At 37.0% G+C, this 72,089-nt stretch overlaps 3 protein-coding genes across 3 annotated transcripts; 1 reads left to right on the top strand and 2 right to left on the bottom strand.

The window, feature by feature from the left end:
- Nucleotides 1-32,961: 32,961 nt before the first annotated feature.
- On the bottom strand, nt 32,962-35,850 carry LOC148852503 (receptor-like protein EIX1). The gene has a single exon (XM_088945810.1). It carries the CDS (start codon nt 35,848-35,850, stop codon nt 32,962-32,964), a length of 2,889 nt encoding a protein of 962 aa, XP_088801936.1.
- A 7,325-nt stretch (nt 35,851-43,175) lies between these two features.
- Nucleotides 43,176-47,689, top strand: LOC148852502 (uncharacterized). Its single transcript, XM_088943233.1, has 2 exons — nt 43,176-45,668; nt 47,246-47,689. The coding sequence occupies exons 1-2, from the start codon at nt 43,271-43,273 to the stop codon at nt 47,602-47,604; spliced, it is 2,757 nt and encodes a 918-aa protein (XP_088799359.1). The 5' UTR covers nt 43,176-43,270; the 3' UTR covers nt 47,605-47,689.
- Nucleotides 47,690-59,068: 11,379 nt separating this feature from the next.
- On the bottom strand, nt 59,069-62,049 carry LOC148852501 (receptor-like protein EIX2). Its single transcript, XM_088945809.1, is given in 2 exon segments — nt 59,069-60,864; nt 60,866-62,049. Coding segments are annotated over 2 exon segments (2,820 nt in total). The 3' UTR covers nt 59,069-59,228.
- Nucleotides 62,050-72,089: the final 10,040 nt, after the last annotated feature.

The following is a 72,089-nucleotide window of genomic DNA, read 5'->3' as shown; positions in this document are numbered from 1 at the left end:
GCTTTATTCTGCATAACTTCTTTATGGCTCAACGTTGGTCCGATTGTCTGGTTTGTTTCAAATTGCTTCTGACATAGCTTATATATAATTAAAAGAAAGAAATTTTCTATCCCATCTCCCATTAATGTTTTGCATGGGAAGAAGAATTGTTTCTGTTACATCTGAATCTGATCTGATTAATGCAAACATAAGGAATTAAATCTGCATCCAATCCAATTATTAGGTGCTGTTTGATAAGTTTTTTTTTTTGGTCTTTTACAAAAATCATTCAATAGCTAAGATGATGGCCAAAAGATGTAATGAGCTTTTAGGGTCTACTTTTTAAAGATCTAGATCATTTGATAAGTATTTTAGGGCCCGTTTGGCATGTCTTTTTGGGAAGATCTGGTAGATCTGACAAAAGATGCATTGAGCTTTCGCATGAAGATCTATTTGGAAGATGTGCATCTTTCTGTGTGTCTTTCCACACGAGAATAAAACGTGAAAGACACCAGAAGCTTCGTTTGGAGCTTCCCAGATTTAGCCCAAAATACTCTTTTCGTGTTTTTTTGACGTTTCATCTTTTGACGGTTAGATCTTCATCGCACCAAAAGGAAATAGACAAAAAATCGGTCTTCTGACTTGTAAACAGCCGAAAGAACACATGGAAAGACATGCCATACGGGCCCTATAGTCTACCATGATCTACAAGACTGTTTGATAAGTATGGTCTACCATAACCTACAAAATTATTAAATTAAAGATTTTAGATGCAGAAAGACAAAGGCTTCATTTTACTCTTCCAAATATTTTGCCCTTTTGGGGATTCTATGAACATCTTAGTGCATAGCCGGGTCTTTTTGGCATTCTGTCTTTCATTGTTATATTGTTAGAGAATGACAAATTTTAGTTTTTCAAACTTTAAAAAGCCCAAAAAACCATGTGAAAAGACTTGTCAAAGGCCTCCTAGATGAAATGAATAGGTTTTAACATTCATATCTGAATAATAGCATTAGAATTTTAGAGTCCGTTGACAGCCCTACTGCCTGCCTACCAATTGCAATTAAGTGGGCCTGTCAATGGCCTGGGTTGAGGAGATGGGCCGAATTGCCCAAACCGATCCATGCACCGTTATTACATAGAGTCAATGCTTGTACTTTGGGTCCAAATTATGATAGAGGTAAGGTTGGTTTTACCTGTTCCGACATGATTAAGATATGTTGAAAAAAGAAAGAATGATAATTAGCAAGTTTATTGCCAAATTAAAAGGCTAGAGACTTAATTATCAGTTAATTATAAGTAGGTTTTAATGTATCCCGGTTCACACAGGTCATATTGAATCAGACGATCTGTTAATTATATACTTAATGAACAGGATCTGTTAATTATAATTAGGTTCTAACTTCTAAGGAGACAGAACTATTCTTTCACTCTCTCCCCAAAAATTGTCTTATATATTGAATCAGAGCGAAGAACCAATAATATGGTCGGTTCTGGGTTCCTTGTTACAAACTTACAGGGGTCTAGGTTGGGACCTGATCTGTCAGTTTTCTTATCGACTTAGAACTGGATCTATCCTTTTTCTGACCCAGACCCAACCCATTGAAAAGCTTCACTTCAAGCAAGGGTGAACATTAAACACTAATAAAATAACCTCCATGCATCAGAATACCTTCTTGGCTAGCTTGCCATGAAGAGATACCATACTCCATACAGGTTTACACAAGGATTCGTTATTCCATGCTTGTAAAACATTGATCAACATTGTCATCTCTATTGTAAATTAAAAGCTCTACTTGTTGCATGTGGCCATATGCAAACCTATCACTCCTATGAATTCTTGGAGATTGGAATTCTGATCTTATGGTAGCATCAAACGATTAATCAAATGGTAAAGGCTTGACAGGTGTAAACTTCACTGCAAGAAATGTTGTTTCTTGTGATGGGCGTTTTCCTTTTTTTTTTTTTTTTTTTTCTCTCTCTCTCTTTTTGGTAGGCAGCTATACCAATCTGATGACTAAAAATGTCATTCACTGGCAATATACTAATTTTTTTGAGAAGTTTTTTTTGCATGTATGACTTTATTTTTAGAACAAGAAACAACTATAATATCAACTAAATCATGTTGTGTCAACATGCAATAAAAAAAGCAACATACATTTATTTTCAACAACTCTAACTACAAATAAAAGGAATAATATTAAAAATTAGTATTTTATAAAACAACGAAATAAATAATTTAGAAAACCCATATATATATATATAAAAAATGAATTTTAATTTCAAATATTTATACAAATATGAATATTCATAATAGAATAATTATTTTAATACTTAAAATTTATAAATACATGATATATATATTATATATATATATATATATATATATATATCTTAAAATGTTTATAAACTATTAATTAATATTTTAATTTGCACTAAATATCAATGTATTTATTATTTACAAAAAGAAAAATACTGTTTACAAGATATTTTAAAATATAATATATGTCAAATCTATGAAGAAAATAATATTTTTTTAATTTATAAAATCTATAAAAATAAAATACTAATAATGGAATAATTAGTTTAGTCATTAAAATTTATGAATTTTTATATGATATGCATCTTCAAAATTTTTATCGATTTGATATACTTTAAGTTAAGATTATAATTTTCTTATAAATTATTAATTGATATTCTAATTTATATTTTATAATAAAATATTTATTTTTTATAAAAATAAAAATATTGTTTACCAAACATTTGAGAATTAATTTTTACATTGAATTTTTTGTTAATGATAAAAATTAAAAATAGAAAAAGATGATATCATAATTCAATATAATAGTTGCATATGTTTTATGCCTTGCACTTTAATAGATAATAAAATAATAATATGTGCCTTGGACTCTTGATTGATGCATTATTAATAAAATTGTATAATATCTACGCATCCTGCTATATTAATTATAACATATCTATTCATATATACCATTTTAATATACAATTCTTATGTATTTATACATTATTTATAGTTATTTTGACATTAAATGTTATTAATACACTTATGGAATTTGTTTGCATTCCCTTAACGTACTTGAACGTTTCCATATTTTTCATTTGTATCCATGCTCTTCTAAAGTGTATTTGTATCCAATTTATTCGGTATGATACCCGACACCAATACTTTAATCCTTACTTGTGAAAGTCATTTGTATCTAATACACAAATACAAGAAGCACAATGACATGTGCATTGCACTTGGAATCAATAGTAGTATAGAAGATCAGATAGGGATCCTTGTGATTTTCTTTTCTAGTAAATAAAGATTTCATTAAATCAAACCATGGTCGTATTTCTTAAGTGCACATGCATGGACATGGACAATGCTAGTAGTAGTGCCATGTCATCAAGAATTAGGGTGTAGCATTAGCATTAACAATTGTATCTTAGGTGATGTGTGGCATCGATGATGATTTCTTGAAAATCACTACCATGTTGGAGCCACATCAGTGTTAGAGGAATTGGCGTTGAAAGTTTTGTTTGGTTGGTCGATTTGGTGATTTTCAAGAAAATGACCAAAATTTGATTCTTGAAATCAGCCCTTTTCAGGATCACCTTTTTTTGGTGATTTTCTAATTTTTATCTAATTCCGATTTTTTGAGGATGACATGGCATTGAATAACAACTCTAATTCAAACAGATTCAAAGCTGATTTTTCATGGTAGAAATGACACCAAATAAAAAAAATCACCAAATTTTGAAAAATCAGTAAAGAAGAATCAACATTGATGCCAAACATCTCCTTAATTAGCATTTAAATTGCATGTTAGTTGAGAAGTTGAAAATTTTCTTTTACTAGGAGAATAAGAATCGTGTGAGACTCTCTTTAGTTCATTATTATAAACAGGAGTTGTAGGTACATGGTGCTTGCTCAGTCCTTTAGAGAACAAAGAACACTAAATTGATACCATATGGACGTTTGTGATCGTTTCATAGCTCATCTTTCCCCTACGGTGAAATTAATGTACACCGCAGGTTTGCGATAAACAAAAGGTTCGCCATACAATTGCAATGAACCTTGAACGTGCGTGGCTCTAGGATAGACCTTTCCGATGATGAACTTCAGAAGAGCGTGGTCTTATGATAAATTTTGGACCACCAAGGAATCCAGGTTCGTTAAGAATCGAGCTTAAACATTAACTGTAGGTGTAATTTTAAGCAGCATAGTAATAAGGTGCCATGTAGGTTTAGTAAAAGGCCACTTACCAAGCAATGACATCACTAGCACCACGTCCATTAAGTAAGGTTCGAAAGGCAATAGCACACGTGGATTATGAGAATCCTTGGGTGAAATTAAAGTCAACCCTTGAGAGATCTCATAAGAATACGTGTCAAAACCTAGTAATGCTCCTTAATGACCGACAACGGATAGAAAACGAGCACTTTCGGCTCCTTCCTTTTAGGACCTCGGGATCCCTACCTATAAATAAAGACCCTCATAACAAAATTCATTCATTCAACCATTGATGAACCCCATCATTGGATTCCCTGTTTAGTCGTCTCATCACTCCCCTTACCCTAGCCTTTTGGATGATTTCTGCTCCCAATCTTCCTTTGTCCTTCAAGGAGACCATCCCCACCTAGCCTAACTACCTCCTACTTACAAGAGCCATACATGTATGAAGGGAATGAGAATTGAAACCCAAAGGCTGTGTTTGGTTTGAAGGAGAAAATAGGTTTATAAAGGTTTCCCTAAATTTCCCTTCCTTTCTCTACCTTTTCCTTCAAACCAAACATAGCCAAAAAAGTTTCTTCCCATAAGCTTTCTTGGAGTTCTTGTTTATCTCTTACTTTTCGAGTCAATCTCTTCCATACATGATCTTTCACCTTCATCATGCCTCCAAAAATCAATGACTAGTCTCACAAAACTCCTGCTAGAACCAAAGTAGTATCAGAGTAGGATGTAGGTGATGATTAGTCATGCATTGAGCAGATTGAAGTAGAGCTACAAAGCCTAGCTACCAAACAACAAGGCTTGACTACAACAATAACTCAACTTCAACAATAGCTAGAAGCAATGTTTGTTGCCTTAAGTAGCAGACTAGATAAGTTTTTTTCCAGTTTGGTTCGAGGGTAAGGGGAAGGTTCTGGGCACCATTGTACTGGTTTGAACACTCAAGGTCTACAAAATCTATGTGGATCCACACCCAAAATAGCCAAGTTGGATTTTTCTAGGTTCGCTGCAAGAGATGATCAATCCCCTACTAGCTGGGTTTGTCGGGTTGAGAAGTTCTTTGACTATTAAATGGTTCTAGAAGAAGAACTTCTGTCGGCAACCTGTCATCTAGAAGAAAAATGAATTTTCTTCAGAAGAATAAGCCTGTGGAGTGTTGCACTCCCAAAAGCACTTTCTTAAGAGTATGTGTTTTTCTTTGTGACCTTGGACCCAAGAAGGCTTCTAGGAAAATAGAGTATGTAGTGGTTTCGGTAAATGGTGGATCAGAGTTTTCAGTGTTCCTCTCTTAGTTTGGTGTTCGGCAGTTTTCAAAGAAATTGGTGATGCAACTAGTGGCTTCATCTCTACATACTTGAAAAATCTTACCTAGTAAATCCTCGATTCTCTTCTCCTTCTGGTATGGAATAGGGCCATTCATGACTTCCCCAAAACCTTAGAACTCTTATTGCGATGCATCAGATATCTACTACGAATTGTGGTTGAGGATATCGAGCTTCCATTGGTGAACCGATCCTGGCTAGTGTTGCAACAATTGGAATTTTAACTAACGGCTATCTACTCTACCTCAATTCATGGGTAAGGAACAAGGTTCCTTCAACTTGTCACACCTTGTTTCGATCAGTGATTTTGGTTTCCGAGGCATTGGTGGCCGTCCCATCCAAGGTGGTGAGTTTGGATCCTAAAACAGTAGGATCCGACTCAAGGGAATGGTAAAGAGGCAACGGGAAGGGAGTTATATGCTGATGTTAATGGGATCTGAGATAGAGGTTTATGCCCAGAATCAGTGAGAGACGGTAGACGAAAATCCTTTTTTTTTCCATCGCTATTAAATGATTTCTAGGTAATATTTTTAAGAGTCTAGATCTCCATGCCCACACAAACTCTGCCCACTTCAATCCATATAACATCACAACCACACATGGAGAACATCTCACTTTTATACATTGTATTATGCAGGGGGAGATGTTCTCAATACTCAGGGTTGGTGTATGATGGAGGATGATTTGACCCAACCTACGAGGATGTGACGCGTGGACATTGGCTCAGCATAGACGACAGCTCAGCATTGTGGCCCAAATCCCGGGCCACCGAATCAGTTCACTACGCGAAAGCGCGCCAAAGGAGGAGCTCACCATGGCACGAGCTCCGGGTTCCCCGAGCCACCCCAAAGGGATATTCCGAGGCAACTTTAGCTTGCGAGCTAAGGAAACTAGATCGCCTTAGCTCCCAAGCAGACAAGTCATCTCAATGACCAATCCTATTAAGGATACTCCTGTATCTCGAGCTTGTTGCGAAGCAGTTTGGGAATCCGCAACACGAGCGCCTCTCAGGAAGCTTCAATCTGACAAGCCGTACCAGTCAGACCGCGCCGAGTCCTTCACTGACGACGCCGCCACTTTCCTTTCGACAGTCTGTACCCACATATCTCAGCAGGTGAAAGCGTGCCTGTCACTTCGGAGACGTGTCACTCACCCGGGCAAGGAATACGTCTCAACGGCCACCTGCACAGCCCTGGCAAGTAACGGCTGTGGCAGGAGTCCAGTGATGGTTATGCCCGACCTTGCTAGAACGCCCCTATAAAAACTTTCCGGACTGAAGGGAAGCTCTCTCTCGACATTTTTGATCTCTTAAGTGATTAAGCGCGACCTACATTCTTAGCTATCAACTCTTCCTTTTCTTGCATTTTAACTTAAGCATCAGAGTATTCGCACCGGGTAACCTCCCCGGGAATCCTTCCTTTTCCCTTCTCAGGTGCCGTCCGTTGCCAACGAGGAGCCAGCCGGCAGCCATCTAGGAGTGCCCGGATCACGCAGCATCATTTGGCGCCGTCTGTGGGAATCGCTTCAAAAGGCCCTTCCCTCCAAACTTCCTAAGTTACTTTCTACCTCAAAACAATCCGACGCTCATGGCTTCTTCCAGCAACGTTGAATGGAGCACGGAGATGACCAACTCCGGGGAATAGCTTCAGTTTCCTACTGCATGTGGGCCATGCAGGCTCAAATGCAACAGTTCCAGCAACTTCAACTCTACCAACAGCACGTATTGCACCAGGTCTCTCAATACCAGTATCAGCAGCAGTTCCCCTAGCTGCTTCAACTCCCTTCTCAACGTACGAGAAAGGCCGGCTACCCCGGTTTCCCCGCGAACGGACAGGTCAGGAGGACCCCGGCTTGGCGGATCTACATCGCCTCGGCAGTCAAGGCTTGGAGCCCCCGTCCTCGAAAACTGGTTCGAGATCTTGGCAGCAGACTCCAAGCGGACCGGGCTACTCCACGCACAAACCGTTCCAGACAGCACAGAGGCGAGCAACGCAAATGTCGAGCCCATCAGGAAGCAAAGGCGCCACCGCCGAGCCCGCCAGTCCGTCACCCGCGACCTGCCCGAGCACATGGGCAAAGAAGAGGTAAGCTCGGCCGAAGCAAAAGCTCCCCTCCTCTCAGTCCCGTCCCCCTGTCTCCTGAGCTCCTAGCAGTCCCGATGCCCAAGGACTTCAAGCTCCCCCCTCTTGACAAATACGACGGATCGTTCGACCCGAATGATCATGTAGACGCTTTCCAGTCACAAATGCACCTGGCGCGAGCCAGTGAATCGTGTATGTGCGTGGCTTTCTCCACTACTTTCAGGGGGCAGCCCGCACGTGGTACAGGAACCTGGCCCCTGGGTCGATAAGGAGTTGGGCACAGTTCGCTCAAGCCTTCACCTCCCACTTCGTCACCAGCAAACAGTGTCCGCGAACTGAAGAAAGCCTCCTTAATATAGTTCAAAGAGAGGGAGAGTCCATCTAGACCTATATCAAGCGGTTCAATGACACTTGCATGCAGATACCGCGTCTGGACCCCGCCATATGACTTGCAGCGGCCAAGAAGGGCGTGACGCACAAGGAGTTCAAGTGGCACATGGTCGTCAATCAACCCTCGACCATAACTGAGTTCCTAAAACTAGCAGACAAGTTCATAGCCATCGAAGAGGAGATCAACCAGAAGGGAGAGACCACACCCGAAAAAAGAAAGAGAGGAGGAGAGCCTTCCAGTCAAGGGGACAGCCGAAGAAAAAAGGAAACAGTACCTGTGGGCTTCAGCGGGGCGACCTGAAGCCGTGGACTTCAGCAGGCCAGATGGTAGGTGGAGACCACTGCCCGCAGGGCATGGGTGATCGGCCGACCTACTATGACATTGTAGGGAGAGGGGGTCGCGACCACCAAGAAGTCGTGTTTGAACCTGACCATGCAAGGCCATGTGCCGACTTCCACGGGTACTGTTACTTTCCCAAGGGGCCAGACTTCTTCTCCGCTGAAGTCCACTAAGGGAGTCTCTGCGGGCTTCAGGTCGCCCCGCTGCAACTGAAGTTGGTCGAAGGCGAGTATTGTTTCCTTTTTTCTTCGGCTGTCCCCTTGACTAGAAGGCTCTCCTTCTCTCTTTCTTTTTTCGAGTGCGGTCTCTCCCTTCTGGTTGATCTCCTCTTCGGTGGCTATGAACTTGTCTGCTAGTTTCAAGAACTCAGTTATGGTCGAGGGTTGATTGACGACCATGTGCCACTTGAACTCCTTGTGCGTCACGCCCTTCTTGGCCGCTGCAAGTCGTACGACGGGGTCTAGACATGGTATCTGCATGCAAGCGTCATTGAACCGCTTGATATAGCTCCGGATGGACTCTCCCACTCTTTGAGCTATAGTAAGGAGCCTTTCTTCAGTTCGTGGACACTGTTTGCTGGTGACGAAGTGGGAGGTGAAGGCTTGAGCGAACTGCGCCCAACTCCTTATCGACCCGGGGGCCAGGTTCCGGTACCACGTGCGGGCTGCCCCCATGAAAGTAGCGGAGAAAGCCACGCACATACACGATTCACTGGCTCGCGCCAGGTGCATCTGTGACTGGAAAGCGTCTACATGATCATTCGGGTCGAACGATCCGTCGTATTTGTCAAGAGGGGGGGTTTGAAGTCCTTGGGCATCAGGACTGCTAGGAGCTCAGGAGATAGGGGGAACGGGACTGAGAGGAGGGGAGCTTTTGTTTCGGCCGAGCTTACCTCTTCTTTGCCTATGTGCTCGGGCAGGTCACGGGTGACGGACTAGCGGGCTCGACGGCAGAGCCTTTGCTTCCTGATGGGCTCGACATTTGCGCTGCTCGCCTCTGTGCCGTTTGGAACGGTTTGTGCGGGGAGTAGCTCGGTCCGCTTGGAGTCTGTTGCCAAGATCTCGAACCGGTTTTCGAGGACGGGGGCTCCAAGCCTTGACTGCCGAGGCGATGTAGATCCGCCGAGCTGGGGTCCTCCTGACCTGTCCGCTCGCGGGGAGACCGAGGTAGCTGGCCTTTCTCGTACGTTGCGGGGGGAGGCCTGGTTTTTTGGGGGTTTTGGTGAGACAAGCGCTCCTCCTGGTGGCGGGACCTGGTTTGCTGTGAAGCCGGGTGCCGAGGAGGTAGCTGCGACTGCTGATGCTGGTGCTGAGGTTGAGAAGGGAGTTGAGGCAGCTGGGGGAACTACGGCTGATACTGGTATTGGGAGACCTGGTGCAGTACGTGCTGTTGGTAGAGTTGAAGTTACTGGAACTGTTGCATTTGAGCCTGCATGGCCCGCATGCACTGCATCAGGTCTTCTAGTTGGTTTGAGACGGCCGCTAGAGGCATGACTGAAGGTTCAATGAAGGTTGTTCCGATTATGGTTGGGAGTGGAGCAACCACGGATGCCCCTGCAAGAGGCACATTCAAACTGGGGACGCCGTCCGCTGAGAGGGGGACGGTGAACTCTCCGATACAAACAGTAGGAAACTGGAGCTGTTCCCTGGAGTTGGTCATCTCCGTGCTCCGTTCAACATTGCTGGAAGAAGCCATGAGCGTCGGATTGTTTTCAGGTAGAAAGTAACTTAGGAAGTTTGGAGGGAAGGGCCTTTTGAAGCGATTCCCACAGACGATGCCAAATGATGCTGTGCGATCCGAGCACTCCTAGCTGGTTGCCGGCTGGCTCCTCGTTGGTAACAGACGACACCTGATAAGGGAAAAGGAAGGATTCCCGGGGAGGTTACCCGGTGGGAATACTCCGATGCTTAAGTTAGAATGCAAGAAAAGGAAGAGTTGATAGCTAAGAATGTAGGTCGTGCTTAATCACTTAAGAGATAAAAAATGTCGAGAGAGAGCTTCCCTTCAGTCCGAAAAGTTTTTATAGGGGCGTTCTAGCAAGGTCGGGCATAACCGTCACTGGACTCCTGCCACAGTCGTTACTTGCCAGGGCTGCGCAGGTGGCCATTGAGACATACTCCTTGCCTGGGTGAGTGACATGTCTCCGAAGTGACAGGCACGCTTTCACCTACTGAGAGACGTGGGTACAGACTGTCGAAAGGACAGGGGCAGCGTCGTCAGTGAAGGACTCGGTGCAGTCTGACTGGTACGGCCTGTTAGATAGAAGCTTCCTGAGAGGCGCTCGTGCTGCGGATTCCCGAGCTGCTTCCCAGCGAGCTCGGGATACAAGAGTATCCTTAATAGGATTGGTCCTTGAGATGACTTGTCTGCTTGGGAGCTCAGGCGAGCTAGTTTCCTTAGTTCGCAAGCTGAAGTTGCCTCGGAATATCCCTTTGGGGTGGCTCGGGGAACCCGGAGCTCGTGCCATGACGAGCTCCTCCTTTGGCATGCTTTCGCGTAGCGAACTGCTTCGGTGGCCCGGGATTTGGGCCATAATGCTGAACCAATGTCCACACATCACATCCTCGTAGGTTGGGTCAAATCATCCTCCATCAGATTACTATAAACTTTAAAAGATAGACATTTGGGTCCATCTGTTAGTATTCGGTCAATTAACATTACATAATGCCAAAAATACATTTCTTGTGGTCCATCCATTACTATTCCGTCAATTAACATTACATAATGCCAAAAATACCTTTCTTGTGAATGTCTACGATCTCAGAATGTCTCCCCACAATGAATTTCTCACATGGATAGCAAATAATAGATTCAATTTTTCCGATGATGACATTCTCTAGTGATGATTTTATTCCAAAGAATGATCTCAAGAAATGCATGAAAAAGGTATTTATGATATTATGTAATGTTTAACAGAAGAATACTAATGGATGAAACTAAGTGTCTATTTTTGAAAGTTCAGAATATCGAGTGTTGGAATTAAAAGTTCAGGGTACTTATCGATAAGTTACCCTTTTGAATTTCAAATACTTTTCATGCATGTTAGGCGAACAGCTTAAGTTTTCGTTTCTAGCTTGAGAGTTCACATTGTTTGTCAGATGTAGAAAATTTTCTACACCTGAGAATGAGAAAACACCATGTACATATGGGTTTTAAGAGTATGAAGTCCAGACTTAACGAACGCCAAAGTCTTTTAAAATTTGTTAAAATAATAAAATATAAAACATGCATGCCCAATCCCTTTTCTTTTCTCACTCCCTCTTTTCCTTCTCTCTCAACCTGCTACCAGTTCCATTGCCGCTGCAACCTTGGATGTCCCGATAACCAGCGATTGAAGCCCATCATTGCTGCCACCTCCTCTATTTGTACATAAAACTTTTTTGAGTTTATTATTTGGCATGTCTATAACCTTTGATGCGTTTGCAAAGGGCGATGGAAGCCCATGGTCGTTGCTGCCACTTTCTTTGTTTGTGCGTTCTTTAAGTTTACCAGAAAAAGACATATAGATAAGGACTAAGAAGGCTGAGGAGTTTTATTGTAGAAAAAAGATGCAACGAAGAAGTATGCCCGAAACATGAGGCAAACTGAGAAAATAGACCTAACCATTTCCAACCTATCTATCAAAAAACATTTCCTACCAAGTGGTAGTAATCACTACAACAATGCCAAATAAGTTTCATTAGTTGACTTTGTATTCATATATCCAATGTAGATAGTTAGGATGGAGCCCTTCTGATATCATGCAATGTGTGCCATAGGCATTAAAGGAACTATACAAATATTATCTTGAAGAGGATTCCCTATTAGACACTGTATGCAAGGTTCAAAATATCGATATGCCCAATGCGTTGATAGGGGCGTATTGGGCGATATCAATACATTTTTTAACTTTTTTTATATTAATTTTTTTTCAAAACCAGTTCAGGGGGCTGGTTTAAGGCTCCTCCACCCTCTGAACCGGTTAGAAACTCGATACACCCATTGTAGGGGCATATCGGGGAGGTTCCAGAATGATATGTGTAAGCCCGTATGAGCCGATACTTGTTGGTACTTTGAACCTTGAGTGTATGCCCTTAGCTCCAATTAGAATGATGTATATAAACATTTATTTGTATTAGACACTTAAGAGACTTGTGTTTTGCCCCTTAAACTATGTTTCATGTTAATATTGGTATGTGTTTTATCCCTTAAAAGCTGGACACTTAAGAGACTTGTGTTAGTTTAGAATATTCTCTACCATTGGATAGATTTGTGGAGTTTATTTTGACAAGGCTGATACTGGTGTGCTGCCAAGGAGTTGGAGCAGCTCGTTTCAATTGCTAGGGTTGGACCTTAAGCACAGTTAGTTGGTGTTCATTAGAAGCACTGAACGTAGACTGATTTTCAATTATGCCCTTGACCTTGGAGATAGATGGGCAAAATTGTAAAGTTACACATAGCCCTATACTTGATTATGGTATTACACTAGGTTTACACTCTAAGATTTCATCTGAGTGTGTGATCATAGTGATAGAATCAGCCCCTTTATCGAACAAAGTGAATATCAAGGTTTACACTCTCTGATTGAAACCTAAACTGTTGGTAGTGGATTTAACCTATGCTTGAAATCTGGTTTTGCAAAATGTATTTATATGTTATATACTACTATTTTATGAAATTGTTTTGCAAAAAGTTTTAATCACAGGATTCATCCAAGCAAAGAGTGTGGCACTGCACCTTGCAGTAAAGGGAGAGGTCCTACCCTGTTGGGCAGTGTTTTGATCATTATGCACCGAGAGGTTAAGTGTAAGAAACTATTACAGGGCTGATTACCTGATGGGCTTTGTTTTACTTAAGCCCATTATTCTTGGGTCTTCATAGGGTAGCTAAACCCAAGGATTATTTAGATATAAATGTTGGGCCCAAACTAGACCAACGCTGATTGGGTCAAGGGTTCACTGTCCTGAGTAGTGAATTCGACCTAACCTCTTTTTAGAGGATGGGCCGAACCCATGTGGGCTTATGTGAGATCACTGTGAGGTCCCATGACATACAATATCATGCCTAAAGTGGCCATGCAACACTTTGGGTCATGAGCCTTTGAAGTAGATGGGTCTAAGGCCCATAACTAATAAGATTAAGCTGTGACATGACAACTTAATGTTCTGGGTTGAAGAAACCCTATCACGACAAGGCTTTCAAGAATTGATTTTTTAACAGTTTTTCTTTTAGTTTTTACAAGAAAAACGTTAAAGGAAATTAGGCTCATTTACCTCATTCGATTCAAGCAAGTTGGATCACAGTTTTGCTAAAAATAGCGTTGTTGAACTGGCTTCAACTACACACTACGCTATCTTCAGTGGAAGCTGAGTTTAGGACAAATCTGGGTCTAAACTTCTACCTTGGATCTATACTTGTGGTATCCGTATCAGGTATAATTCTCCTTTCTTGATTTGGTTTCAAATCTAGTCCAGTTCAGTACAAGATCAATCCGAAAAAGTCAATGTTCAAATTGAAGAGATGAGAGATCCATCATATGGATGGACGAACCCTGTAAGAAGGTTGGGCAAATTTTCAAAAATTTCTCTCTCTCCCATCTGGGAATCACATTCCCTATTTTACAAAACTGCATTTTCAATGATCAATCTTGAAACAAACCGGACCATATCGGAAACCAAAAGGGAGGAGAGGGATATACCTGATACGGAGTAATAGTAACTCCCAACGAAGATGTTCACACCCAAGGAAAAAATCAATATCTTCTCCCACTGAAGATGACACAATGTGAGGTGAAGCAGAATCAGTAGGATGGCTCTTCAGCAAGAATGTAGTAAAGGGTTGGTGAGCACAACTTTAGATTGCCTCTTATAACAAGAAGCAATATCAAGAACGGTTCTTGATCACTCCCATAGGTGGAGATCGAATTGGGCAGGGGCGGCAAGAACAGGAAGAAAAGTGCAGAAGACAAAAGTAGTCAAACTGTGAGCTGTATTCTCTCTTAATTCAACAGATTGTGAGTGTGCTTGAAGGTTCGCCCTGCTCTCCTATTTATAGCCTTAAAGAGAGGTTCTCCTAATCCTATTAAGAGTTTCCTAATCCAAATCTTATATTTGGATCTGGACTCTTTGAGTGGATAGGGATAATCCCTTATCCTATCAGCTGATCCAAATCCCAGAACCGCCCCTTATTTAATTAATCCTATTAATCTAGTTCAAATGGGCTTTAGGCCCATTAAGTCTATGTGCTCACTTGCCCTCTTAACTTGCTGCCCAGTTGGCTATCCTTGTATGGCGTAGGACCCAAACATTGATTTACACATCAGCCACATGGGTTCAGCCCAGCCTTTGTTACAAGGCTTGGCCGAATTCACTGTAGGAGACAGTGAACCCCTGAGTCCATCACCATGGGCCCTTAATGGGCCCAATATTTACACTAAATGGTCATTGGGTTCAATCACCTTATGAAAACCCAAGGACTTTGGGTAGATGCAAGATTAGCCCATTAGGTATTACCCTCAATGGTCTTACACTTAACCTCTCAGCCCATAATGATCAAGCACTGCTCGACAAGAGATGACCTCTCCCTCGGCTGCAAGGTATAGCGTTGCACTCTCTACTCACATGGATCCCGGGAATTAAAACCATTTGCAAACCTTTTGAAACCATAATATATATCTATATCTTTATATAAATATATTTTGCAAAATAAATTTCAACGGTTGAAATCAACTGCCGGTAGTTTTGATTTCCATTAGAGAGAGTGCATCCCCGATTATTCACTTTGTCCGACAAAGGGGCTGATCTTGTCACCATGATAACCCACTCAGATGAATTCTCGGACTGCTCCAACATACCCAGGTTTTGACTCCCTCTAAGGATCTCACTGATTGACATATCAAAGATAGCCCAATTCGACACCTAGTGTAATATCATAATCGAGTCTAGGGGTCAGGTGTAACATTCCAATTTTGCCCATCTATCTCCAAGGTCCAGGGCAATACTGAAATTTTGGTCCAGTTCAGGGTTTCATGAAAACCCACATTGCATGTACCTCAAGTCTCACCCTGTCAGTTGAGACAAACCACCCCAACCAACTTGGCGGCACATCAGTCTTAGCCTTGGTAGGATAAATCTCCCCAAATCTATCCAATGGCTGTGAAGATTCTAAACTAACACAAGCCTCATTAAGTGTCCAGTTTAAGGGTATTACACCATAATGACATGAATCAATTATGTACTTTATTCATTTATAATAAATGTCAAAAGGGTACATCAATCTGATTGGAGTTAAAGGGTATAACTGTCAAACACAAATTTACTAGGAAGTCAGTTTCTGCAAAGATTAGAGAAATTTAATGGATTCTAAACCCTTCCAACATTCCCTTAGATGATAAATTTCTCAAAAGTGAAATTGAAAGAGGAAGGATAAAAAATTGTGCAAAAATCATTGAAAGATGCCTTTTACATGTAATAAAGAGTGATTATGTACCGAAAGATCTCGGTGATAGTGGTCGGTGACACAACGAGTAATAGGTCGAAAGAGAGAGGAACACGAGTCCAAACAAAAAAAAAAGGGATTGGGCGGGCATGTTTTATTGTTTTATATTTTAATAAATTTTGAAAGACTTTAGATCCTAGAAGGTCGTTAAGTCTGGACTCAGTTACTCTTAAAACCCTTCAAGTTGAGGAAGGTGGCAATGCACATTTGTCTTTGGCTAATCATGTGGACAAAGCGATATTCTTTGGGAAGCTTCTGGGGGTGTTCTTCCCAGCGGATCAATAACCTCAAGTTCGTGGATTGGTTTAAAGCTAACTTCTTTGATGAGATGATGACCCAATTCTCTCGAGAAGGCCTTTGTTCCAAGTCAGAAGTCCATGACTAAGAGGAGACAAAAAGCTCGTGGTCAGACTATTCTTTTCACACGTGCGAGGGTGAGGTCGTGCGATGCATTGGATATTTTGTTTCAATTGAATTATCATGGTTTTCAAAATCAGACCGGTTCTGTTTTTCTTCAAAATCGTTGATTTTGGTTAGCAAACCGTTAAACCGGCCGGTTAACTATTTAAACGATTTTGACAGTTTTTCAATTTTTATTTTTTTAAATTTTTTTTCGTCAAAACAGGCCTATCGTTCGGGTCAAACGATCTGTCTGACCGTTCGAACCGGTAACGGCACCCCTGGCCAATTCGGTTTTAAAAACCATGAAAATTACACCTTTTTAATTTAAAATGTCTCTTCAAATTCAAATTTAATTTTAAAATAAATTGTTTTCTTTTTTCCTGTCTCTTCTTCCTCCTTGTGCCTCTTTGAACAGGTGCACTGTTATGAAGAGGCTCCTGTCTAAAGGACACATCTGTGTCTATTGGGGTCTGAGACCAATGTATAAAAGAGATGATGGTCGATCCAGTTTACACACACCATTTTTTTGACATTATTCTCTGTTTTCTCTGTAAAATCTGAGCATCAATCTTTTGTGGTTCATGGAGGTCTATTAAACAAGTGCACGCTTACCAGAAGCCTGTGGGCTGTTTTATCTTAACCACCAATTTGCGATCACCTACCTACACCGTAGGAGGCAAATGTGATTTTAAGAAGAGTGACCAAGTGGCACGACTCAGCCCTCCTTCTCCCTTTAATTCTCAATTTCAAGTTTCTACAACAATATCACAACAGTGCAACTTCGATTTAAAAAGTGATTACCAATAAGTTCCATTCTACCTCTTTACTATTTTTACAAATATTTCGATTGTTGGTCTCCATTCTCAAGGGTCTCGTAGTACGAGAGGAAGGGATAGAAGAGGCAAAGGCATAAGCCATGCGGTCCGCTAGAATAGCTGTGCCTCTGCCTTGTCATTAGGCTAGCTTGGGTTAGGAGTGATGTGTGGGGTTTTTTATTTTTAATAAATTTCACCTCATCTTTTTTAAGAAAACTTTTGTTGAAAAGGTTTTTATTTTATTTTATTGCCAAACCCACTACGAAGATTTTTGTTTGGAGATATGACAAAATTTTGACAGATGAGAAGAGGGAAAGAATATCACCAACGGTTTGAGTGGCTGTTGAGTGGTGGGGTATATCGGTACTTAGAAACATATGGAAATATATTTTTTAATTTATTTCAAAGTTTGGTTTTTGAACTTTGCCCCCTAGTCTCTACTACTCAGAAAATTAGCTGCTTCATCAGTGGGCTTAAAGAGAACATCTAAATTGATGTACAGGTAGACATGCACCATGTTAACATCAATGCCATGTCATCAGGAATTAGGATGTTGCATGCATTAGCGAGAAATTTGCATCTTGATTAACATTTATATTGCATGTTATATTGAGAAGTTGAAAAATCGCTCCAAATCCCCCCACTGGAGTAAAGTTTGGGAGTTAAAAAAAACAAGTGAAAGGAGAACGAGAATTGAAACCCAAAATTTGGCTTCACCTTCACCATAACTCCAAAATACCAACGACGGGTCTCATGCACATACCTCCAGCTTGAACCAGTATTACATAAGGCTTTGTCCTGAGATATCAAAAACTGAAGCCATTTTGGGACAACAGACGAGGAAGTGCATGAAGTGCATTAGCATCAACTGCAACGCTGTTACTTTGAGAATGTTTGGGATCGATGTGTTTCATGACCGTTTTCCGATTTACATGTGATTCATTTTAATTGTTTTTAGAAAAAAACGAGATATAGGTTGATTGGATGTTTAAAATGATTTGGCTTAATATTAATGATAACTATTTGACATCTCAAAAAATTGTCAGTTTTTTCAAATTGGAATGCACCATGTCAGCAGGGTGATTGAAGATCACTGAGGCAAATCAAGAAACAAAAATTTAACGTTTCAAGAAACTTTTAATTTCTCGAATCCCAAAACTAATTATTACAAAAATGTTTTATTAAAAAAGAACTACTAATTGCCATTTTTTTTATCAATTCCATTTATTTATTAATGTTGGCACGCATGACACATCTTCAGAAACGGAATGATCGTGAAATACACATCTCCCAAGCAACCTCTTTGTTAGTACTTCGGATGGAGGGGGCATGGGGGAGGCGAAAACAAAATTGATGGGTGAGTGAGTGATGTCCCCTTTTATGATAGACTTCCCTAGGCCTAGAGAGTCTAACTCATTAACAGCATGTGAGAAGTGAAAGGCTAAGAGAGTCGAGATTGCCTCTTTTAAGCAAGGGTCTCTGTTGACTCCGCCACTAACTAAGTCGTCCTTGTGATTTGGGTACACTGTTTGACGTTTTTCCATTGCATTAAGCCTAAGCCCAAGCCCTCATGCCAGGCACATGAAAATTTCTAAAATTGCTCAACCTGAGCCATCCCATGTTGCAGCCCCTAAGGAAGCAAGGATAAGATCCACTTTTGTTTTGAGTTCTATGTGTTCTCTCTTGTAGTCGGAAGATGAGTGTTTGCTTTATATAGCGATGGAGAATTAGGTAGAAACTGTTTTTAAGGGATGTTTGGTATCATGGTTGATTCTATTTGAATGTTGCCATATCAGTTTCATCTAGGCGTTTTGAGTTAAATGGTTAATTCAATATTCAGAAAATTGGATTGGGCATAGAATCCGAAAAGAGAGAAGTGCATGGGTCAGAGATTTAATTGGAGGTCAAAACCATGATGACATGGCATATATGTATATATTGTGGGTTGTATAAGCGTTATATATTGTATTTTACAATATATATTGTCTTCGAATGTAATGGATGGATAGATGAAACGTTTCTTACCTTTTAAAGTAAATGAGCAAGGTTCAAATCTCTTAACTCATATTTTATTTAAGTTATGTATATAATAAAGTAATTTATACAATAAAGAATCACCAATTCAAGTCTTATCATTGTAATTTTGAAATTTCATCTCGTTTAGTGACCTAGATAGTTTTATGAAACTAGAACTGATTTGCCAGTTCTTTTGTTAGACCAATTGGTTAACCAATTTTATATCAAATCCGGTTTCTAGGATATAACTGAACTGGCATGGTAAGTGCCATGAATCACAATTCAACCAGTTTAACTCTCTCCTACAAATTCTCTCTTACTTTTTTTTTCTTACAAATTACAAGAATGCCGTCTCTCTCTCTCTCCTTATAAATTACAATAATACCACTCTCTCTCCAACTGAGGGAGACCTTAGCTTGGCATCTTGGCTGCTAGGAGACCTACATTCAAAGGTAGTCAAGTTCGAGCCAAGCTGAATTCAAACTTTTGATCTCAAGCTCAGGTCTCTAATTTGAATCATCCATAGAGAGAGACATCAATTCGACACCTTGTCAACTAAGGGAGGCCTTAGCTTGACACCTTGCCTGGTAGGAAAACCTCAACTCGACACTTCAATAGCTGAGGGAGACCTCAGCTTGGCACCTCAGCAATTGAAAGAGACCTCAGCTCAACACCTCGAATGCTTGAAAAACCTGTAAAGCATTGATGATGGGTCATGGTGGGTTGGTGGGTCAAGATGGGCGGGTTGGCATTCAACCCTTACCCAACCCAACCAAATCCACCCATTTGCCACCCCAAAATGACCACCAATTGTAGTATTATAACTTATGGGGTTTGCATATGGAGTCCCTTGTTTCGTTCCTTAATGCGAGAACAAAACATTTCCCATCAAAGCTCCTATATGCGTGAAGGTGAAGCTCATTTCATATTTGTGGAGAAGGTCAGGACGCTGAGTATTATAGATGATGCAGAAGAAAGGGGAGAAGAGCTTTAGATGCTTCCATTGCTAGTTGGAGGTTGTGTGGAACTTTCTCCCCAATATCCATCTTGGTGGGTAAGTGAGAATTCAGTTTCAGAGCATAAGCCATTAGGGTTTTCGATAGAACTTTCATTGTCGAATGATCGCTCACTAGTTTTCACAGGCATGCCTGATTTCCTATCTTAGGGATTGCCACAATCAGTGGGCCTTTCAAATTTCAAATAGGGGTGCTTTCGTTTCTACGAACTAGAAAATTACAAGGCAAGCTTGTTTTCAGCTATGGGTTCGGGTCGACCCTTTTTGGTTAACCCAATTAATTGCTACTCACCACCTACAAGCTAGAAGTGCTACATGGAAACACAGGAACATTAAAGCCCAGTTCTATTAAAACTAACTCCCCTTAAGGTCCATCTGGTAATTTCCAAACGCTTAAAGGACCTCTTTGTTAGACAGTGTATGCCCTTATCTCCAATTAGCATGATGTACATTATAACATTTAATATAAATGAATAGAATACATATTTGATTCATGTTATTGTGGTTTGTTTCTGTGTAATACCCTTAAATTGGACATATATGAGACTCGTGTTAACTTAGAATCTTTACAGCTGTTGTATAGATCTGAATGATTTATCCTGCCAAGGTTGACACTGACGTGCCACCAAGTTGGTTGGGGTGCCTTGTCTCAGTTGCCAGGGTAAGACTTGAGGTACATGCAGTGTGGGTTTTCTTGAAACCCTGAATCGGACCAAATTCCAGGGCTGCCCTAGACCTTGGAGACAAATTGGCAAAACTGGACTGGAATGTTACATCTGACCCCTGGACTCGATTATAGTATTGCACTAGGTATTGGATTGGGCTGTCTTTGATGTGCTAATCAAAGAAATCCTTAAAGAGGGTTAAAATCTATGTATGTTGGGATAGTTCGAGAATTCATCTGAGTAGGTAATCATAATGACAGGATCAGCCCCTTTGTCGAACAAAGTGAATGATCGGGGAAATGCATTATCTTTTATGGAAACCTAAACTGCCGATAGTGGATTCCAAATGTGTTTGAAATTTGGTTTTGTAAAATATATTTATATAGAGATATACTTATATATTATGGTTTCAAATTATTTGCAAAAGGTTTTAATTCTCGGGATCCATGTGAGTAGAAAGTGCAGCACTGTACCTTGCAGCCAAGGGAGATGTCCTCTCTTGTCGGGTAGTGTTTGATCATTATGGGTTGAGAGGTTAAGTGTAAGACCATTGAGGGTTATACCTGATGGGCTAATATTGCATTTGCCCACAGTCCTTGGGCCTTTATAAGATGGTTGGACCTAAGGACCATTTAGTGTAAATGTTGGGTCCATTAAAAGCCCATGGTGATGGACTTAGGGGTTCATTGTATTCAGCAGTGAATTCGGTTAGGCCTTATAATAGAAGATAGGCTAAACCCATGTGGTTGATGTGTAGATCAATGATAGGGTCCCATGCCATACAAAGAGAGCCAAGCTAGCCAGTATTAAAAGGAAGTGAGCATTGGAAGCTTAATGGGCATAAAGCCCATTTCGAAATGGGTTAATTGGATTAATTAAATAGGGGTGAATCTGGGTATGGATGAATAGATAAGGATAAGAGGATAACACTTATCCACTTAAAGAGTTCAGATCTAAATAGAGATTTGGATCAGGGAACTCGTAATTTGATTAAGAATAGCTGATCTTTGTCTGCAGATAAGATAAGATTTAGATTAAGAGACTCTAAACAAATTAGGAGGTCATCTCTTTAAGGATATAAATAGAGAGCAGGGCGAATATGAAATGATACACACATTATAGATCACAGTTTGATTATCTCTGCTTTTCTCTCTCTACTTTTGCTGCCTTACCCTGTTCGATCTCCATTTTCTTGGAACTGGTCAAGATTAGATCTTGATATTGTTTCTTGGCAGAAGAAACAATTCAGAAGCTGTGCTCACTACCCCATATGATTCTTGCTAAAGAATCAGAAGTTCTTGGTGAAGAACTACCTATTGATCCTGCCTCATCCTAAGTTATATCATCTTCAGTGGAGGGAGGATTTGGTATACTCTTTGGGCGTGAACACCTGTGTTGGGAGGAGCATTTTTGCATGGACTCCGTATCAGGTATACTTCTCCCTATTTTGGTTTTAGATTTGGTCCGGTTTGGTTACAAGAACGAATCTTGAAAATGCAGTTTTCTAAATTGGGAATACGATTCCCGAATGGGAGGAAAGAAATTTTTGAAATTTTGCCCAACCTTCCTATAGGGTTTGGCCATCCATATGATGGATCTCCCATCCCTTCAATGGTATCAGAGTTAGGTTCAAGTCTTAAACCAAATTAGATCAGATTTGAATCTGCGCAAATGGGTAGAAGGCGTTCTACCCAACTTTTGTAGCTAGCATTTTTCTGGGAATTGGTTTCCAGATTATGGGCGAATGATCTGAAAAATAAATCTTTATTATCATATAATATTTATATAATTGTTCGGTGAATGTTTCTTGAATTCTTGGGCTGCACGTGTGATGAAGATCGAATCTTTTTGGTGCTAAGATTGGTGCACCCTGCTATTTCTTTTCTATTCAATCTAGTGTGTAAATATATATATATATATTTTTTAGACAAATTATATAGGATTTCGATGTGATGTAATAATAGAAAAATTAGGTTTTTCTATTTGATTTCCATCTAGAGATTGTTGGAGTGCGCAATAGAGGAGAAAAAGATTTTGCAAAAAGAAGTTCTGCGATCTGCGATTTTGTAGATATCGATTCTATAATCTGCGATTAATTGTTATTTGCAGGTTTGCAGGATGTCCAAGAAAACCACAATGCATCCCTCTAATTTTGTTTACTTGATAATTTGATTATCTAGATTTAATTTATTTTTTAGATCATTATTCTTGAACTAAATCTTGAATCGAACACCAAAACTTGGGCTGATTTGCACCAGATTTGGTCCAAACTTGTTAGACCGAATTGTTGGTTTGATGGCGTTGTTTTTTCTGACCCAAAATTCAATTTCGGCCAGAGGGTCGATGGCCCACTTCAAGTTTTTTAATTTGGCCCACCTCTGTAAAACCCAATTTTAATATGTTAAAACTACATCAGCCCTAATTCAGCTATATGAGCTGAACTGCTCTTTGCTATTCCGCCCATATACCTAGATAATATTATTGGATGATGTTATGGGTTCTTTTGGGCTGATTCTGATTTAACCTAATTAATTTAGGGCTTTACAGATATTTTAATTGATTGGATCAATTTGTTTCATGCATGTGATGTATGGATGTGTGATGTGCTATGTACATGGGCCATAAGCACTTGGCCCATGTTAATTCAATAATGGCTCTTTCGCACACCATGGACGAATGCACATCATTGCCATGGTGCCCATAAGATCATTGGATGATCTCCTTGCTTAATGGGCCCACATCAGCTTCCTCCTCAAGAGGAACCATATGGAACCCTAGCCGTTTATGGCCTATTTGAATCTAGCTTTGAGAAAGTCAGTGGGAGCCACTTTGGTTTGACCTAAATAAAACTACGACGTAACATTTTGTTACCTCCAGAAAAATATAAGGGCATGTGATAAGGAGATTCATGTGATGAAGTCTCTAAAGGCCTTCCATCATTAACATGAAGATGGGTCCTTTAGTAATGAGGAGAAGCACCATAAAATTGGGCTATCCATTTGCTGTTGGATTGTTTCATAAGATGATAGGAGCGACATTGACCGATGTAGGAGGGTCTATCCTAAAATGGAAGACTCTCTCACGGAACCTTGGCGTTTACGAATATGATGGGTAATGAGGAGCGGCATGTGATAAGGAGATTCATGTGATGAAGTCTCTAAAGGCCTTCCATCATTAACATGAAGATGGGTCCTTCAGTAATGAGGAGAAGCACCATAAAATTGGGCTATCCATTTGCTGTTGGATTGTTTCATAAGATGATAGGAGCGGCATTGACCGATGTAGGAGGGTCTATCCTAAAATGGAAGACTCTCTCACGGAACCTTGGCGTTTACGAATATGATGGGTAAGCACTTACTGGATAGAAAGGTTTAACCTAAAATGGCAATGAACTTTGTCTGATAGAGGCCAAAGGGAAAGATCATTAGATGAGTGGATATGATCCTTTACAGAAGGTGGTGGCGTTATACAACTGAAACAATTGGCTCCATACACTATATGTGGTTTCTCACATTTCCAGAGACATATTTCGCAGTCTCTGCTAGTGATGTAGGAGGGAAATCTCAGAGATGAATAAATGGAAATTGGGCATAGATTAAAAGTCATTTCTGTGTAGATAACATGAATCAAATCGGGTTGTGGATTAATATTTGCTTTGCCTTTTATCAGAAACGGCAAATGGACAATTCGTCAAACTATTGGACGATAATAAGCTTAAGGGCCCTAATTACACTAACTAGTTTCACAACCTTATGCTAGTTCTGACGTCCAAGAAATTGGACAAAGTTGCTAAGACCTCTACTCCAGATCGTCTAAGTGATATGGCTTTTGAGGCCCGCATGAGGGAATATCAAAAATGGGAGGAGAAAAACTCTCTTGCCCGGTACTATATCATAGCGTCCTTAGACAAGCAGATACAACGACAGTTCGATTAGATCAAAGTGTCCAAGGATATGTTGGATTGTATAAGGACCATGTATGAAGAGCAGAATCGTTTTACTCATCAAAAGGTCCTAAAACAGTTTATGGCCACACAAATGTTTAAGAAATAGCTAGTTTATGACCATTGCCTTAAGATGATGTGATACATTAATGAACTGGAGGCTCTTGGATTTGGGCTAGATCATGTCACCAAAGTTGATGCCATCATGAACTCTTTGCCTCATTCCTTTAATCAGTTCATAACGAACTATAATATGAACAAGCTAAATGTTAGCCTTTAGGAAATCAACAATATGTTGTAGAAGGCCAAAGAACTGATAAAGAAGGATGAACCCATAGCCATGCTTGTTGAATGTAGCAAATCGAGCAAGAAAAAGAGGAAGCCAGAGAAGAAACCTTAAAAGAAAGTTAGCAAGGCAAAAAGGCAGAAGAAATACAAAGCATCAAATGCTTGTCACTTTTGCAAGCAGCGATCACTGCTAGAGGAATTGTCCTTAGTACCCGGAAACCAAGAAACAAGGTAATTTCAACTCCTTTGTAATAGAGACCAATATGTTGGTCATTTTTGCTTCATAGTGTATTGACTCCGGGGCTTCTACTCATGCATGTAATACATTGTACGGGTTCGGGACAAGCAGAAGACTAAGTGATGGAGAAGTAATTCTTTACCTGGGGATTTCTGCAAGTGTTGCAGGTACAACCATAGGAACTGTAGAATTGTATTTCAGAGAATGAATTATTACATTAAAAGATTGTCTTTGTGTCCCCAATTTGAGAAGAAATTTGATTTCTGTTTCAAAACTATGTGTAGATGGTTATTCTGTTCCTTTTAGTAATGTGATTACTATTAAAATGAATAACAAATTCCTCGCATATGGAGAACTTAAGAATGGTCTCTCTGTTCTCCATCCCTTTTTAGAAACAAATTTAACTGAAACTATGTCAGATAATATCCCCAAGAAAAGAACTCGTGATACAGTTAATCCCACGTGTCTGTGGCATTATTAACTTAGTGACATTAACATTGATCGTTTCACAAGGTTGGTAAAGGATGGTCCTTTGGATTTTCTAACTGTAGAAGATCTTTCAACCTGTGAATCTTGCCTTAGGGTAAGATGACGAAACGGCCATTCACCGGTAAGCCTGAAAGATCAATAGGCACGCTTGACCTTATACATACTGATGCATGTGGTCCCATGAATGTTAGGATACATAACCAGCACATTTATTTCATAACATTTACCGATAATCACTCACGATATAGTTACGTGTACCTAATGAGACACACATCCAAATCCTTTGAAAGGTTCAAAGAGTTTAGGCAAGAGGTCAAGAAATAGTTAGGAAGACCCATTAAGGCCCTTCAATCATATTGAGGAGGCGAATATCTCTCCGAGAAATTTAGGGATTACTTAAAGGAAAATGGGATAGTACACAATTGGCTCATCCTGCTACACCATAGTTAAATGGTGTGTCAGAGAGGAGGAACTGAACTTTATTAGATATGATCCGATCACTTCTCGTCCATTCGGAATTACCTACATCCTTTTGAGGATACACATTAGAGACTACGATATACATACTGAATCGGGTTCCAACTAATTTCATTCTAAAGACTCCCTATGAGCTTTGGACCGACAAGAAACCAAGGAGAGTGTGAAGAAGGAGATCAAAAATAGATTATGGATGGGCCCTAACCATGAATTTTTGCCATGAATGAGAAATTGGGGTATGAATAAGACTGGCCCATAATAGAGCATGAATCAGTCCCATCCACAGCCAATCGAACAACTGTTCATCCCGTAACACAGTGCCGAACAATACCTTAACCGCTCAACCGGACAAAGCACTTTGTTGTTGGAAGACCCTTGGGGTCTCCTTTCTTGTTGAGCAAGAAACACAAGTCCGTGATTGACCAAAGGCTCATCTCTTTGAGGGGGTGAAGGCCAACCATTCCCAGGATTTTCTTTGCTCTGGGTCAGATTTAAAGCTGGAAACAGAAAGCTCATGGTATGGATACTGTTCTAATACATCGGTGTTTTCCCTTGAGAGTAAAAAATCCAAACAATTGGCAGACTTGTACAATGTGACGGTGGTTAGACCTTCCTCCAAAGGATCTTAAAACACTAGGGAAAGGGATAAGAGAGATAGAGGTAGGGATGGCCCAACACCCTCCTACTAGAGTTGGTGTCTACTTGGCTTTTCTTGGTTCCCTTTTCTTTAGTTTCACTTAGTTTTTCTCTTTTGGGGTGCCTAAGGTTTTGTTCGGTTGCCATCTAGGTTTCTGTGTGTTCTTTGCCTTGGTGCACCTCAGGTCTCTCACCTTGGTGTCGGCAGTGACTCTATGGGGTTATTTTCTTGTTTTGTTTTTGTATACTTTTCTATCTTAAATAAAATTTACCTACCTTCAAAAGAGTAAAAAAAAACAAAAAGAGGATTTGAGATTTAAAACCATTTGGTTAAGGCTACAAACCCAAGGTGATAGAAAAACAAATTTAAAGGAATCTAGGAGAAAGGTAACCAGCAAAGTCAAAGTTATGTGCAATGCTTAGTACAAATTGTATTTACATATTTCCTATGCTTTTCCACATATTAATAAAATTGCCAATTTACTTGCCAACAAAAAAAGTCATGTCCATAATCCAATGCATGCTTTTTCAAACTTTTTTGCCCCTTTTGGCATTCTTCTTCTTTATAACTATGTAATCACGGATCAAATTTTTTACACGAATCTCTTGAAGGTCATAACATACAAGAGTTTTGTAAAAGCATCCACTGCTTACAAAGAAAGAGATGCATTATTAAATGCCATTTCATAGAATCAGGTTTTCCATTGATTTCTATTTCATTATTTTATTGTTTTTGATTTCCTAGCTTATGAGGTCTGACTAAATAAGATCCGATTATAATTTATATGCCTTTACCTTAGTAATTTGACAAGAAACCTATTAATTATGTTGTTCTTTCTTCTCAAAAAATCTTATGTAAGCCCTAAAAGTGATTAATTTAGGCATCTCATATTAAGTTCTTATTGGTAAGCCATGAAAAACCAATCCATACCCTATTATAATTGGAACTCAACATGCACACCCTGGCCCTGTGTAATAGGATTGGATTGGTTCAGGTTAGTTGGGTTGGACCAGACTATTGGCAGACCTAAATGCCATGTAGTGTTGTACCATAACCACACCATTTTCATTTCTAAAAACTCCCCCAGTTCCTAAGGATCCCATATTACACAAAGATCCTCCATCAAAGTTCAGCTTTATTCTATTATGTTGAGGAGGTTTTCAATCCACCAAAATTATGTCTCTTCTATTTTTTAACATAATACAACTTCTAGAACAATGCCCACCCACAATGTTTTGAGAGAATAGAATGTTAGAGAAAGATGAACAAAAACTGAAGATAATATTTTTACTTTATATAAAAATAACATGAACAACCTTCTTACATGAAATTCTATTATAAAATTCTCTAGAACATGAACAACTTTGTTAATGAAATTTAAAACATGAAATTAAAAACAACCACTATTACTACCATTCACTTTAACATCATTCATAAACCAAACACAAGAGAAACTAATTTCCTCCAACAGCATATTCTTCTTCTTCTTCAGGTTCCTCATCATTAGTCCATTCATTTCTCACAACTCGGGTCTTAGTAAGCATCTATTTTAGTTTCAATAGCTCTTATTTTAAACCGTCAATGTACATTTCTAGTTTTGAGCACTTATGCATATAGTACTGTAAGTCTTCATAATTTATATCATCTATTTTAGTTTCACCGCCTTTCTAGCTGCATCTTATTTCGTCTCATTTTTATAAAGAGATCCCTTTCCAAAGAATTTCCAATTGTTAACATCGATTGTTATAAGAAAGGAAGCCTTGAAATCCTTTCCCACATCTTCAACCAAGAGTATGGGACTTGACATGTGCAATTTGGAACATAGCTTGTTAAGTACATTCTTGAATGAAATACACATCTCGTTTAGTGCTTCCATCTATGTGCTAAATGAAATATTAATAATAAGGTGAAACGTTAATTGCAATTTCATTATGGTAGAGTAAGAAAAGTAATTCTTTAACACTATATATTCTAGTTATATTAATATATTGAAATTGTATAGTACAAACAAACCTGAATGTTTGGGTAGCATGAAGATATGGGATTAAAACAATACTCATAAAGTTCAGATTTGTATACCTATTGGTTTCAGATTAACAAAGAAGAAGAGATAAAGAAGAGAAAAAGAGTAAAGAAAGAAGAATGAAGAAAGAAGTCTGGTTCGAACTTTTGAGAAAAAATCTAGTCTCTCCAGTCGGTCATGATGTATTTAGCTTTCTATTTTAAAGAACAAAATGACTTTTGTGCCCCTACTTAAGTATGTGACACATCACCTAACTCAATATTACACCTCACATTAAACATAAACAGAAAGACTAATCCCAGCATGTTACATATGTAGTCTACTCTCATCCAGTTCAACCCTTTGGTGAACAGATCTGCCCATTGGCTTCCTATGTTAACATATGTTGTACTTATTACTCCACTAAGAACCTTCTCTCTCACAAAGTGACAATCAACTTCTATGTGTTTTGTTTTCTCATGAAAGACTAGATTAGAAGAAATGTGAACTGTAGCTTGGTTGTCACAGTGAAGCTTCATCGATCGATGTATCAATTGAGTATTCCATTTCCTGTAGAAGGTTTCTCAACCACACCAATTCACAAGCTGTATGTGTCATGGCTCTGTATTCAGCTTCTACGCTGCTTCTTGCCATTACTGTCTTTTTCTTATTCTTCCATGTCACCAAGTTAACCCCAAGAAAAGTACAATTACATGTAGTCAACCTCCAGTCAAATAAAGAACCAACCTAATCATCATCGGTGTATCTTTCTATTTTAAGTTTTCGTTTACTCTTGTATAGAAGACCATAACCAGGAGCTCCTTTCAAGTACATTACAATCCTTAGAACTGCATCCCAATATAGAACCTGAGGGTTTTGCATAAATTGAATTACCACACCAACCGCAAATGAAATATCTGGCTGAGTGATGATTAGGTAGTTTAGGTTACCCATTAACATTCTATACCTTCCTAGATTTTCAAACATCTCACCCGTATCACTACTCAACTTAACATTCAATTCCATGGGTGTTTCAGCTAGTTTGACACCCAACAACCCTATCTCCTCCAGTAGATCAAGGACATTTCGTTTGGCACATGTTAATACCATATTTGGACCTTGCTACCTCTATCCCTCGGAAATATCTTAGTTTTCTAAGATCCTTTGTCTAGAAGTTGACGAAGAAATATCTTAATTCTTGGGCTTGTTTGATTCTTCGTCTTCTTCGAAAGAGAAACCCAGTTCTCGAGTGCAGAAGATGATGAAATGGGGATCATTTAGACTCGATTTCCTTTGGGGTACCGAATCTGAATAGACTAAGATACAAAGTTGAGTGGCTCTAAAATGGATCGCATGTTGGGCTGATCTGGTCTACTTGTTTGGTGATTGGTCTACACCCTATAAATGCTATTGAGTGGGGCCTACTAGCTCTTATATGCTGCTCCCAATAGAAAGAAAGAGATCTACCAAAATAAATAGGAAAAAAAAGAAATGCAAGAAAAAAAGGACAAATAATACAAGGTTAACCTCTTCTCTCTCTCTCTTTATGAGGAGTGCCATATGAGATTTACTTCACCATGTTTCTATTTATTACTGTTAATTAAATTTCTGTTAACCATCATTTACCATTAATTTTCTATTATCAATCAATTAATTACTATTTGGGCCCATTTGGTTTGTGGGTATAGGGGACTAGAATCAGAATGACCCAACTATTTGGTTGGGTAGACCATCCCGATCAGATGTGACTAGATATCAAATGAATTTGGATTATAAAAGTCTGATAATGCTTCTTAAACTCTTCCAAAATCTAGCGTGTGTGGAAGATATAGGTTGGCTTTTAGACATAAGGACTATCTAGGCAAGAAGACCTTGACTTTTTTTTTTCATTCTTCATTTTTTCTCTTGATTTTTTTTATTATTAAAAGAAGACAACCTTGACCATGAAGTCAATAAGGCTATGTTTGGTTTGAAGGAAAAGGTAGGGAAAGGAAGGGAAAGGTAAGGAAACCTATACAAGGTTTGTATAGATTTCCCTACCTTTCCCTTTTATTCATTCTTCATTTTTTTTTCTCTTGATTTTTTTGATTATTAAAAGAAGACGACCTTGACCATGAAATCAATAAAGCTATGTTTGGTTTGTATAGATTTCCCTACCTTCCCCTTCCTTTCCCTACCTTTTCCTTCAAACCAACCACAACCTAACTGATCACATTTTCCATGTTGTAGGCTTGGAATGCAATTTCATTTGCACTGGCACAAATATATGAGAGTGCAAATTCTGGTTCATCTTTACTTTGGGTTTTACTTTCATTTAGGTTTTATTTTACACCATTTACACTTTAAACAGACAAAACAATGCCATTTTTTAAACAAAAATAAAACAGAATGATTCGTTTGCAGTCCTATTCTTTTGCGCCAGCGCAAATGAAATCGCATTGCAGAGGCAAATTAGGCCTTAAGGTCTAAGACTAAAGAAGTCTACTGTCTATTCCAAGCAAATGCATAGTGATGTCTAACTACTATTTTGCACAGACTGAGTTGAGACTAAAAGACCTTGAATCTTCTGTGTCAGAGCGACGACCAGAAAGTGGGTAAAGTTCTTTTGGGAAGAAAATCCGAGCTGGGGTAGAGTTTTTGTAGATGGGAAATTTTAATTGACTACAATACCCCACCTTGAATTTGATGAAATGACCTGTTGGTGGTGGGATGATTACAATGCATGATGCATGAAACGCCTTGATTTAGGGTTTTAGCTCTATACTGTCGTAGCAAAAGTGAACTCCCTTCAACCAAGGAGTGACAAATGGGCTAGATTCAGATTTCTGAATCTTAACCCACCAGTTGGAGGTTTTAAAAGCCCATATGCCCTCAATAGAAATCATTTTATGGATTGATTCAAGGGAAGTAGGGAATCTGTCTTTAGCTTCTGCTCCTAAAATAGATTCTTTTTCATTGAAAATGAAGTCCAACGTTTCTACTTCACTCTATGTCATGAAAAGGATTAATAACTGAAATCTGTCACACAAGAAAAAACAATAAAAGAAGTATGATATTAAACAATTTGTTTTCAAGTTACATTCTAAAAATTAAAACCTCAAACTATGGAAGAAATGAGTTTCTTCATTTATCTAATAATACCAGAAAACTTGTCTTCTCTCCTAAAGCAACTATCTAGTTGCAATTTTCTATTTGCTTCTTTCATTTTTGTATCTTTTTCATTCAGCATAAAAGATTTTTCAAATGCTGTACTTAGCCAATATAATCTGCTTCCCGGAAGATTCTCAAATTTAGAAAACAAAACATTATAGTTCTTGAAAACTTCATAATTACCGGCAAAATATATGTGTAATTGCAATTCTCGATTAATTTAGTTGCAACTCATGGATCTAAACTGTAGAAACCGAACAAACAAATGGGCTCACATAAGAAAAGCAAAGCAAAGCAAATACACTATAATCGGAAATAAGTATGCATATTATTAATGCAAAGCGTACAAAGATACGTACATGCGTATCACACACGTGCACTATTTTAACTTACAAATTACAGAGACTTACCAACCTTATTCGGAGACTACTCTCCACGAGACTTCTCTATACACCACACCACACCTTTTACTATATTTAACTTAGTTAATACTCGGTTTTGTAACGACTAAAGAAGTCGGTGCTGACTTCTCATAACTTCATGGAAAGTAAGAGAAAAGAAAAAGGGTCACAGAGAAGAGAACGCAATGAAGGCTCAGTTTACAAGCAGTACAAATGCAAATATGTATAACGTAAATACATACAAAGTAATACATAATATAACGTTTTGCACTCTACAAATTTACATTTGTACTCCTTTCAAACTCAGTCAAAAGGCAGATATCATGGGCCGGGCCAGACTGGACGTATGCTTAGATTTTGCACCGATAAGGATTATAGCTTGGTTCTTGGGACAATCAGGCTTGACCCAGTGGATCTGATAATAATAAACAATTGAAAATGTTATACATCTATCTTGCTCGAATCAGGTCTGAATCTGTTGGAGACTGGGTGGAAACGATTGTAAAACAATAAATCAGAAACTGAAACCGATACATCAGTACTAGATCTTGGAACCAGACTGGGTCGAACCCAACGCATTGACAGCCCCCAAAAAAATTCACAGAGCACAAAGCACCTGCAATTTATACGTCATAAATTCATGCATCTGGTAGTTACCAAAAATAGAAAAACAATAACTCTTGTCTTTGATACCGTCCAGGAAATCCTTGCACACATACCAACTGGTCAACCAAAGCATTTTGTCTTTGATACCGTCCAGGAAACGGAAATACGAACATCTCCATGACTTATTGAACAGAATTGGACAAAAAACAAAGCCCACCACGAATCCAATTGCCATACTGAGGAAGAAGCAGTCCGTTTCAGACAAATCTCTCCTCCCCCTACTGCTGTCATCATTTGATCTTGGTTCTGGAAATATGCCATCTCCAATACAATAATCCTTAGTGAGTGGAGGTCCACAAAGTCCTTTGTTGCCCATAAAACTGTCAGCGTTGAAGCTCTGCAGCTGAGGGCTCAATGGAATCTTTCCATAGAGATTATTATATGACAAGTTCAAGAAATTCAAAGAAGGTAAACTTGCCATGCCTTGGGGAAATACACCTGAAAGATTGTTTACTGAGAAATCAAGTATTTCCATTACTCCCAATTTTCCCATGTCACCGATCTCCTCTGGTATCTTTCCTGTCAAATGATTTCGTGACAGATTCAATGACCTTAGTCCGATGAGACGTATCAGTTCTTTAGGGATCTCCCCTGATAGGCAGTTGTTTGAAAGGTCCATGCCGGTTACAAGTGAAAGAGTGCTACTATATTTAGCCTTTCTGCCTCTTAACATACACCATACTTCGTCTCCAAAATCAGAATAATAAAAAGAAGAATAATAATAAGAGATGTCAATTGTGTCATGCTTTTCGGCCATGACACTAAAATCTCCGAAACAATGTGGGATGGTCCCTGATAAATTGTTGTTTGCAAGGTCTAGAATTTGCAAAGAAACAAGCTGACAGAGTTCCAAAGGAATGCTTCCATTGAATCTATTTGACCGCAGAACGAGAACCCATAGATCTGATAGGTCGTGTCCCATCCACTGTGCTATTCTTCCAAACAATTCATTTTCCCCAAGGTCCAGAACATTCAGCCAGGTGCAATTTCGCAATGATGATGGTATTTCTCCGAAGAGATTATTGCTGCGCAGGTACAATGATTGAAGCTGCGTGAGGGAGCCAATAGATCTTGGAATATTCCCTGTTAGATTATTGTTCCCCAGATTTATCACTGCCAATGAAGGCCAATTCATCCAGCAATTTGGAATTCCACCTGATAGAGTATTTCCAGATAAATCAAGAATTCTCAACTTATTTGTCGAGTTCTTGACCTTAGAACATAGGAAGTGGGATAGAGATCCGGAAAAGTAACTGTTCGAAAGATCTAACTCTAATACATTAGAAGAAAAGGAAGGTAGTGGACCACTAAAACGGTTTGATCTTAAACATATGAATGAATCAAATGACTCCATTTTCACTAAGCCGGGAATCTCACCAGTGATTTGATTGCAACAGAGATTTAGATAAGAGATGTGGGAAGATAAGTTCCAGAACCAAGTGGGAACGACTTCTGAAATCCCAGTGTCAGATAAATCCAGTGCTTCCAAACCCTTTTGTGGTTGAAGCCACATAGGGAATTTGGGCCCTATTTTCCATGATCTTGGATATATGCGTTGGAGGCGAAAAGGAGGATCCCAGTTGGAGTTGACTTTTAGATCCAATGAATTTGACGATGCTTTCAAGGTTTTTAAACTTGTTAAATTAACAAAGTGAATTTCGGACACAACACCCTTCAAGGAAATATGAGAGATGCGTAGTTCTTCCAAGTTTGAAAGAAGTCCAAGAGATTTGGGGATAGGACCGGAAAGTGAGTTGTTTCTTAGTGAAAGGAACTTGAGATTCTTAAAATCCCCAACTTCATTGGGTAGGTTACCTGAAAGTTGGTTAGATTCCAAATCTAAGGACACCAAACTATCCATAAAGAACTGGGATGAATTTATTAACAGTCCAAGTATCTCTCCCTTGAAATTGTTGTGAGATAAATCTAATTGCTTCAAGTTGCAAAGGTTCTCCCAGGTTCTTCGTTTCCACCCCTCAAGTTGATTTCCACTCATGTCCAAGTCTGTTAGTGAGGTCAGGTTACCTATGGCATCTGATATCATTCCTTGAAATTGATTTCTACTAAGACGAAGAATTCTAAGACTTGACATGTTCCAAAGCGAATCCAAAAATGGATCTTGAATGAAATTGTATCTTAAATCAAGAGAAACAAGACCCTGAAGACTAAGCAACCAATTGGGAATCCTCCTTAAATAATTGAAATTATTATTAGAAAGATCTAGGTTGGAAAGAGATGTAAAGTTGACCAGATGAAGAATGGGAATGTTAGAAAGTTCACAGTGGGACAAATGAAAATCTAACAGAGAAGGAAGCATGTTTATTACCTGAAGCCAATCAGTTGCCATTGCGAGATTTACCAGACTCATGTCGAGGTAATTCAAAGATGACAGAGGGGAAAGCCATTGGAGATTGTCAACCTCTAACCCATTATTATATCCGCCAAGATCGAGTTGGATCAATTTAGTGAGGTTACTAAACTGATGCGGAATTGTCCCTCCTAAATCATTCCGGCTTAAGTCAAGATAGCTTAGTCTGGAGAGATTACCAAGCTGACGAGGAATCATCATGCCGAAACCTGCATCTGAGAGGTTAAGATACTTCAAGCTCTTGAGTGATCCAACGAACTCAGGAATTTGATTCCCTCCAAAATAGTTCCCACTTAAGTCTAGGTACTTGAGTTGTTTCAACTCCAATAGTGAAGGACTTATTTTACCACCCAAATTCATAATAGGAATGATGACTAAGGTCAAGCTTGATAACATGTCTGGTTGTATTATCACAGAGAACTCCAATCCACCTATAACAATCCTTCTCGCCATTCAGATCCCAACTAAAGAGTCGGTTTGAAGGATCATCGAGTCCCTTCTTGAAGCTGAGAAGAGCTGTCTTCTCTGTATCGATGCAACCCGCATTTAACTCCACATAACAGAAGCTAAAGTTGATGTTTGCAATGAATCCAAACAAGAAGAGAAGCGCAAGGCAAATGAATCTATCCATGTTCATGCAAGAATATAATTAAGATGGAAGCTGTAAAAGACTGAATATGATGATATATAATGTGAGTGAGGTCGTTAGTTATTCTGGAGCATCATTTTGTTTTCCAGAAAAATCTAGCCGTCTTACCCACGTAAGGGTTGCTTCATTTATCAATAGGAAATGAAAATTCTATTACAAGACTAAAATGTCAAACCTATTGTATTTTATCAAATCATAAAATTCCTATCCAATGGTTGTAAAACACAGCGCACAGCCTCTTGTTGTTCCTCGTGGAGAAGAGACCTCTGCGAGTTACTTGGGGGATGCTACTTTGTATCTTGGATAACTAAATAACTAAGACTGCTTGATTCCATTCTTTAATCTTAAACAATTCAAATGTTGGTTAAGGCTGCTGGATTTCATTCATTCATCTTCATTAGTGAAGGTATTCCAGATCAACGGTTTGGAATGCATGAAGAGATACCTCGAATGTTAATTAACAATACAATTAGAGCTCCAAGTTAATACTTAAGGTGCATTTGGTTGGTGGTCAGAATTCTTCGGAATTGGAAGGGGAACTGAGATGGTCTATTTTTATAGCTCTTTAGTTTAAATAGAAATTGGAATCGGAACTAGCGGGGACCCGTGCGTTGTCAAGGCTTTGTTAAGCAAAAGTTATACAACAGAAACACATAAAAGTAGACAATTGTTTTGTATTTTAATTTTTTAAGTAATTAATAATTATTTATATTTTATATACTATTTTTAATCATTTTTCTAAAATACAAAAACAATAATGATATATTTAAGATAGGGTTGCGCATCAAATCCTTGAAACTCATCAACCCAACCCAGCTCGACTTGAGATATGATTGGCTTTCTAATATTTCCAGTCACTTTCGGTTTGGCTATTCGTAAATTCACCAAAGTGGGGAATTCCCATATTTTTTAGTCTACAATATTTATATTTTAATTTACATTTTTAATAAAATTGTTGTAATTTTTTAAATTAAATTTAATCTTTTCAATCTAATTTATAAATTTCATTTTTTTTAAGTTTAAATGTTTCGAACCAACTAACTAAACCAAAAAATGACCCACATTGATACAACCCAAGTTGGCTAGTTTTCACTAATGGTCGATCGATTTCAGGTGACCAGCTCCCAACTTGACCAAGTCGGTTTGGTTGCCCAAACAATCTACAACCATACTGAACCAACCAATGAATACTACTAATTTCAGCTAAATTAATAGTTTATTCTCCAATAATTATTGATTATTTATAGTAAAAACACACAATTATTGAAAATAAATTTATAACAAAAATACAATAAGTAATTAATATAAATGCAATAAGTACAATAATTATGAAATAAATACAATTAAATATCATGTTTATTATTTAAATAATATTGTTATTTTTTAAAGGTTTATTATTTAAAAAGTTTATATAATTTTATTATTGATAATTTTAAAATATTAATCAGTTATTTCATAATTAAATATCTATTTTAAATATTTTGTTATTTGATATGTTTATTCATTGAAAATTTTAAATAATTTTGAAATTTTAAAATTATAACGTACATTTTTATTACATAATTTCATTATGAAACTTATGAAAATATAAAATTATTTATAATTGGAACATTATTAAGTATATTATAATTATTTATTGTATTTTTAATAAATATTTTAAATTTATTGCATTATTTTGTTATAATATTTAAACAATTATTAAAATCTTTAATTTAAACTTTCTTTGTATAGATATAGATGAAAAGTGAGGGAGATGATAAATATGAATAAGAGATAATTTAAGAGAAAAAGTCTTTGCTAAATTAGAGATAATTTAGAAGATAAATAGGAATTAGAGATAATCGGAGATAATTTAGGAGAAAATAGGGGATAGTGATGCCATGTGACTAGATTGACCATATTCCTAAGTGATTAAGAACATGAAAACTGAATTAAGTTGAAGAAAAATTATAGATATGCAAAAACTTATTGAAAAAATACAGAGAAATTATTGTTTTATTATTGATATCTAGTGAGAAAAAATATCAACATATTACTAATACCAATATTTAACTATTGTTGAAATTTATTTAAAACTATGTTTTAATTAATGATATTTAATGAAAAAATAATTACTATGGCGTCCACGGTTCCCCTTTAAAGTTCATGGAAATGTTATCTTAATTTTAACGACGTTTTTAATAAACATCGTGAATCAAACGTCACCAAATAACGTTTTCTTGTAGTGAGGTTGAAGTAGGTTAAGGCTATTATAGTAAATTTACATTTTATCTTAAATACCAAAATATTAGGGGGAACAACTTGGACAGGCTTGGGCTGTTGTCGAGTGGGCTCAACCCGAAGGCCCCATACCGAGTTACCGTAAAATTCTAATTTAGGGGTCAACTTGAATTGTACCCGTACAAAATATCATCGTCAACTTATAAGAAGACCTTGACTCCAAAGCACAGCTTTGGGGTCTAGCGTGTACGTGAAGGCATGGATGCATTAATTTGCACAGCTTGACTCTAAAGCACAAAACAAGAAGACCTGTTTGAGAGAGGTCTGAACTGAAGATTATGCAATTAAGCTGGTTTAGATCGATGTACGAGACGCTATGTATTTATATATCGGCCAAGTACACAGAAACAGCTTCAGGTGGCTAAAGACTGCTCTAGTAAATACACCTACTATATAAATTACTTCTTTTTATCTCTTAACATACACCATACTTCGTCTCTAAAATCAGACTGCTCTAAGTAAAGATTGCCTCTGTCCCAAAAGGATCCTATGGAAGATAGCTTCATATACATATATATCAAAGAAACTAGCTAGCGTTTGTAATTAACTAATTAATTGTGAATGGCATTTTTGTTTTAATTGGTCCCCACGAATACTCCGAAGAATTGTGGACCATATATATATATCAAAGAAACTCCACTTAACCAATACGACTGGAAGTCATAGTCCCGTAACCTTTTCTTTTTGTTTGATAAACATCGTGAATCGTGAATGAAGACAAATTTGAAACTGGGGAAACCAATTGAGAATGACTGAATGAAGGAAGGGGTCCATCATATACATAAATCAACAACGCAGCCATTTGTCATCGATCTTGGACTCGAATAATACAGGTTTCACAACTCCTAGAAACTTGCAAACTAAATTGATTTGAAGGATATACCTGTCTACAAATGTCTCACCATCTTGACTTGACTTGATTTATCGTATTGCATAGGATTCAGAATCAGACACATCTACAAATGTCTCACTTTATGTTGCATACATCTTGATCAAGATTCAACAAGGCACTTTCATATATCTAAAGGATACACTTGGGCCTTCCTTCCATGTTTTTTGAAAGAGACCTTACATTACATCGTAATTGTAAATTTGAGAAACTTGCCTTCAAAAAGAAAAAGAAAAGGGAAAGAAAAAACTTACAATATTGTGCCAGATTGTATCAAGCATTTGGTGGAGGTTGAAGCCTCGTATTATAACTCGTCTTCCGATAGGAGATATTCTCAATACACATTGTAGGACATTGTGGGACGCCCCTGAACTCCTGAATGAGTTATTGAGATTCCATGATGTTTTGTGATCCAGGGACAAACTAAAACCCTTTATTTTTCTCTCAATCATCTTGTGGACATAATGACCATGTTGATTAGACATTGGGTCAGTCTGAAAGGAATATATAGAATGCAAAATCTTGTATTTTATATTATTTTATTTATATTTATACTGTATTAATTTGCATTTGTACTCCTGAACCTAATAAATTTTGTGAAATTTTTTATAAACATTTTCTCAACTCTTTTTTTTATTTTATTGTCTTATTTTAATTTACCCAACACAGCCTATCATATGCCATAGCCTTTTCTTTTAAATCATCAATTTATTGATCTCAGGTAATAGACCTCACAGGTGTCACTCACATAATTTGGAAAAATGAAGAAGTCTTATCTAAGAATCTATGAAGAGATTATGCTGTTCAGACATATTATAATTAGCGGTGGCAATTGGGTTATATAATCTGCCACCTGTTAATGATACAGTTATATAAAATTAAATGGATTGGGTTCAACCCAAACCCGCTTTAACCCAATCTAATCCACCCAAACCCATTAATCTTATATTTATGTAATTAAAAACAAAAAACTAACTCTCTTTTAACAAATAAGTTGGTCATACCTTAATAGCAATAGTAATTTCACTTTACATAAGTGGTGGAGGTTCAAATCACATTACATCTATGTTATTTTTACACAAGTAGCAAAGCTATTTAACTATGTTCGGGTTTCGGATTTGACAAACCACTTAGGTTCAAACCGGTCAGACCAACTTGAACTATCTAATTGAATTGCCTTCGAGTTAACGACATCAAGAGTGATTGAACTGTTTAGAACTGGTTCAGCCACGGGTGGATTAACTTGGGTTGGCTCATGTCAGGTTTGTGCACGAGTTTGGGACCGAACCGATTGGCCCAAAGCGGGTCAAGAGAAGTAAATTGGACCAAACCAGATTCGAGTCGAGTTGTATGGATACGAACCAGATCGGACAATTCAAACCGGGTAAAGTAAGCTGGGTGGGTTTAGGGTCCGGATCCCATCCGGCCCAACCCGTTTTGGATTTGGGTCGATCCGAAACGGCTTGTATTGGGTCGAGTCGGGCTGTGTGAATAATGATTGGACCAAACGACCCAAAGTGGGCAAAGCAAATGATACTGAACCATCCCATCCGGGGTCTATTTCAGATTCGGGACAGCCCGGATCGGTATATGCTGGGTTGGGTTAGACCGCATTGAACTGATCCGGACTCGGGTCAAATTGATTTAGATTTATGTTGGGGTGAAATGTGTTATTCAAGACAAAACTAATTTTAATCACTAATTAATAAAAAAATAATGCATCAATTATAAATTATTTAATTCAATTGAAGAGAACTAAAAAAAGGAGGCTAAGGAATTAATACCCAACCCATTTAAATGGGCGGGTTGGGTGATGAATTGATCACACAACCCACCAAGTAAATGAGCGAGTTGGGTGGGTTAGATTCTGGGTGGGTTGGGTGGGTTGGGTGGGTTCAGCGAATTGGGTGAAAAATTGCCACCCCTAGTTATAATGTGCCAAAAACATTTGATGAATTTTGTAAAATGGAGGCAAATTTCACATCCACAATAGAGTCAATACCTTTGGTTACGTTCTAACATTAAATACTTATGATCCATTTAGCTCCCAAGATCCGAATCAAAATTATAATGAATTATTCCTCTCACCTATTTGGTTTAGATAAGAATTGAATTCGAAATTGGAATCAGCTGGAATGGATTCTCATTCCCAAGGAAGGATGAGGAAATGACAATTTTTCTTCAAATGACGAAATGCTATTCCACGAGTAATGGAAATGAGATTCTCATTCCACTCAAACAATGATTAAATCTGAAATGGATCATTCCAATTCTGATTCCAAACCCGTATACCTGCAAACCAAATGGTCCCTTAAATAGTCCTTTTAGTCTTGCATCTATTTAAGGCACATGTTGCTATAGTGGGCCATAACAGTCATTTTACTCAACTTGAGTTTGAGTTATTGTCTCACTATAGACTGTAGAATTTGTGTAGAAGCGTGTTTGTAATTCTAATCCCATTCGTGTTTTAGGGTTTAGGGGATAATGGTTGACTTCAAAAGAAGACCATCAAGCCATTGCAGAGACATTTCCATGCATTTAAAGCAAAATCAATCAGGAGATATTTCACTTTACCTTACTTTAAAGTTAATTCTTTAAAGCAATGCATGGTCGCAGAAGTGATACTCATTATACACAGGTTTGAATGATGTGGTTTATATTTATTTGGTTATCACAAGGACCATAGAAAAATGGATGTAGGATATATAGACTTGTGTTGTAGATGGTTTTGTCATCAATCTACATTCTCTCATTTTATCACCAATGGAGCTATTTTGAGGTTTTTTATATATGATTCTATTATTTTATCTTTTGTAGTTTTGTGGAAGGTTTAAAATATCAATAAGATATGTTCTGTCTAAGAATGGCATAATACAATTCCATTCTTGTGTAATGACATGATACATATAGGTACCAGTGTGTATTGCATTGAATCAACCAATATGGACCAATACACACCGATGTATATATCTTGAGCATATGATTCAAACGTTAGATAGTATATGCCCTTAACTCTAATAAGATTTATATCTATTAATTGAGTTTTATGAATCAATAAAATTAATTCATTATTTTTTTTATGTTTAAATTGGTATTTTTTTGTGAATTACCCTTAAATTGGACATCTATGAGACTTATGTTAATTTAAAAGGTTATATATCATTGAATAAACCTAATTAAAGAATTTATCTTGACAAAACTGATACTGATGTTTTGGTAAATACATTGTTAAATAAGCAGCTTTTAACAGTGTTTTGGTAGAAACCCAAAACAACAATTTAACTGCACAGTGTCCATATTTCTTGAAACTGCATGCAGAAGGGCTGTTCATGGGTCGGGTTGGGTCGGTTTACTGCAGTTTTTCCAACCGACCCGACCTGGTCGGGTTACCTGACATACAAACCGAAACCAATCCAGTGTTAAGCAAAACCGACCTGGTCGGTTTGAATCGGATCGGATCGGTTTCGGTTCTAAGTTCATCCCTGTGATAAAATCTTGCTAATTTTAAAAACAGTCATAAATTGAACATCATTTTAGCCATCTCCTATGATAAAATTTAAATGAAAAGTTAATTACAAAAATTGTTCATTAATCACTATTCACTAATCCAAAGTTTCTTGCAACCATTCAAAAACTAGGTGGCTTAATGGGCTTTGAAACTTCATGTTTGAAGTAGGAACTAAGCCGGTTCGGTTCGGGTCGGTTTCGATTTCTTGTATAAAAACTGGAACCGACCCAAACCATCAGTTTAGGAATTTGCACAACCCGAAACCGATCCATACTGATGAAAACCCAGCCGACTCAGATTGGATTGGTCGGTTTGGGCGGATTTGGCCTTCTTATGAACAGCCCTAGCATGCATCGTTCATCATTAGTGGTTTTGGATTAGTCTAAGCCCTTTTAAGTAAACTGCAACCCCTCCAAGATAATGAGACATTGACTTTAATAATTATTGGAGACTCGAAGGACCAAGTCGGTGTCAAAAAATGAAGATGCTGATCATCATTATTGGGAATAATTTATACAGAAGAGCTATTGAGAGCTAATCAGCGTCCATGGCCTCCTCCTCCCTTAAGTCCCTTCATTTGGAAATGGTTGTTGTTTGTATGATTTTGGTTTTGGGGTCTAGTACTGTCGTAGTAGTTGCATCTTCTCAACCATTCCCCGAAGAAACCCAAGCTATTCTCAACTGGAAATCCAGCCTTACAGAGGATTCACAGCGGTATCAACTGGAGTCATGGAACATCACTACGCTTTCAAGCCCATGTGAATGGAAAGGAATACATTGCAATGAGGCAGGAAGCATTACAAACATATCCTTTACACATGATTATTCTGATTACTACAGACTGGAAGGTACGCTTGACAGATTTAACTTCTCCTCCTTTCCAAATCTTGTCCGTCTCGACCTTCACAATCAATGGATCCGTGGAAAAATCCCCCATAGCATTGGATCTCTTTTAAATTTGGCCTACTTGGACCTGTCCAGGAATCAGTTTGAGGACACCCTACCTCTTTCTCTTGCAAATCTCACTCATATTTCACAATTCAGAATCTCTGAAAATTATCTAATAGGGGAAATAGATTCATATCTGTTTGAAAATTGGACGAAACTCACCTACCTTGACCTATCCAGGAATAAATTTCACGGCACTCTACCTCTTTCTCTGGCAACTCTCCCCCAAATTTCACAAATCAAAATGTCTTGGAATTATCTAACAGGGGAAATAGATCCCGAGTTGTTCAGAAACTGGTCCAATCTAACTCATCTTGACCTCCATTCCAATCAGTTCACTGGGACTATTCCTCGTGAAGTGGGTATGTTGACCAATCTACAGCACCTAAACCTCTCAATAAACGAACCAAGTGGATCCATTCCGGACCAACTTCCAAACTACCTTTCTTTGCAGTACCTAGACCTCTCAATGAACAAACTAGGTGGATCAATTCCAGAGAACATCGGGTCTCTTTCAAAATTAGTCTATTTGGACCTGTCATATAATCAATTTGACGGTACCCTTCCCCTTTCTCTGGCAAATCTCACCCAAATTTCACAACTCAGGATGTATGAGAATAATCTAACAGGGGAAATAGATCCCAAGTTGTTTGGAAACCGCAGGAAACTAACTCATCTTGACCTCCATTCCAATCGGTTCACTGGGAATACTCCTTGTGAAGTGGGTATGTTGACCAATCTAGACTACCTAGACCTCTCAGGAAATGAACTAAGTGGTTCAATTCCAAACCAACTTGCAAACTGCTCTGCTTTGCAGTACCTAGACCTCTCAATGAACAAACTAAGTGGATCAATTCCGGTGCAAATTGCAAATTGCTCTGCTTTACAGTTCCTTTCCTTCGGAAATAACTATTTGACTGGTGGAATTCCTTTACAGATTGATGCTCTAGCAAATCTCCAATATCTGGACTTCGCAAATAACTTTATCGAGGGAAAGATACCAGTACAGCTAGGAAATCTGACACATTTAACCAACCTAAATCTCTCCCACAATAAACTTTCAGGCACAATTCCAACATTTCATTTACAAATATTCATCTCCCAATACATTGATCTATCTTACAATGATTTGGATGGTCCTGTACCTAGTGACTTGGGCCTTCGTTCTGAACTTACCCTACTTGATCACAACAAAGGTTTATGTGGTGAGCATTGGGGCATTCCACCATGCAATACAACAAAGAAAGAAAGCAAAAAGGAAAGCAAGAAGGAAAGCAAGTTTGTCATCTCTATTGCAGTCTCTCTTATTGGCACCACATTTCTCGTATTTGCAATTGTTGGAGCTTTCCTCCTTTTCAAAGGCAAAGCAAGAAAGTCACAAATTGAGACAAGAATAGCAAGAAATGGAGATCCATTTTCAATTTGGAATTATGATGGGAAGATTGCATTTGAAGACATCATCCAAGCAACAGAAAATTTTCACATAAAATACTGCATTGGCACGGGAGCTTATGGTAGTGTTTACAAAGCAGAGCTGCCAGGAGGTCACGTTGTAGCTTTGAAAAAGCTTCATAGCTTCAGAAGTGAGAGCCCAGCTTATCCCAAGAGTTTTAGAAATGAAGCAGAGATATTAATAAACATACGGCACCGGAACATTGTAAAACTTCATGGATTCTGTTTTGACAAAAGATGCATGTTTCTGGTTTACGAGTATATGGAAAGAGGAAGCTTGGCATGCATTTTGAGGAATGATGTAGGGGCTGTGGAATTGGATTGGGTTAAGCGCGTGGATGCTATCAAGGGTATTGCCCGTGCTTTGGAATACATGCATCATCATTGCAATCCACCAATAATTCATCGAGATGTATCAACTAATAATGTTTTGCTGAATTCAAAACTCCAAGCATTTGTTTCAGACTTTGGAACAGCTCGACTACTGAATCCTGATTCATCTAATAGGACTTTACTGGTAGGAACTTATGGATATATCGCCCCAGGTATGCGTTGAAATGTTAACATTCTATTTAATTTTGGTTGAGCTGCAAGAAATGGGATTGTTCAAGTAGTACTTAGGGCTGAGTTTGGAAGGAGTACAAATGCAAATATGAAGAGTGCAAAACCTTATATTTTATAATTATTTTGTATGTATTTATACTGTACATATTTGAATTTGTACTGCTTTCAAACTGAGCCTAAAGGGAAAATTTTGGTTGTCTAAAACTCTAATGTTGCATTTGGCATTTCTTATATTTTAAAGACTTATCCCCTTTTTGCAATTAAATACCCATTGTTCCTAGGGGCAATTTAACAGTAAAAAGGAGCTAAGTCCTTAAAATAAGGAATACCAAATGTGAGAACCCAAGCTGTATGCATTGCTTAGTTAACTAATGTGTCATGTAGGAGGAGATTAGTTGAGAACCCAAGCACTCCAACATGGTCATTCAAAGTTTTCTCGTAGTTTAATTTGATTGTTATGTGCTGGCTGTTTTGCTTATCTTTTTTCTCCTTTTTTTTTTATTGGATTTTGGTACTGTTATGGCATTTGGGGGGTGTTCTTTTTCTTGAATTTTGAGAGGGGGGAAAGTTGGTCAATGGGATTTTAGTTCCCATTGATCAAGAATGCCATGTTCATTTTTCAAATTAATGTGGGGACCATGTTCATTCCTGGGTATCACTTACCTGGGTAAATGATACCCATCTTCTAGGTGGGTATATAATTTTCCCACCTAAGAGGAAAATTGCTAACACTTGAAGTTGAATGGGACAAAAATGCCCCTTTTAATAATGGATTTCTATGACTAAAATTGTCATTACTTTATTTACCTGAGAAATAAAAGAACATTGGTAAATGCACTTACCTGGGTAAGTGTTTTCCAAGAAAAACTTACCCAAGTAATTACATTTACCCGGGTAAATAACTCACCAAAGAATGAACGGGGCCTTGATTGCCAAGTTTAACTTAAAACGGGGTTCCAAAAATACCTTTAAATAGGTAGATAATCAGGCATCCAAAAATATGACACACTATGCCCGATACAAGGCGCTATGGCCCAAGTATGGGCCTACAGAAGTCTCGGCCAACGATAAATATATTATATTCAATGTATTTATAATATTTTATATTGTATATGAAATATATCATATGGGTCATTATGTATAAAAATATAATACAATGTAAAATAATACATACAAAAAACACTCGGCCTCGGGCCTAAAGTATTGGGCCTAGGCCTGGCCTAGAAATTATAGGCCCAGACTGGCCTGGGCTTCCAGGCTAGAATACTAACCCCTACCAATTTGTTCATTGAGAACACCAGGATCTACCTCTTCTTGTAATACAATCAAATTCATCTTGCTTTCTAAAAGCAAATAGGAGAGCAATACTTTCAAATAGAAAGAGAAATTAGGATTTCAACACATTTATGATGTATGGAAACTAGACAATTTCTCCAATTACTTTGAACCTAAATTTTCTCATGAGTTTTCAAAATGACACATGCAATATTCATTTATCAACTTATTTATTTATTTTATTATTTATGTACTTATCCATTTTATTTAATTATTCATACAGAATTGGCCTATACTATGGAAGTGACTGAAAAATGTGATGTTTATAGTTTTGGAGTGGTGGCACTAGAAATAATAATGGGGAAGCATCCAAGAGAACTCCTCTCCTCATTATCATCATCAAGGACAAAGGATATACTATTGAAAGATGTATTAGATGCGCGTCTCCTCCCTTTCTTAGATGAATTGATTGTGCGGGATGTGGCTTTTGTGACAAGCTTGGCACTTGCATGCTTACATTCCAATCCAAGGAATCGACCAACCATGCAAAAGGTTTCCCAGGAACTAAGTGGCCACCGGTATTCATTGCCTAAACCCTTCAATGCAATTTCACTATGCCATTTGACTGGCCTTGAAATATAAATTTGTGGTGTTGTTTGGTGATACGTTGTTACATTCAATATAAGACTTGATCTTGTTTAATAAACTATGCTTTTCATTTTACTAATTGTCTGTGGGTTGCCTTACATTCTAATTGCAATCTCAATAAAATTCTATTAGTTAAATGATGATTGGCTATGAGGTGATTTAACCAGGGTGAACATTTCGTTCAGGTAGTTTTAAAAGAACTGAGGTCTCGAGAAGTAATCCTGTTTGAAAGATCTGATTAGGGGCCCCCAAAGGTTGTTTCTCATGAAAGGTCATGAAATATGGAGCTAATAGCTATCGAGCAAAAATATGGAACAAAAAACTACAAAACTACAAAACCTAAGGCTCAGTTTAGAAAGAGTACAATTGTACCAATACAAATATATAGAAAATAATACAAAATACAAAGTTTTGCATTTTCCTTATTTATATTTGTACTAGTACTCCTTCCAAACTAATTAAGGTTCAATTAAAATTGGGCCACATTAGCAATTTACGCTGTTTCAGATTCAGGCCTTCAGGTCGGACCCATTGAAATTTAGATAAGAGCCCAATCCAAGCCTGCCCAAGTTGTACCCCTAACCACACCACCGGGCAAAGAGGAAGAGTTCAAAACAAGACACCAAGAAAAAGGTCCAACAACGAGGCATAGAACATCGGTTGAGTTCTCCGTTCTATTTGAGGTTACCATATCATTTCTATAAGTTTAATTATTTGATGGGAATGCTCATATTAATAAACCAGAACCTTAACATGTCTATTATTCAATGGCTTGAATATTCATACAACAAAAGTAGTTCTTTTCTAGTTTTGAGCCAATTAGCGATGAACAAATTATATAAGATTTTTCATGGGTTATTCAGTAACAGTACTCACATCTGAACATCACTCTTCAAAATAAACACCAAAAATGGGTAATTAAAAAAACATTTAGAATTGACTGGCATGGGTTAACTTAAAGGTGTCAATGGACCGGTTTTGGACTGGACCCCATCCAGTCTAAAATCAATTTGAATGGACTGGACGGACCAAAAGACATATTGGATTGGACCAATCCAGTCCAAATTATTTATTAGATTGGATTGGACCTGGACCATCTCTAATAAATTTATATTGGATTGGGTTGGATTAAGTCAATATCTGGTACATTGATATAAGATAAAATATAGGTGTCAATGAACTCGATTTGGATTGAAACCAACCTAAATTAAAATAAATTTGAATAGTTGGACAGTCTAGACATTGAATTAGACCGGTCCAAAATGGTCCAAAATATTCATTGGATTGGATTAGACCTGATCTATTTGTAATAGACTCACATTGGACCAAATCCAGTCCAATTGACACCCCTAGATTAACTAACGTCTTTGATATAAAAAACCATTCTAAAGCTTATTTATATATAAAAACAATAAGCATAAGCAGCAATTACGATGACTCAATCGCATGAACCATTTTTGTTCCAAACTTCAGTATTGATTCTCAACTCTTTCCAAATACTTAGAAAACACAAATATATTTAAAAAGGTCCAGCAAATGGAGAGATGGCAGTTTAATAAGACTCTAACAAAAAGCTTACCTATTGTCATCAAGCAACACTCTCACCCGTAAAGCAATCCTCCATTGTACCACATGCATACACACAATTTCCCCAGTAAAGTAAAATTTTTTAATCTGATCATTGCAGTTGTCAATTACTAAAGGCATGTTCGTTTCCTCTTAACTCTTATCTCTTAAGAGGATTCTTTTAATTTTAAGAGAAAAATAATTGTTCGTTTCTTCTTATCTCTAATATCTTAAAGTGCAATCATACAATTTTTTGTTTTTCAATGATACCATCAAAAAGACAAACAAAAACTCTAATATATGGGGTCAAAATGGATATTTGATAATTTTTAAAACTCAAAATTCAAAGTTCAGAACAACATTCTCTGCATTCAAAGTTAAGAGGAAAGAAAAGTTCACCAATACCAATATACCTCTTAATGTAATTTTTGCATTTTCAGATGCCAAACTTTAGACCAAACAAACAAACCCTAATGGAGGGTGGCATAGTGGGTTTTCTATGTAATTGAGTAGAGAATTTTAATAGAAAAAATTCTATGTTTTTGGATCATAGAAATTGCCTTCATTATTTAATAGAAAAAAAAAGGCTTCAATTAAATTTGACATGTTAGTAGAAGTAACCCTCAATATATGTTTTTGGAGCCACCTTTTCTGACGGTGCTACTTTATAGGAAGTTAGAAACTACATTAACCAAGAGAACAAATTTATTTAGCAGAAAAAAAGAAACCGTTAGGAGCATTTCAAGGGTAGTTTGCATATAAAGTAGGTTGCAACTATGCAATGAAATGTCCCTTCCTCACTGTACCAATGCTAAGAACACGCGAAATAAAATGGAGGAATTCCAAATCACCTAATGACATGGGAAATACTAGATTTTAAAGTCACATGAAGAAACTCCTAGAAAGAGAAAACCTAAAGAGTACAACAAAAATTTCATATATGCACTAATGATCAAATATCGATGACCAATCTATCCATAATTATTTTATGCAGACACCTAAGCAAAAGAAAAACAAAAAAGAAAAAGAAAGATATTATATTATATCTTTTATCATATTCATCCAAGAGTGAACACAGAATAAACAATCCCATATTTATTTTGCATGAGCTAGTTTTCACATAATCAAATGATACAAAAATATATACATGGAATAGACCTCCCACTGGTAACCCAAGAGATCTGAAATCGACTCAACCCCTAAAAAGTGAATACTTTTATAAATTTAGTTATTTTTCAAATGCATCTTAAATTCTTAACTGAATGCATACACAAAAATAAGTTACTCACTGGCAATTGAAAAAACAAAATGACTTAGCTAAAACCGAACCCAACAACGAGTGCATTTGGCCATACAACCATCCTTGCAATCAACACTATAACCCAAAACTCTGGGTTTACGGAGAAGAAGGTTTCGAAGAGATTTCCCCTTAATTCCCCATTCCTCCTCCAAAACCAGTACATTAGTCCTCACTCAAGATTGCAACCAAGAACCTTAGGAAATTTCTTTAGTAATTTGCAAAGATCATCATCTGAAAGACCTAATGTCCTTAAATAGTCCAGTATATCATTTACTAGATCAACTTTTGGAAATTCCTTTTCTCTTTATTCAACCTAATAAGGTGAATGGACTTGGCCAAATGCTTTTCCTAGTACCATGTCTTCCTCTTTGCCACTGAATTTGAATGTAGATAGAGTTTGTTTGCATGACTCCAACATTTTCCTTTGTTCATCACCCAAAACTAATGTTTGAGTTTGTGCAGCAGAACATATTGTCCACTTCTTGGATGGAGCAGAGATCAAACCCCTAAATCTCAAGGCATCTATTTGAGAATTTGATATTACTCCATGTTCTAGATGCAGTTTCAGTTGTGAATATTTTGGAAAGTATGTTCTAACATCTGAATCAAAAACGGAGAAAAATGTACAAAAGTTAAGGATAGTGGAAGAAACCATATAGTAGTCAGAAAATGTACTTATGAAAATGGATACATGCAATATGCAAGCATGATCAGTATATATACAGGATGAATTTAGCACATGAGGGTGTAATCACTTATCACTAATATTCTGGTAAATGATGGTTCAGTCCCAATTACCAGCATTATGGGTGGTTCCTAGCATTGGAGTCTCTAGAAGTGAGCTTCAAAGGTAGGAAGCAGCATCTCACAAATTATCTTAGATAGATTAGGTGCCAAGAGCCCACCCCAAAATGATGTGTAACTGCTAAAAGGCCTTGCTGCTATGTCAAAATAAAAAGGATAATTTGTACTCCTGTATGAACAAGACTATTTAAAAACAAATGTATGAAATTGATGTCGGGGAATGGTAACACACAGTTCTCAGCAAACTTAGTTCAGACTCATGAATCAGTCCCTAAGCAAGCCATTAATCAGACCTTTCTCTTTTGGAACTCTTAAGTCATAGTCCATTGTTCGGTCCAAACCCATAATTCTTGCACATATCCATTCCCAATCTCAAATCCAAATGCATTGTTCATATGCAAACCCAAATTCATGATCTATATATCCATATCCAAAACTATATCCATGATCCACCCAACTCATAAATCTTGATACAAATAAAGAAGTGATTGCACCTTGGAAATTAAACTTCTCAGAATTAAAGATATAGAAATGACAACATTAATTTTTGTAAACTATAATCTGGCATTTCTTATGATTCAAGTCACCAAGAAATGTACAGAAAGTTGAAATTGTGTTTTACTATACAGATTCACAGATTCACTAGGAAGGGTCCATTACTATATAGATTCACTAGGTGACCATATTTTGGCAAAAAAATGAGAGGTTAGTTGTATCCAATTTACCCCTCCCAAAACACTGGATATCTGGGGACAACATTGGGTGATAAACCTTTCCCTTAAATATATAGTATGGATCATAGTTGTCAAGGCAATTTCTAGGTGATGAAGTGCCCATGGAGTGCCGTCTTAATTTAGTCCTAGCTATTTTCTAAATGGCACTACAAAATACCCTTTTTGAAACAGTGATAATAAAATAGACATTATCACATTCAATTATTTGTTTGTAGGTTTATGTTGTTGGAGATTACAGGAGTATATTTGCAATGTTGATAAGATTTGGGGACTTGTACGTATTTATGTGAGAAAGAAGAGTACATGTCAAATTTTGATATAATTGAGTCTTTTGCTTGTTTTAGATCATTGGTTGTGTGGGATTAGGGTTGAGTGAGAATGGACATTTTGTTATGAATCTGTACAGATGTCAGTCTTGTAGCTCTTCTCATAGTGGATTTTTTCCCTCTCCCATGGATGTAGGTTAGCAAACCAAACCACATTAAATCTTGATGCTTTCTCTCTTTCTTCTTCTTATTTTTTTTCTTGATTTGCCATTTTCTTTCTTGTTCTTTAACATGGTATTATTAGAGTATGTCACAACCTGATCTATTTTTCTTGTTTTTCGAACTACATATTGGTGTGAACACTATATAGTGTCTGTGTTCATCTATCATTATACTCGTGGAACTTTCGTAGGGTTGTTTTGATTAACTCTAATCTGCTAAAATTGAAGTTGTGCAATAACTAAAGAAGATTTTCTTTCTCTCCAATTTGTTGTATTCTTTGAAATTTTTTGTTCTCCTTGATTGAATTGACTCTATTGCATCTAAAGTCACTTCTTTGGAGTAGAAAGTTGTAGTAGATGACAAACTTGACATTTTAAATACCAAGTTGGATGCCTTTCTTATAGAGAGGGTATTGTTATTGATGCAATATTTTCAAATGTTACATTTAATGGAGTGTCCCAGCCTACTTCTCTGGCATCAAATTCTCAGCCCATTGTTCCAATGCTTCCCTCTATTCCACCTACTATGCAACAATAGTTTCAGCATAAAATTTCCTCCAATGTTCCTAGTGCAGAGGCTGCAAGCCATCTGTTATTGAACCTATAGTATCTCATTCCAAGCCCATGAAGGAAACACCTAAAGAAGTGAACTAATTCCTCGAGGAACAACTTCAACAAGAATGTAATGACAGACTGCCAATTAGTCTCTCTAAAGTTTTGATTATAGATCAAGAAGAGTTTCATCACATTCATACAGTGATTTCCATAGACGAAAAGATGATCTTTTATGATGCTGATTTCATCACCGTTGTGATCCATAGTATCGGGCCTATAGCACACAATGTGAAGCAATTGCTGATTCTTCTTTTCTTTAAAACTTGAGGATGAAATTTTTTGAATTGGGGGAGAATGATACAGAGACAGAACAAGGAAAGAATTTATGAAAAAAAAAACCAATATTCCAATTCGTATACCAAGTAGGAAAAATAATAAAATGTGGCTTGGTGAGCTTTCAAGTTTCAACACTGGTTAAGTTTAGATACTAGGAAATGAGGACTCTACTGATTTAGCATGCAGAAAACACTTTAGACTAGGAACACATATCTTTGATGCAAGTATCTACCATTCAACAAGTTAAAACTTATAACAGATTTGAAGCAAGGGGATTTGCTAAATAGGAAAGTGGGGACTTGCTCTGCTTTAATCTTAGATAACAAAGCCCACATTTTCTTTAAATCCATTCTGTCATCGACTCATCATATTGAACATCAGGTTTTACCGTGCCCTGCTAATTATTATAAAAGATGAATTTTGTGATTTAAAAGGAGACTTATTCTATTTAAATCACATGGACCACCTAAATATGTAGTCCACTATCTAAGGGACCTGAATATCAGGACCAAATCCAACCAATCAGCTCAAGAGATAGCTGAAACCAAGCCCATAGTTGTTCAAAAGCCCAGTAAGCCCAGTCCCTGCCAACTCCCTATCTAAGCCACATATTTCACAACTTTCATACTAGGAAGAATAAGATCTTAGGCTGAAAATCATGTATGAGGAGCAGCTAATGTATCAAAGCGAGGAACAAATATGTTTAACTAGCTTGAATCTACCATGACGTCTAGTACTATTCTACATACCAGGATGGTGCATGCATTTATTCCAATCTGAAAGAAACATTAGCAACCATGAATCATGGGGTGGACCATCCTAATCAGGTGTGACTAGATATCAAATAAATTTAGATTATAAAAGTCTGATAATGCTTCTTAAATTCTTCCAAAATCTATCGTCTTTGGACAATATAGGTTGCCTTTTAGGCATAAAGACTATCCAGGCAAGAAGACCTTGACTATTTTATTAATTTTTTTCTTTCAATTTTCTTGATTATTAAAAGAAGACGACCTTGACCATGAAGTCAATAACTGATCACATTTTCCGCGTTGTAGGTTTGGAATGCAATTTCATTTGCATTACAAATATATGAGAGTGCAAATTCTGGTTCATCTCTACTTTGGGTTTTATTTTCATTTAGGCTATGTTTGGTTTGAAGGAAAAGGTAAGAAAAGGAAGGGAAAGATAGAGAATGTAAAGGTTTTCTTACCTTTTCCTTCCTTTTCCTACATTTTTCTTCAAACCAAACATAGTCTTAGGTTTTATTTTACTCCATTTACACTTTAAACAAACAAAACAATGTCATTATTAAACCAAAAATAAAACAGAATTTGCATTCAATTAATTTGCACCGGTGCAAATGAATTTGCATTGCAGACAAACTAGGCCTTAAGGTCTAAGACTTAAGAAGTCTAATGTCATTTCCAAGCAAATGCACAGTGATGTCTAACTACTATTTTGGACAGCTTGAGTTGAGACTAAAAGACCTTGAATCTTCTGTATCAGAGAGACGACCAAAAGGTGGGTAAAGTTCTTTTGGGAAGAAAATCCTAGCTCAGGTAGAGTTTTTGTGGATAGGAAGTTCAAATTGATTACAATGCCCCACCTTGAATTTGATGAAATAACCTCTTGCTGAGATGATTACAATACATCAAACACCTTGATTTAGGGTTTTTAGCTTTACACTGTCGTAGCAAAAGTGAACTGGCGGAGGGACCTTGCTTTGCAGGGGTTGGAATGCAATCGTCGATCCGTTGACTCTTAGACCTGGTTCTTGGCTAAAAATTGTTGAATCAGTCAATGATCCATTGACCTAATCAATTGAATCATTGACCCATTGGTCTATTCAATGGCTTTTGGCTGCTTTCTATTTTTTTTTTTTAATCAGGAACCATCCAAGCAATTGGTTCTGTTTTATCCTAATTTCGGTCCCTAGCAAAAATCATTGAATCAGTCAATGATCCATTAATCTAGGCGGTCAAACCGCTGACCCGTTCAATGGTTTTTAGTCATTTTTTTTAATTTTTGTTGTCAGAATGGGCCATCCGTTTGAACTGAAAAGTCAAACTATTGACCCAAAAATCAATGGCCAAAACGGTTCTATTTTCAGGTTGTATGAGTTACATGTTCGAATGACATAACACGTATGATACTGCTTAGTGGACCTCACACACTCAATTTTTTGCCTGTAATTTTTGTTGTTAGAATGTGTCATCCATTTCTTTTTTATTTTCTTAATTAGAAACCATCTATGCAACCAGTTCCGTTTTACCCCAATCCCGATCCCTGGCCATAAACTGTTGAATCAATCAATGACCCATTGACCTGAGTGGTCAAACCATCAACCTATTGACCCGTTCAATGGTTTTTGGCTGTTTTTTTTAATTTTTTTAATTTTTTTGTCAGAACAGGTCGTCCGTTCAAACTGAATGGTCTAATTATCAACCCAAAAACCAATGGCTTGAACAGTTCCATTTTTGGGTCGTATGAGTCACATGCTCGAATAATATAACATGTATGATACTTCTTAATGGACTTTACACACTCAATTTTTTTTGTTTGTAATTTTTATTATCAAAATGGGTCGTCCATTCGAATTGGACAATTGAACTGTCGACTTGAAAACCAGTGGCCAAAGCAGTTCTGTAAATTTTTTCCTATATTTTTTTTGTCATTAGAATGGACCATTCGTTCAAACCAAATGGTCAAACCATCGATCCAAAAACAGGATGGGCCTCACAAACTCAATTTTTTGCCTATAACTTTTGTTATCAAAACAAATTGCCCGTTCGAACTAAATGATCGACCCATTGACCTAAAAACCGGTGGCCAGAGAATGGTTCCATAATTTTTTGCTTGTAATTTTAGTTGTTAGAAAAGACGATCCATTCGAATCGAATAATCAAACCGTTGGTTGTTAGAACACTATTAAGAACATTTGTCAACAATAGTAAGTAATTATACTATTTAGTTAAATAATCATTAATGATAGTTTTAATAATATTATTTAGTTATTTTTAATATAAGAATAATTATTAAATTTATGAATAGGATTTATTAACGATATTCATTAAATTAATAATTACCAAAATTAAATTAAATTAACTGTATTTATCAGTAATAGTCAATAATTATAATATTTTATTAAATAATCAATAACAATACTTTTAATAATAATTTTAATATGACAATAATTACTAAATTTTTTAACAGTATTTATTAATGATAGTATTTATAATTTTAACTTAAAGTAAAATTTAAGTAAATATCTATTCATTAACAATATTTATAATGACAATAATTATTAATTATAATCACTAATTATATATTTATTAAATTACTATAATAATCAGTAATTATTAAAACCGGGTTACTAAATTTATTAACAGTATCTTTTAATAACAATATTCATAATTTTAATTTGGGTAAATTACAAATACCCCCTGTACTATGATCGTGAGACAAAGACCCCCTTCCGTTATCCTTCGGTCATAAAAGGCCATTAGAGTATTTTTAATTCCGATATTACCCTTGTAATAACTATTCAGACAATCACTGTTCATCTTCTCCACCTCAAGCAGCAATGGCGGTAATCCCCTTTACGTCAGATTCCTTTACGTTTCTCTCTCTCCCTCTCTTTCCCTCTCTCTCTCCCCTGATCTCTCTTCTTCCCCTTCCACTTTCACTCCTCTTTCTTCTTCCCTCTTTCCTCTGTTTTCCGTTCCTCTCGGCCATAGCAGTCACAGCTCGTTGCAGTGTCTAATTCCGTTCCTTCTTCTCCACCGAGATTCGGTTCTCGACTTCTCTCCAAAATCCAGATATTGCCCAAACCCTCCAACAGCTGGTTAGAAAATTGTGTATTTAAACCAGTGCGAGTAAGTGAATGGAAGAACGATTTTGTTTCCTTTTTCACTGTCTAGGTTGTTTATTTGTTTCTATTTCCAGATATGTCATTTGATTTGCATTCAACTTAAAATGTCTACAAGTCCCATCATTCACATTCTCCTCTGCTGACTAAAAGCTGCTTCTGTGTTGCTTTCACTTTATCTAATCTAAATAAATTTCAACCTCCTTGTTTTTAACCCAATCTTCTATTCTTGTTATGCTGGTCTTAAATGTTAAACTGAACCCCAATTGCTTCTTCTTTTAGTTTCTTATATTGACAACAAAGTTAAGGCTCGAAATTCTGTTCTCTCTTCCTGCAGACTCTGTTTGTACCTCTTCTTTTAGTTTCTTATATTGACAACAGCGTTGCAGTTCCGAAGAGTAGGTGGGACCTCGGAGAAATCCCCTATTATGAACCTACATTTAGTGTTAACAAATGTTCAGAGCTGTGAAGCAAGCTCCATATCAACCTCTGACAAGGATTTGGGACAGAAAACAGAGGAAAGTGGGAAGAATAAAGAGGAGGAGAGAAAGGGAAAGGGGAAGAAGAGAGAGAGAGGGAGAGAGAGAGAGAAGGAATGTGATGGAATCTGAGGTAGAGGAGATTACTGTCGTTGCTGCATGAGGTCAGGGAAGATGAACAGCGTTTTTTCTTCTTAATTGTCTTAAATAGCTATTACAAGGGTAATATTGGAATTAAAAAACATTATAATGGTTTTTGGGGAGTTTGGATGGAAGGCCAATGGAAGGGGGTCTTTGTCTCAAAACAAAGTGCAAGGGGATCTTTGTCACAGACCCCATAGAACCGGGGGAGAATTTATAAATTAAAGTAAATATCTAGTTATTAACAATATTTATAATAACAGTAATTATTAATTATCATCCCTAATTATATATTTATTAAATTATTGTATATAAGATTCCCTTCGACCCAGGAGCGACAAATGGGCCAGATTCAGATTTCTGAATCTTCCCACCAGTTGCAGGTTTTAAAAGCCCATATGCCCTCAATAGAAATCATTTTGTGTCATGGACTGATACAATAAAAGAAGTATGATGTTAAAACAATTTGTTTTCAAATTACTTTCTAAAATGAAAACCTCTTTCATTCAGCATAAAAGATTATTCAAATGCTGTACTCAACCAATATAATTTGCTTCTCAGAAGATTACCGGCAAAATATATGTGCAATTACAATTCTCGATTAATTTATTTGCAATTCATGGATCTAAACTTCATGGAAATTTAGAGAAAAGAAAAAAGGTAACAAAGAAGAGAAGGCAATTCAAGGCACATATCATGGGCTGGGCCAGGCTGGTCGTATGCCTATATTTTGCACCGACAAGGATTATAGGCTGGGCCTGGGCTTACCTCGCAGATAACACCTCAATTTACGATTTGCACCATCGTTATACCTTAAATTTCAAGGGTTTTCACGATCATTTCTAGTTATCAACAAATACAGACATAGAAGCATAATTTGAATAATTATTCATTAAAATTAAAAGATCGGGTCTAGATAGAACTAGAACTGACCCGAAAAAAACCAGAATTGAACAAAACCCTCCAGAGCCTATAATTTTAAATTCAGAACCGAATTGATTGGTTCTTGGGACAATCAGACTTGACCCGGTGGATCTGATAATAATAAACTATTGAAAATATTATCCAATCTGGTCTGAATCGGTTCGAGACTGGGTATAAACGATTCTGAAACAATAATGAGAAACAGATTGGGTTGGACCCAAGTCACCCAACCCATTGACAGACATAATAAAACTCCACAGAGAGCAAAGCACATACAAATTATACGTCATAAATTCATGCAACTGGTATTTATCAAAAAAAGAAAAACAATAACTCCTGCAACAGTTCAATAAGGACCGGGCCTACTAAGATGAGCAGGCCACTAGTTCAAGTACATCATCTTCATCAACAACTCACAGACTTAACACCAGTGGTAATAGCGGGATTCGATTCCGCATTTGTCTTTGATACTGTCCAGGAAATGGAAATATGAACGTCTCCATGACTTATTGAATAGAATTGGACCAAAAACAGCCCAAAAGCCCACCACGAATCCAATTGCCATACTGAGGAAGAAGCATTCCGTTTCAGACAAATCTCTCCTCCCCCTACTGCTGTCATCATTTGATCTTGGTTTTGGAAATATGCCATCTCCAATACAATAATCCTTAGTGAGTGGAGGTCCGCAAAGTCCTTTGTTGCCCATAAAACTGTCAGCGTTGAAGCTCTGCAGCTGAGTGCTCGATGGAATCTTTCCGTACAGTTTATTATATGACAAGTTCAAGAAATTCAAAGAAGTTAAACTTGCCATGCCTTGGGGAATTACACCTGAAAGATTGTTTACTGAGAAATCAAGTATTTCCAATACTCCCAATTTTCCCATGTCACCGATCTCCTCTGGTATCTTTCCTGTCAAATGATTTCGTGACAGATTCAATGACATTAGTCCGATGAGACGTATCAGTTCTTTAGGGATCTCCCCTGATAGGCAGTTGTTGGAAAGGTCCATGCTGGTTACAAGTCTTAGAGTGCTACTATATTTAGCCTTTCTGCCTCTTAACATACACCATACTTCGTCTCCAAAATCAGAATAATAAAAAGAAGAATAATAATAAGAGATGTCAATTGTGTCATGCTTTTCAGCCATGACACTAAAATCTCCGAAACAATGTGGGATGGTCCCTGATAAATTGTTGTTTGCAAGGTCTAGAATTTGCAAAGAAACAAGCTGACAGAGTTCCAAAGGAATGCTTCCATTGAATCTATTTGACCGCAGAACGAGAACCCATAGATCTGATAGGTCGTGTCCCATCCACTGTGCTATTCTTCCAAACAATTCATTTTCCCCAAGGTCCAGAACATTCAGCCAGGTGCAATTTCGCAATGATGATGGTATTTCTCCGAAGAGATTATTGCTGCGCAGGTACAATGATAGAAGCTGCGTGAGGGAGCCAATAGATCTTGGAATATTCCCTGTTAGATTATTGTTCCCCAGATTTATCAGTACCAATGAAGGCCAATTCATCCAGCAATTTGGAATTCCACCTGATAGAGTATTTCCGGATAAATTAAGGTATTCCAACCTATTTATCGAGCCCTCAACCTTACGACATAGAAAGTGGGATATCGATCCAGAAAAGTTATTATTGGAAAGATCTAATGCTGTTACATTAGAAGAAAAGGAAGGTAGTGGACCACTAAAACGGTTTGATCTTAAAAATATGATTGAATCAAATGACTCCATTTTCACTAAGCTGGGAATCTCACCAATGATTTGATTGCAAGAGAGATTTATATAAGAAATGTGGGAAGATAAGTTCCAGAACCAAGTGGGAAGAACTTCTGAAATCCCAGTGTCAGATAAATCCAGTGCTTCCAAACCTTTCTGTGTTTGAAGCCACATAGGGAATTTGGGCCCTATTTTCCATGATCTTAGAAATATGATTTGGAGGCGAAAAGGAGGATCCCAGTTGGAGTTGACTTTTAGATCCAATGAATTTGACGATGCATCCAAAATTTTTAAACTTGTCAAATTAGCAAAGTGAATTTCGGACACCACCCTTCAAGGAATTTTGAGAGATGTGTAGTTCTTCCAAGTTTGAAAGATGTCCAAGAGATTTGGGGATAGGACCGGAAAGTGAGTTGGTTCTTAGTGAAAGGAACTTGAGATTCTTAAAATTCCCAACTTCATTGGGTAGATGACCTGAAAGTTGGTTAGATTCCAAATCTAAGGACACCAAACTATCCATAAAGCACTGGGATGAATTTATTAACAGTCCAAGTATCTCTCCCTTGAAATTGTTGTCAGATAAATCTAATTGCTTCAAGTTGCAAAGGTTCTCCCAGGTTCTTCGTTTCCACCGCTCAAATTGGTTTCCACTAAGACGAAGAATTCTAAGACTTGACATGTTCCAAAGCGAATCCAAAAATGGATCTTGAATGGAATTGTATCTTAAATCAAGAGAAACAAGACCCTCAAGACTAAGCAACCAATTGGGAATCCTCCTTAAAGAATTGAAATTATTAAAAGAAGGATCTAGGTTGGAAAGAGATGTAAAGTTGACCAGATGAAGAATGGAAATGTCAGAAAGTTCACAGTGGGACAAATGCAAATCTAACAGAGAAGGAAGCATGCTTATTACCTGAAGCCAATCAGTTGCCATTGTGAGATTTACCCCACTCATGTCGAGGTAATTCAAAGATGACAGACGGGAAAGCCATTGGAGATTGTCAACCTCTAAATAATTCTGGCTTAAGTCAAGATAGCTTAGTCTGGAGAGATTACCAAGCTGACGAGGAATCATCATGCCAAAATCTGCATCTGAGAGGTTAAGATACTTCAAGCTCTTGAGTGATCCAAAGAACCCAGGAATTTGATTCCCTCCAAAATAGTTCCCACTTAAGTCGAGGTACTTAAGATGTTTCAACTCCAATAGTGAAGGACTTATTTTACCACCCAACCAGGACTTCTCATATGAATGATGACTAAGGTCAAGCTTGATAACATGTCTGGTTGTATTATCACAGAGGACTCCAATCCACCTACAACAATCCTTCTCGCCACTCAGATCCCAACTAAAGAGTCGGTTTGAAGGATCATGGAGTCCCTTCTTGAAGCTGAGAAGAGCTGTCTTCTCTGTATCGATGCAACCCGCATTTAACTCCACATAACAGAAGCTAAACCTGATGTTTGCAATGAATCCAAACAAGAAGAGAAGCGCAAGGCAAATGAATCTATCCATGTTCATGCAAGAATATAATTAAGATGGAAGCTGTAAAAGACTGAATATGATGATATATAATGTGAGTGAGGTCGTTAGTTATTCTGGAGCATCATTTTGTTTTCCAGAAAAATCTAGCCGTCTTACCCACGTAAGGGTTGCTTCATTTATCAATAGGAAATGAAAATTCTATTACAAGACTAAAATGTCAAACCTATTGTATTTTATCAAATCATAAAATTCCTATCCAATGGTTGTAAAACACAGCGCACAGCCTCTTGTTGTTCCTCGTGGAGAAGAGACCTCTGCGAGTTACTTGGGGGATGCTACTTTGTATCTTGGATAACTAAATAACTAAGACTGCTTGATTCCATTCTTTAATCTTAAACAATTCAAATGTTGGTTAAGGCTGCTGGATTCCATTCATTCATCTTCATTAGTGAAGGTATTCCAGATCAACGGTTTGGAATGCATGAAGAGATACCTCGAATGTTAATTAACAATACAATTAGAGATCCAAGTTAATAGTTAAGGTGCATTTGGTTGGTGGTCAGAATTGGAATCAGAATTCTTCGGAATTGGAAGGGGAACTGAGATGGTCTATTTTTATAGCTCTTTAGTTTAAATAGAAATTGGAATCGGAACTAGCAGGGACCCGTGCGTTGCCAAGGCTTTGTTAAGCAAAAGTTATACAACAGAAACACATAAAAGTACACAATTGTTTTGTATTTTAACTTTTTAAGTAATTAATAATTATTTATATTTTATATACTATTTTTAATCATTTTTCTAAAATACAAAAATAATTATGATATATTTAAGATAGGATTGTGCATCAAACCATTGAAACTCATGAACCCAACCTAGCTCAACCTGAGATATGGTTGACTTTCTAATATTTCCAGTCACTTTCGGTTTGGCCATTCGTAAATTCACCAAAATCATATATATATAATTTTTTAATAGGGGAAAGTGGGGAAATTCCCATATTTTTTAGTCTACAATATTTTTATTGTAAATTTAAATATTTTAATTTATATTTTTAATAAAACTATTGTAATTTTTTAAATTAAATATAAATTTTTCAATCTAATTTATAAATTTAATTTTTTTAAGTTTAAATGTTATGAACCAACTAACTAAACCATAAAATGACCCACATTGATACATCCTGAGTTTGCCAGTTTTCACTAATGGTTGATCGATTTCAAGTGACCAGCTCCCAACTTGACCAATTCGGTTTGGTTGCCCAAACAATCTACAATCATACCGAACCAACCAATGAATACTACTAATTTCAGCTAAATTAATAGTCTAATCTTCAATAAATAAAAATAATTTATTCTCCAATAATTATTGATTACTTATAGAAAAAATATACAATTATTGAAAATAAATTTATAACAAAAATACAATAAGTAATTAATATAAATGCAATAAGTACAATAATTATGAAATAAATACAATTAAATATCATGTTTATTATTTAAATAATATTTTAATTTTTTAAAGATTTATTATTTAAAAATTTTATATAATTTTGTTATTGATAATTATAAAATATTAATCGGTTATAACATAATTAAATATCTTTTTATATAATATATATTTTAAATATTTTGTTATTTGATAGGCTTATTCATTGAAAATTTTAAATACTTTTGAAATTTTAAAATTACAACACACATTTTTATTACATAATTGCATAATTTTTTTATAATATTTAAACAATTATTAAAATCTTTAATTCAAACTTTCTTTGTATAGATATAGATGAAAAGTGAGGGAGAGGATAAATATGAATTAGAGATAATTTAAGAGAAAAAGTCTTTGCTAAGTTAATTTATAAGATAAATAGGAATTAGAGATAACCAGAGATAATTTAGGAGAAAATAGGGGATAGTGATGCCATGTGACTAGATTGGCCATGTTCCTAAGTGATTAAGAACATGAAAACTGAATTAAGTTGAAGAAAAATTATAGATATGCAAAAAGTTATTGAAAAAATACAGAGAAATTAATTTTTTATTATTGATATCTAGTGAAAAAAAAATATCAACAAATTACTAATACCAATATTTAACTATTGTTGAAATTTATTTAAAATTATGGTTTAATTAATGATATTTAATGAAAAAATAATTACTATGGCATCCACGGTTCCCAGAAAGAAAATATATGATTTTTGGTGAATAGGTCGTGTTGACCAACTCTCCCCTTCAATCTACCCGGAAACAAACGGAAACTTAAAGGTGAAAGGGCTTGAATTTACATTTTTAGTAAATTTAATTCTCCCCTTTAAAGTTCATGGAAATGTTATCTTAATTTTACCGACGTTTTTAATAAACATCGTGAATCAAACGTCACCAAATAACGTTTTCTTGTAATGAGGTTGAAGTAGGTGAAGGCTATTATTGTAAATTTACATTTTATCTTAAATACCAAAATATTAGGGGGAACAACTTGGACAGGCTCAGGTTGGGCTGTTGTCGAGTGGGCTCAACCCAAAGGCCCCATACCGAGTTATCGTAAAATTCTAATTTTGGGGTCAACTTGAATGGTACCCGTACAAAATATTATTGTCAACAAAATTATGGACCAACATTAACGGGACTTACTTATAAGAAGACCTTCACTCGAAATAATTTTAATTAAGGATACAATAATATTGTATCAAGCACATAGTGGAGGTTGAAGCCTCGTATTATAACTCAGTCTTTTGTTGATTAATGAATTGGCTTAGAGGCATTTTCTTGAAAAAAAAATATTAAAAATTGCATTTAACATGCATAACCCTTTATTTTTATATTATAGTGCCCATTATTTATTATAAAGGTAAAATCTCAAGCTGCCAATTGTAAAATCATATATGTAAAATGCAAAATCTTGTATTTTGTATTCTTTTATTTGTAAAATGCAAAATCTTGTATTGTATGGATCATATGGAAGAATTGAAATGAATATATATTTTCCAATGAAAACCATTAAAACATTGACCACATTTGAAAATACTACATCCAATAATCACGCCATTTACATATATACAAGCTCACCCTCACCCTGTTACAAGTAATGATATATTCCAAATCAATCGTGGAGACTCATGGGTGGAGGTGACCTGCATGCATTTAATGGGTCCACTCTTGTGGTTTTAGAGAAGCCGAAGACTATTAAAAGGAATTGGGATCTGCTACTCACATAGCGGTCCTCACATGGATCTTACAACCACATCCCACCGTGTATTAAAAATATCTTCTCATGAATATGATAAATACAAATATAAGATATATTCCTAATATTACACCAAAACATGCTGTGAGATAAATGTAAAAACACTCTGTAAAAACAGATCCGGACTCCATAAAAAATGGGGCTGATAATTGATGTTGGTAAGAATTCACACAAATAGCTACAGCAGTGTCAATGGCGTCCTCCTCTCTTTCATCCCTTGATAATTAATTTGTGAGCCCCGTGTGTATTGAATGCATGTTGACTTGTAACAGGTCAGCCCGGTGTGGATGATTTTTTCTCTAACTAATCTAGACTCCATAGTTTTGTGCAAAATCTATGACGCCAGAAAGGCATGATACTAGAAAGGTTGTAACCATTACAAGAAAAACAGGCAAACGCGGCAGTCTAAAAACTGCCTGCTTAAATCTAAGGTGGCAGTCAGGCGATTCGAAATGCACCAACACGATGGTCAATCGATCAGAACTGTTAGCATTTATAAAAACCGTCACCATAGATTTTGGCAAACATTGCTCGACTTTTTTAGGTGGTTGTCTACACCGCCAGCTTAGTTTGATCCGCCAGCTAATTAGTTTCAAATGTCACTTATCAACCATATGAGTGGCCATGTTTGACCTTTTTTTTGTTTTGAGGGGGTTTACAATGTTGATCCATCTAAGATGATTGTCTACCATGAAACAAGATTGCCTTTCTATCTTTTCAAATTAGCCAGAAGATTTCAGAATAGATGCCCTGTCACAACAGCTTACACTTTTTTTCTCAATCCCTTAATCTGCTAACTAAAGACATTGTCTTATACAGACCTTGGGAAAAACCAGCTAACATGAGGAATTTCCAAGTAGTAGGCCCATAAAGATTGGATTAGGCATGTTGTTGCCAAAACCAATTAAAACCCCCACTGAATTTTATGAAAATCCACCTCATTGTTTACCACTTTTTGATAGGTAAATTTATGGTTTACTCTTCACACAATTTTTTATTGTTTTTCTGAATGTATTGTCCCAAACCCTACCTATTCTACAGTATCTTCCTCAAATCATGATAGATTCCTCAACCTGTTACTGTTCTGAGTTGGACGAATTTATAAAAATTTACAAAGTAGAGGAAATTCCCTTGACGATACCAGTTAATTGGTTATAATTTTTTTGGTGTCATATCTTTCTAGCATCAAGTGAAACCTACATCTTTTAGTTCTAAATTATATTATAAAACGTCTCTAATTAGTAAATGACTATCAGAACAAACTTGAAAGAGCAAGTTGAAACCCTTGTTGTTAATATCCCTCAAGCCTCGAAGGGGAGCCCTTTATTTTGGAAATCCCCTTCATAAGGAATGTGTGGCAAGCCCCAACCGTGTTGTTATGTAGTGTATGGAAATGTGGTATCTTTGGTGAATGTGGCATCTAGGTGATGCTCCTCTATGTTAGCATAACCCAGGTCTTCGTAATGATGGTGTTGCAATGGATTTCAAGAATGGAAGTATTGAGTGTACTTCTATTTATCATAATGTGGATGATCTAACGAGGTTTTGAAGAGTTTGGAGGGTTTCATTGCTTGAATTGAAGATGGTATGAGTGGTAGTATGAGAGAGTGGTTAAATATCTAGGGAGATGATGGATCAAGAATAATGAGTTACACATAGGGTAATCATGAGTTATTTTATTTTGGTTCCAAGGCAGAACCTGGAATCGGCATGGCTCCCTTGGATCCTCCCCTGGCTCCGTCCCTAGGTGGAAATTTCTCACCCAACCCACCTAGTATCCTAGTATCCTAGTATCTAGCCCACCCAATCTGCCCATTTAATTGGCAGGTTGGAAATGGGTTGGTCTCCCATTCGATCAATTTAAATAGGTCAGGTTGAGTTTTAGATAATCATTGGCTTAAATACAAGTACGAATTTTTTATCCATCTTTTAAAAATCTTTCATTTGAGTGAAATAATTTATAATTAACGCATTAATTTTTTATTAATTATTGACTAAAATAACTTTTTCCATAAATCAACACAATTCACCCAAATTGACACAAATCCACATCAACCTGACTCGAGTTCGGACCAGTTCAGAGCAGCTTAGCCCAATTCGAATATGAATAGACCTGATCACCTTGCTTCGATCCATTCGGGTCAATCATCCCAATCTGTATCCAGCCCGATCAAGGCTGAATCGGCCCCAGTCAACCCAAAGTCGGAGTGGCTTTGGATGGATTGACCCAATCCGAATAAACGTGGTTTAGCTGGTTCTGATCAACTAGCTCAGTCTGATCTCGTATAGCCTGGCCTGGCCTAACCCAAATTTGGACCGGCCTGGTCTGCTTTCCTTCATTCGGCTTGGATCGGTTGGCTCGGTCCCAAACCCATGCACAACTCAATATGGATCGGTCTAAGTCAATCTGCCATTTGAGTAAACCGATCTAGTTTAGTCTGACCGGACTGATCCGAATCCAAACGATTCAACCACTCTTGATGTGATTAGCTCGAAGACAAATCCAATTAGATAGTTTAAGGTAGTTTGACCGATTTGAACCTAAGTGGTTCAGTTAAATCCAAAACCTAAACATAGTCCAATGGCTTCAAGTGATTAATTGCCTTTTATTCTCCTTGTAAAAATAATATACATGTAATGTGACTTGGACAATCACCACTATTGCCAAGAAGCTATGACCAACTTATTTGTCAAAAGGGAATTAACTTTTAATTTTAAGTATATAAATATAAGATTAATGGGTTAGGCAGATTGGATTGGGTCAAGGTGGGTTTGGGTTGAATCCAACCTATTTAATTTTATAAAACTAGGTCATTAATAGGTTAGTAGGTTAGATGGATTGAGTTGAAGCTCAATCCAATCCAAACCCAACCCAACCCGCCCAATTGCCACTGTTACTTGATAGCAAATTCAGATTTTTAGAACTAGAAGTTACCCTGGTTCTAGGGTGAGTTCTGGTCTTGATAGTTCCAAGGTCGAATCAAGAGCTAATTCTTTCATTACCCCTCTCCCACCAAAAGGAAGAAAAGAAAAGAAAGAACCTGTTCTTTAAAAACTTTATTTTCAACAACTTAAACGGTCTTAGATCTATTAACCTCACATACGATGGATAGAATATTATTGAATCACTGGACACCCCATACACAAATCATTAATATGCATTATTACATAAACCAAATAACTACTCTTCTGATGTGGATGACTAAATTATATAAAAGAAAAATATTACCAAGAAAAACTTATACAAAACTAATCACTTCTTTTGGCATGCATTTAAAAATAATAGGAACCTTTACATGAATGGAGTATTTTGTTGTATACTCTGATTTTTGTCCCATTTGTGAAGTTCAACCAAAGCATTTGTATTTGATAGCATCCAAGAAACGGAAGAATGAACATCTCAAACTTTTTAATTTTGTCAGATTTGCAAAGTGACTTTCAGAGACAACACCACTAAAAGAATTATAAGATATGTAGGTGTCCAAGAGTTTTAGGGATGGGACCAGAAAGTAAGTTGTTAAATTCATGAGGCAAAGGACCGGAAAGTTGGTTAGATTCCAAATTTAAGGACACCAAACTATCCATAAAGCATTGAAATGCATTTGCTAGAAGTCCAGTATTTCTCTCTTAAAATTGTTTTGAGATAATTCTAATTCCTTCAAGTTGCAGAGTTTCTCCCAAGTTCTTCTTGTCCACCCTTCCAATTCATTTCTAGACAAGTCAAATTTACAAGTGAAGTCAAGTTACCAATAGCATCTAAGATTGTTCCTTGAAAACGGTTGCCCCTAAGTCCAATAAATCTAAGACTAGACATGTTCCCAAGTGAATCTAGAATTGGATCTTGAATAGAATTGAACCCTAAATCAAGAAAAACAAGACCCTAAAGATTAATCATCCAATTGGGTATAGAACTAAAATTATTTGAAGAAAGATCAACATTGGAAAGGGATGTGAGATTGACCAAAGAAAGATGAGGAATTTCAAGAAGTTGACAGGAGGATACGTGTAAATCTAACAAAGAAGGAAGCATGTTTACCACCTGTAACCAATTAGATACCTTTCTGAGATTTATAGAACTCATGTCGAGGTAACTCAAAGATGACAAGCTAGAAAGCCATTGGAGATTATCAACATTTAATTTTTCATTAATTCCAAGATCTAAATGACACAGTTTGGAGAGGTTACCTAGTTGATGAGGAACTGTCCCAAGGAGACCGACTGAATGGAGGTCTAGGTATTTCAACTTAGTGAGGGAACCAAAGAAGTAAGGAATTGTAACTCCTTGAAAGTAATTCCGACTTAAGTCAAGATAGCATAAGTTGGAGAGGTTACCAAGCTGATGAGGAACTGCCACACCACCAAAACCCGCTTCAAAGAGGTTAAGGTATTTCAAATACTTGAAGGAACCAAAGAACTCGGGAATTTGAATCCCTCCAAAATCATTACAGCTCAAGTCTAGGTACTTGAGATGTTTTAACTCTAGCAGTGAAGGACTTATTTCACCACCCAACTTGGACTTCTCGGAAGCCTCCCGTCCATTTTTGAGGTCGAGCTTGATAACATGTCCAGTTCGACTGTCGTAGTAGACTCCTGTCCACAGGCAACAGTCGTCTTCCAAATTCCAACTTAAGAGTCGATTGGAAGGATCTTGGAGTCTTCTCTTAAAGCTCAGAAGAGCTTGCTTTTCTGCCTCGATGCAACCAGCGTTTAACTCCACATGAGAAAAATTAAAATCTATAAACAAGCACAATGCAAATGGGTCTATGCATGATAACCCAATGTTAGATTAGCTGAAAAAAATAATAAAGATGGATGCCATTTCAGTTAGTTGAGTTTATATAAAGGAAGAGTAGCCCTTTGCTTGATAACCCAATCAAAGAAAGAGAAGCTCTATTGCATACCAACGACCATGACTTTCCTACAAAGTTCTTTGTTTGATGACGTTAAGTTAGTCCAAATTTATTTTAACCATTTTGACTTCTTAGTTGGAAAACGTATTTAGACATGGCCTCATCAATGTTGGAGAAAATGGGGTCACTGTAACTTTGGAGGAGAAGCTCTGAGGCGCGTCTGAAGACACTGTCTTTAGAACGTTATTTGCCCCCACTCAGTTTCACTGAGTTTGCTGTTGGGTTACAGGCAAATTCGTTATCAGGATACAACAAAGCCTTGGGCGAGAATCTACAACCAGCAAAGTTGAAGAGTCTCCAAAAAAACCTTCTGTGAGACTATAGCAGACTGGACTAAGAGAGAGAGAGAAAGTGAAGTTCGAAATTGTGTGTTTTGGAGTCTGATTCATGCTCCTTAAATAATTTGTGAAGAGGTATGAAGAAAAGGTAGGTGCTGATTTAGAGAAGGCACATTAAACAGTCACAATTTCAAACATTGTGACTGTTTAAAAGTAGTTAACAGTTAGTGACTTAACTTTGAATTGTGCCTCTTGATCACACCCGATCGAATCGTGACCGTTGCGCAGTATCGAATCCCCATACTCTCATCTACTAATTCTAAAGAGTATAAATCAGTTCCTATTGAAATACTGAAAACAAAACTTATAATTTTCCAATGTGGGACAAGTTCAAAACTGGGTTTTGTAAAAGAAAAAATAATTTTTTAATCAAGTGTGCAGGTGCAATTTCTCATGTAATTGACCAATCAAACCTATTGGATTTAATCTCTTATGAGATTAAAATCCAACAGTCAATCTCTAGCTTGACAAGTTAACACTTTTTAATGTCATATGCTAATGTGATAAATATTTCTCTAATTAGTGAAGATACTATTGATCGATGGTTTGAGATGGAATGTAATATCTCCTCTTATTCTCCTTTGGAGGTATTTCAACCCGTCAATCACAGGTCCCCTCCACATGTAGACTTGGTTGTGGCATCAATCATGGATGTCAACATGCTTTTAATGGTGAGGTTTTTTTCTTTATATTCCTTTAAATCGGTCCGTTTGGTGTATTTTTCATGCAGGCTATTGACTTTTTAAATGTCCACCAACCCGCGCTTTGGTCTTTTTCTGATTGGTTGGGAAAAGATCTAGTCACCAAAAGTCGTAGCCCCAAGATGTGGATGAAGCCCATTTTGGGTTATTTTTTGAAAGCTCCAAATAGAGTTTTCGCCTTTTTTTTAACTTGTCTTATCCAAAAAGATGTGCCTTATCAAGATAATCTTCAAGTTGCTAGGATCTTGATGCAAAAGCTCACTTAGTCTTTTGACCGTTAGAGCTTCTAGAGGATATTTCAAAAAAGACTTGCTAAATGACCCCTACTGTAGCCAAGGGCCACATAGTACTATAATCTAAGCACTACTAGAAACATCATCTATAGAGGCAATAAAAAATGCTTTTAAATGTCTAGCCTCTAAATGTTATAGAAGCATTTGATTTATAATTAGAGGCACATCTGATAAATAACTCAAAAAAAAAGATAATGAGGCACATAATCATGCCTCTAAATTGTTGCCGCTAAAAAGCATTATATAGAGGCATGTATAAATGCCACAAAATTTACATTTTTAAGGGCATTTTAATTAAATTTTAGGCAATTTTATTTGCCTCTAAAAGTAATTTTAGGAATCCTACTTATTCTTTATAGTAGCACTTGTAATTGCTACTAAAATATTAATTGGTCTTATTTAGAGGCACTTGTGACTACCTCTAAAGCTTACCTAAACCTATATACAAACATTTAATTTGCTATCTAAAACAATTCATTCACATATCTATTAAAAGATAGCCATTATTTTTTAATATTGTTTCATATTAATTGATACAAATTCAAAGAGAAAAGAACAACCTACTTGCAAGGGTTGTGCATTTTGTTT

This window comes from Nelumbo lutea, chromosome 5, assembly GCF_056320005.1.
Source record: "Nelumbo lutea isolate HS-2025 chromosome 5, American lotus-T2T, whole genome shotgun sequence".
Lineage (NCBI taxonomy): Eukaryota > Viridiplantae > Streptophyta > Magnoliopsida > Proteales > Nelumbonaceae > Nelumbo > Nelumbo lutea.
The sequence above is the reverse complement of the archived record's forward strand: the minus strand, read 5'-3'. Positions and strand labels throughout refer to the sequence as shown.

Coding starts and splice junctions, on each gene's coding strand:
- LOC148852502 (XM_088943233.1), top strand. CDS start 43,271: ATGGCCTCCTCCTCCCTTAAGTCCCTTCATTTGGAAATGGTTGTTGTT. Junction 45,669..47,245: donor TTATGGATATATCGCCCCAG/GTATGCGTTGAA, acceptor TTATTCATACAG/AATTGGCCTATACTATGGAA.
- LOC148852503 (XM_088945810.1), bottom strand. CDS start 35,850: ATGGCGAGAAGGATTGTTATAGGTGGATTGGAGTTCTCTGTGATAATA.